General features: G+C 45.9%; 1 non-coding gene and 1 pseudogene across 1 annotated transcript; one reads left to right on the forward strand and one right to left on the reverse strand.

Moving 5' to 3' along the window:
* The first annotated feature begins 16716 nt into the window (after window positions 1-16716).
* Window positions 16717-57686, forward strand: LOC128570285 (leucine-rich repeat-containing protein 75A-like; annotated as a pseudogene).
* A 2085-nt stretch (window positions 57687-59771) lies between these two features.
* LOC128571466 (small nucleolar RNA SNORD65) lies at window positions 59772-59845 on the reverse strand. The gene has a single exon (XR_008375873.1). It is a non-coding gene; the product is annotated as a small nucleolar RNA SNORD65 (small nucleolar RNA).
* Window positions 59846-72089: the final 12244 nt, after the last annotated feature.

Here is a 72089-nt window from a genome sequence, read left to right on the forward strand (position 1 = left end):
TGATTCTGGTGAAGCTCCCATGTAGTATCATGAGGCCACATAAAAACTATACAAGGCCAGGTGCAGTGGCTCACACCTGTAATCCTAGCACTCTGGCAGGCTGAGGTGGGTGGATTGGTTGAGCTTTAAAGTTCAAGAATAGGCTGAGCAAGAAGAAGACATCATTGCCACTAAAAATGGAAAAAACTAGCCAGGCATGGTGGCACATGCCTATAGTCCCAGTTACTTGGGAGACTGAAGCAGGATGATGGTTTGAGTCCCGGAGTTTGAGGTTGCTGTGAGCTATGACGCCATAGCACTCTACTCAGGGAGACAGAGTGAGACTCTGTCTCCAAAGAACAAAAAGGAAAAAACATAACTATATAAGAGAACCATGAACCATGCTTCAAACAGATGTCCATACTTGCAAATAGTAAGAACTGAAATTCAGTGAATTATACTCCCCCAACTAACAGGCACAACGTAAAGGTATATGGCACTCCTTTCGGGTGTAGAACACAACTACAACAGGGACCTTACCTAACTAATGTAAACACTGTAAACTAATCATTTGTACTATAGTATTAATCTGAAAGAAAAAAAGAAAAAGAAAGTGAATTATGAATGTACTACATCTGTCAGAATATCTTTTAGCTCATTACCAACTCTGAGCCCTTTTTTAAGGAAATAAAAGTGCCAATCCATGTAAATATTTTACAAGCCTTACCCCTTTACACACAGAATTTATGCAAGTGCTGAATCAATGAAGTCACTGTTGTTTAATGCCCCATGAGGAATTATTGCTCTTTCTGGAACTCTGTTTTCAGCAGTTATTTGAAACTCTGAGGCTCTGTAACTACTATATGGCGAATTTTAGTGTTTAAGAGAACAATAACCCAATGGATTTTTTTCTCTTTGTATAAACCATGCTCAGGGAAATCCAATATGTAGTATGGGCAGTTAGCACAGAGGGTGACAGAAGGTCTGTATCTGAAAACAATAATTTTTATAAGGAAAAGCAACGAACAGCATAGTAATCCCTTATTTTTCCAGTTGTGCTTGGGACACTGTAATTCTTCTGATGAGCAAATCATCAAAAGCATTAGTGTTACTGTAAAAAATAGGAATTCAAATTCAGGTGCCCTCTCCCATACGTTTGCCTCGGTGCCATAGCACAGTGGTTATGGCGTCAGCCACAGACGCCAAGGCTCATGGATTTGAGCCCAGCCCTGGCCAGCTGAACAATGACAACTGCAACAAAAAAATAGCTGGGCATTGTGGCGGGTGCCTATAGTCCCAGCTACTTAGGAGGCTGAGGCAAGAGAATCGTTTAAGTCCAAGAGTTTAGGGCTTTAAGGTTGTGAGCTGTGACACCGCAGCACTCTGCCCAGGGCGTCATAGTGAGAATCTGTCTCCAAAAAAAAAGGAAGGCTTTGATGCCAACACATGACCAAACAATCAGTGAACTCTTGGTTTAGGGCTGTGTTCTTTTTTTTACCCCATGAAAAGGTAGGCAGTAGCCTGGAACTGAACATTATTTTCTTCACCACTTCTAACTAATATTACCTTTATCTTTCATTCACATGTGCTGTTTTTCCTTTTTGCTGTTCATATAAGTTAGGCTAGAATAATTTAAGTACATAAATAATCCTCCGCCTGAAGTTTGGCAAGGTAAAATAAATCCTCTAGTAATTACATAGAAAGTAAAAATAAATGTTCTATCTAAACATCAAATATCAAAATAAAAATCAATGTAGATCAGCAATTTAAAATGGCAAATCCTCCAAGATTAGAAAATTGAACTAAAAAGAAGGCAAGTCACCCATTTAAGAGAACAAATCACCAAGCTGCATGGTGACCGGTGGGGTGTGCGAGGGAAATAATTTTCTGAAAGTAGAAAGTATGAGGAGGGGCGCTACTTAGACTGGATCACAGAGGAAGGGAGGCCTACTGAGGAAGAAGAAAGTCAGCTCAGAAGGAGGCAGCCAGTGGAATGGCCGGAGTTTCTAAAGCTTTGTAGGAAGCAGAGGTGGCAGGACTAAGGGAGTAAGTGAGGGAGAGCTGAGTGCTTAAAGGATGCAGAGTCAGCATTTTGTCAGCTTTTAATTTGACATTCCTACAAATTTTAATATGTTACATTTGCACCTGTATTAGGTCTTTTTTATAATTTCAGAATATTACAGGGGTACACATGTTTTAGTTACATAATTTGCTTTTATACATTTTAAGTCAAAGTTATAAGTATGCCCTTCACCCAGAATGTGAGCATTAGACCAGTTAGGTTGAATTTATTCAATGTCTTTTTCCCCTCCCTCCTACCTGATTTCTATTTAGTTCCAGATGTGTACATAACTATTGATCTACTAGTTTCAATTTAGTGTGAAGTATATGTGGTGTTTTCCCCATTCTTGTGATATACCACGTGGAATGGCCTCCAGTTCTACCCAGGTTGTTCAAAAACATAGATGATCACCATTTTTTTAATGAATGATGACTACTCTATAATATACATATATCATATTTTATTTATCCACTGATAAATTGATAGGCACTTGGGTTGTTTTGACATCTTTCCAGTCGTGAACTGTGGTGGTATAAACATTCAGGTTGCAAGTGTCCTTTTGAAGAACTTGCAGCCTAATCTGGCTGTTAGTGCTTGTTTATCGGCATGTCTCTGAGACTGCATAGAATGGGTCCTGACAATGTGTGGGAGAAAGGGGCTGGTGTTGAGTTGCCTTTGGTTTGCTCTTGGCAGTGACATGTGTGAGAAGGGCAGGAACAGAGTCTGTTTGCAGGAGTACAAATAGATGCCCACCCTGGGCAGAAGGTCCATGTTCTGGAGTCAAGCAAATCACCTAGAACCCTGTGGATTTCACAGTCTGGACTGGAGAAATCTCTGTGTGTGGAAAGAAACAGAACAAAACCTGAAGAATTGAAGAGCTCTGAGAAGGACAAAGGCCCAAGTTAGGTAGAGAAGCAATATGGCACCTGCCATCCCCTTTTGAGTCTCTGGGGGCAGAAAGTGCTCTCTGTGGGTTGGGAGGCCCGTGACCTGTCCACAAGCAGTTCCCAGCTCACTGGTGGCAGCAGCCTGTGTGCTCATGTGGGGAGAAAGTCTCTCTAGCAGGTACAGAGCCCATCAACTGCCAGAGATGTGGGGGAAAGAGAAGAAATTGCTCTCTCTACCCTTCTCACTGTACACTAGGATGTCTTCCTCCTTTGTGTTCTACTCTGAAACTTTGTTATGGAATCATCTATAGGTTCTGATGCTTTTCTATAGAAATTATACCCAATCTGTGATTGATTCTTTCTTTTTCATCTAAAATACTTTCTCAGATGATCCAGCATTAGTGTATCTGGTCAGCCATCTTGTCTCTCTCTTTATGGCAGTGGTTCTCAACCTTCCTAAAGGCCACGTTGTTACAAATTGAACAAAGAGGTCATGACACAAACATTGAGAACCGCTGTGTATGGTATATTTTTCATTATCCAAAGATTCCTGACTGTTTGTAATAGGTGCTTTGAAATCATAACCATAAGCTAAAGAGTTAATCATGGTCGTACACATAATTTCCAAAGGAAAATTATTAAAATATTATTAAATTAAAAAGAAAACCTCTGAAAATTTGTTAAGGAATGGTGAGTTCTTGAAAGGTGAAGTGGAACTAGAAAAGGGAAGAATGGTTCACATTCAGAAATGTATCCAAGGACACTGTTGGGCATGATGGTAATGAGGGATGAAGAAGAGGCCTTGAAAATGTCCAGGTCCCTGGCCTAGGAAAATACTTCAGCGGAAAGATGAGAGTAGCTTCCCTATGGTGTCATCAAGTAGGAGAGATGAAGAGAGACCACACGAGTGCCAGGGATGCTGGGCAGGGGAGGTGGCTATATATTAGATTTACTGTCCATTGTATTGAGGCATAGAAGATAGAGATTTAAACAAGGAAAAATATTAAACATGAACATAGTTAAATTCCTCAAATTCACCTTGGTTTTCTTATCTTTTGAATGGTGTTCACATTAAAAATAGCCTTATGCAGTAATTTTTAATATTTATTGAAGGGAATCATTTTAATAATTATATAACTATTTGTTGCACTAGATAGATTCAGAAGTAAATCCAGGCAAGATCAAAGCAACTCCAAAGAATTGTACTCTACAATTGTAATTCTGAAGTTTTGCCCAGATTGTGTCATTTAAGCTGATATTACAGACCCTCCCACTGTCCAGCTCCATGATTAGGGTATATTCTTTAAAAATCTGTGATTCGAAACCCTTCTGTAGTTCAGTTGGTTACAATGCAGAGTACTTTCAGACTTTTGTAAAAATCTAAAACTTAAGTTTCTCTTATATAGTGTCATTTTGAGAACTCAGTCAGTATTTCCATTCCTGTTAAGTGTTTGCATGCTGTCTGTTGATCTGTTTAACGGAGATTACCATAAAATGTTAACATTTATATTTTCTAAAGTAATTGAAAATTTCCCTTCCTTACTAGATGAAATCGGTCCTTTGGACAAGTCCTATGAAGGACGTTCCTGTCTGTCCTGGAGAGATAACATCAAATGGCCCTGGCGTCGTCATCATTGCCATTGCATGACACAGGGCCGGCAGAAAGACACTGAGAAGACTAAAGTCCTGCACTTTTTGAAAGGTACAGAACATTAGTACCATATGTGGTTTTAAATGTTTGCCTAGACTCAAGTTTATCTGTGGTATTTTCTGTTTCAGAAACCAAATATTCAAAATTAGCCATTGTATTTTCTCTAACTCATAAAATTTTCCAACTTTCAAATATGTGTAGGCTCTTGCTGGCTTTCACTGTGGTCTCTAACCTTTTTAGCAAGATATTTTCATGCAAATTTTTATTAATGGAAATAAGTAATTTACTGGACTTTTCAACTGTCTTCATAATCATCTGGCAAGATTTCTAAATTATGAAAGCTAAAATGATTCAAAATGTAGATTTGGTTTGTTACAAGTACATTGTAAAGTGGACCCTATCACTTGGTGATTTGAATTATGTTGACTTCAATTTTCAAGAAAAACAAAGATGTTCTTTATGAAAAATTTTAAACTATAACTGATAAAGTCATCCTTAAGGAAATGTAACTGTTTTGTGAAGAGTGAGTAGAAGAAGGTGTGTTACCATTGGCTTTAGTTTGTGCATACACCATAGGGAATGGACAAGTAACCTATAAAGTATTTTTCAAATACCTCTAAAATCACTGGAATATTGATTTGAAGAGTCTTGGATTTCTTCAGATCTCTTTCACGTGTCTGCACAAAGTCACTTTTTTTTTTAAACATAACATGGGAAGTAAGCATACTCACACACAAAAACAAAACAAAACAAAACAAATGAAATCAGCCTGTGCATTTATAATGTTTTCTAATACTAACTTTGAAAATTTTAAAGACATGCAACATGAATTTATAGTGAACCTGCCAGATAAAGTAGCTGCCAGTGCCCGAGGAATCTTGTACCAGTAGCCCCTAGTATGCAGCACAGAGGAGGTCTCAAGGACCATGTGGACCTTGGCTCATGCCACAAGTACAAGTGCTTCATATATCCCGAGACATTAAATTGTTTGCATTTCGTTGTAAAAGAATTTTTGACTATCATCTTGAAATATTATTTGTTTAAGAATTAGATTTGAAAACAATAGAAATTCTGTCCAATAAGGTGGTATCCTTCAACTTCTGGGACACTGTCAGAAACATGTTCTTGTAATCATTCCAACAAGGCACCCAGTAGAGTAACTCCTTACATCTGAAACAGAAGAGCACAGCGTATCATGAAGTATCTTTTTCACTTTGCCTACTTAATTTAAAGCACCTCCACCTTCTATTAGGTCATCTACTCCCTTCATATGAGAATTGAGTGCATTGGATTCTTGCTTCCCCATTCTTGTGAGGCTTTACTAAGAAGAATGTGTTCCAACTCAATCCAGGTTAATACAAAAGATTAATACAAAAATTAATTAATACAAAAGAATACTATGGCTGCATAATATTCCATGGTATACATATACCACAGCTTCTTAATCCATTCCTGGGTTGTTGAGCATTTAGGTTGTTTGCATATTTTGGTGATTGTAAATTGAGCTGCAGTGAACAGTCTAGTGCAAATGTCTTTATGATAAAAGGATGTTTTTTCTTCTGGGTACATGCCTAGTAATGGGATTGCAGGATCAACTGGGAGGTCTAGTTTGAGTTCTTTGAGGATTCTGCATACTATTTTCCACAAAGGTTGTATTAGTTCGCAGTCACAACAGCAGTGTAAAAGTGTTTCCTTCTCTCCACATCCACACCAGCATCTGCAGCTTTGAGACTTTGTGATGTGGGCGGGCCCTTCTCACTGGGGTTAGGTGATGTCTCAGGGTGGTTTTGATTTGTATTTCTCTGATGATCAGGGATGGTGAGCATTTTTTTCAAATGTTAGGCATTTGTCATCATCAGAGAAGGTTCCGTTCATATCACTTGCCCAGTGGTAGATGGGATTGTTTATTTTGTGTTGATTAATACTAGTTCTCTGTAGATTCTAGTTATCAACCCTTTGTCAGATACATACGTTACAAATATCTTTTCCTGTTCTGAAGGTTGTCTTTTTGTTTTGTTGTTGCAATGACGGCTGAAGTCTTTTTCCAAAAAATCATTCCCCAGTCCAACATCGTCAAGAGTTTTCACCACAGTTCCTTCCAAGATTTTTATCATTTTGTGTCTTATATTTAAGTCTCTTTTCCATCTTGCATCAATTTTTTAAGTGGTGAAAGTTGTGCATTGAGTTTCAGTCTTTTACATGTGTTTATCCAGTTGTGCCAGCACCATTTGTTGTAAAGAAAGTTTTTAAAGATCAAGATCCATTTCTTTCAATTTTTGTATATTGCTGGATTCCTACAATAACTCTAAAGAGAGTTTAATTTTAGCTTTTCCTTACAAATTTATGACTCATTAAAAAATGAAATGTTTATCTGATAAAAGCAGATTCAAAGAACTAAAGTAACAGTCAGAGAATATATCCCTACACATTGTTCTTCCTGTAGGTTTTCAGGTCCTGGTAATATCGGGGGTTTATTTTCTATGACATCGTCTAGGCTGGGGAAATGGAAGCTGTGTTCAACAAATGCTGCCCATACACTGAGCAGAGAAGCACAGATACCACCTTTCAAAGAACAGGAACAGGCAGGAGGACTGAAGGTCTCATGTAACTGCCAAATCCAATTTGATCAGTAGTTTTATCCATTTCCCCTCAGCATCCACCACTTTCCTTTTTGTAGTTGCTATCCTGTAAAAAGAGTTTGTGTTTTCCTCATTGATTTTTTTCCTTGCTTACAATCAAGCATGTGTATGTAGGGGAATGTAAAAGTGTCTCCCAAGAAGTCTTTCAATTTTCTTTTTGCTTCTTTCCTAAGTGTATGGCCTCATGTATGCAACCTCTATAACCAACCTCTGATTTTCCTACAGAAAGCTTTGGTATTCAGTGAGGCATGAGTTGATCAACCAATGATACCCTTGGTGTTCATAACAGTGACCATTTCATATGGTACCTGGACTCTTAAGTTTTGTCCCAAAGTCAACTTATCAGCCTCCTGCATTAGTATGGCAGGGGTTACATGTGTTCTTAGGTATGGAGGCCATCTCTTCGGGCCCTTGGCAAGTTGCTTACAGAGATAAGCAACTGGTCTTGCCAAGGATAATACATTTGGGTTAAGCACTTCCTCAGCTGTTCTATTTCTTTCTGATACGTATAGTTCAAGAGGGCTTGGCCAGGTCAGAGAGGCCTGGCACCAGGACTGTTCATAGTTTTTCCTTTAGCAGCTTAAAGGCTTTTGGTTGTCTGGATTTTTACTCAGTTGGCCCGTTCCCTCCTCCCTTAGTAATTTCATATAATGGTTGGCCAGTTTGTATGTTTCATTTAGTCTTTCACAGAAATTCTCATCTGGCTTCTGCCTGACCTCAGCCACCTTGCGTATGTTTGTGGCTCTCTGGCTTCCTTATACTGACAAGGACATAGTCAAGGTTGGGTTCAGTGTAAGAGAATGAAACCATTTAGCAGTTAACTATAAATATCGGCAAGTTCTAGATTTCAAGGCTAAGATTCACCTGGATATTCACAGTGAGAACATTAGTATTCTTATCTACAGACTGAGCACAGTTTTTAAGATAATACCTAGGTTTAAGAGTTTCTATGGAACTGATCCAAAGTTCTGGACAATTCAAGTGAATATTCTTGCATATCAGTTGAGTTTTGGGCCATTTATGAGGCCATGTTACATTCACATCATTTACTGGGAAATTCTCATTCAAGGTCTAGTTTTTTTTCTCAAGGTATCTAGATAGACAAAACAGATAAGGTTTAATACTACACAATTTTTTTCAGAATGGCCAACAGGTGACCTTTGTTGACACTTAAGTCTTCAGAGTAAATATAATTACTGTATATAGCTTTATATTCTTTGGCCCATATCTAAGTCCCATTTAACGGATCAGTTTAGTAAAACGGCTATGTCTCATTTTATGAGCTGGCATTGCAGACAAGGCTGGAATCTAATACAGGTGGGCTAGTTGTTTTTTTTTTTCTTTGAACTATTTTCTCTCTCTAATTTCTCACTTTACTAAAAACTAATAATAGCAGAACTAATTCAATTGCCAAAATAAGCTGTACTTTCAGTATACTGTGTGTGATCATTTGCATAAAGTGCAGCAAGAATAATTGTTAGTTACCTAGGCCTTTCTTCCCTTTAAAATTGCCTTTGCTGGAACTCCTTATAAAGAATCTCAGGTTAGACTTGAAAGCCTTCCATGAGCCCAGATTTAATCTGTGCCATTAGATACCTACATGCATTGGATAAATTCTTTGTCTTTTGAGATCCCCAAGCAAATTTTGGTTCCCAGACCTGTCAAAAAGTGACATTCTTTATTTAATACAGACCAGGAAATGTTATTCATGGGTATCTGTCCAGTTTTATCAATGAACTTATTTTTTATTGGCCTTATAAAGTCAACTTTAATTCCTTAAGGCAGTCTGGACACCTCTGAAAATGCTATTCCAGTCAAAGCCTTGGTAAAATACCAGTGTTTTTATAATATCTTATAGAACCAAATATATTCTTATTGAACTTATGCAAATAATTATATTGTCAGAAATTAGGAATACTTACAGATGGCTTTCAAATTCAAGAGAAATCAAGGAGAGAGGAAAAACAAATGTTTCACATTCTGCCTATAAGTATATACATTCCTGAAGTTCAAAAGACAGAAAATGGTTTTCTTGACTTCTGGAAAACAGAACACAGAAAGAATCAGCAATGTTTAAAACAAAAAACCATAACAAACCAGCTGAGGTCCATGTTACTGATTTTTGTTCTGAATTTAAAGTTAGGATAAGAATACTTATGGACTGATTAGTTTTCTAATTAAAGTCTAAGAAGTTTGCCTTTAGCACGATGCTATTTAATTATCAAAGACACCAAAAATTTGAATCAGAGAGAATTCCTCAGTCTTTTTTAATAATTTCTCTTGAAGGATAAACTTTAAACTCAGTCAGTTACAAAACATACTTTTTGTGATGAATTAAAATGATTACTGATAATATATATTAAGAAAGACCAATATTTTATATATTGGAAAATACATATTAATATAATCTATATAAAATTATTTCATATTTGACAATATTTTCTATACATTTTTGGTATATTGAGTAAGTTTAATATTTCTTTCTCAGATTTTCAGAGGTCTTGATATTTGAAAAAGAACAAATTAGGGTTTTTATTTTGGAAGGTTTGTCAAATATTACAGGCAGAAAACATATCTTTAACAAGAAGACAAGTCAAAAGATTTTAAAGGCAATACTGGATAGTCATCTGGATTATATGTAAATTCTTTCAAAAAAAATTTTATGAACTTTATTCAATCCTGCACAGACAATTTAAAAACATTCTAAATGTTTCAGATTGTCCTGCCTTTTACGTTCTTAAATAATCATTCTGTTTCAGGACAAAATTTACCACATAAGATCATTTTCTTACAAAATGCTATTTTCTTTTCTGCCTATTTGTTTTTTACTCTCAAAAAAAAAAAAAAACTACTTATTAGAAAACAAGATCACAGTTTACTATGAAGTTAATTATTTACTTGGCTAAACTGATAATTAGAAGATTTAGAAGGCAAGAATCTTATTCTTTGACAAAGACTCAGTTTCCCAAATAATTTAAATAATAAAATTATTATGTTTTACAAAAGAGAGACATTTTGTGGAATATAATATTGATACAGGATTTTCCCACTCAGGGCTAGACAGGGACGCCCCATTTTTTAGGCTCAGATGAGCTCAGAAATCACATTCCCATTTCTAGGCACAAACAGGCTGCACCCTGCAGACTACACCCTCTGAACTGAACAAATCCAGGATGAAAGCAGCCTGAACAAAGAGTAAATATCCTAATCCCCTCCCTACGATAAAAACCTATTAACCTTGCCCCAGTGAAGGGACTGCATTCATTTATTTGTTAAAACACTCAATCAGTTTTTAAAGGCATCTTCCCATCTACCAAGTCCTGGCCAAAATTTCTCTTAGTGTCTGGCATTTTTCACTCTGTCTGCATGCCCCTCCCTCCAACAAAATCCCAATTTATCATTGATCTGTGGCCCATAGGCTTAACTCTTAGTCCTTGAGACTAAGGATTCACTAAAGAAAGAAACTCCAGCAACAATACCATAACATAAGTATTCTTTCTGATGTCTTTTCATTGTTCCCTTAAGTCAAACATGGCCACATAGTAAAGATGGCCATCAAGGACAGGATCTGCATCCAAAACAGAAAGCAGAAAACCTGGAACATCCAGTTTCTTTCAGAATAGCCAGTGGGAAAAGTTGGAGCAGGGAAGAAAGGAGCCATGTGGTCTAGGCTGTGCCCTGCAGTTGCTGGCCTAAGTAGGGGAATGAGCTCACCCAATTCAGAGATTTAAAATCAAGAACATAAACTCATGGTCAAATCCAGCAAACTTAGAAATATTATAGAGGTAGCAGTTCTATAAACTTTGAACATTTTAACTTTAGTAACAGGTTTAAAACAAATTCTATCTTAACTAATACCACAATCACCTGAACATCAGGACATGTAAGTTATTCTTGTTTAAAGTTTTCAGTCTTCCCAGAGACCTGTGGCAGTAGTCTCTCCACAAGCCCTTTTTCAAAATCTTTCAGCACAGTTCTTAACCGGGCAGGCTTCTTCCATGTGCTTCTAATCCCTTTCCTTCAGACAAACTGCAAACACTTTATAGACAGGGATACAGACAGCAGCCAGCACACAGTTATTTTCCCCATGAAAAGGGAATGGGGGCATGAACTCCTCCTGCCTATTATTACCCATCTGAGTTAGTTTCCAAGCATTCACATGCACACAATTCCAACACATTTCTTAACTTGGCCCTCGATTTCTCACACAAACTGTCATTTAGCCACAGAAGGTAAACCAACACTCTCCTAGGATTCATGAGGGGAAATGGGGAAGTCTACAGTTGGTGTCCAGTCTCAGTCCCACCACATACACACACACTCTCCAATACCTCTCACTAATCCTGCCAGCAATCTAACATCCAGGGTTTGATCGACACCTAATTCCATTAAAATAGTGGGGACCCTGGATCGATTCTACCTTGTCTTAGACATTTCCCAGTGCAGATGCCAGTTTCTGCCAGCCAGTTGGTAGCTACCAGGTGCATCTGAGCATATTCTCTCCTTGAGTGGTCTCGCTTTGTTGTACCCACTGCACATCCACAAAGCCAGGGAAGGGGATTATGGACTAAAATCAATCACTGATCAATGTAGGGGAACTGGCCCAAGTGACCTGGCTTCCCAGTGACCACTTGATGGACCACAGTCATGACAGTTGGGTCAAGGGAGCCAGTAGAAGGCCACCCTACATTAAATATGGGCCATTCAACTTCACAGAGGACTCAGAGATGCTTCTTAGAATACTGGACTCCATAGTTGTCGGAGAAGCCAGCAGTGAAGTTCTTTGACATGCATTGGAGGGGTGTCCGGGGTTCACTTTATTGAGTTCCCACAATTGTGAACCCAATCAAAAAGAATAGAAATCAGAACAGACACTAAGAATAGTCAGCACACTGATGACAATAATGACAAACAAACTCATGAACAAAGAACAAATCAAATGTGCCTCTGAGGCTGATGCTCCCCACTGGCATCCTGGTGTTTTCAGGAACCTGGGAAGGTCTATCCAGCATGAGCCAACCCTCAAGAGATCCTATCTCTCCCTCATGGGTTTCTACCGGGCAGACTTCAGGAGTCCCTGTGCCTCCTTCTTGGGTGCCTGTCATTCTTCCTGTGCACTAATGTGGCTCCCTGGGGCACTTAGCAGCATCCCAACAGCACTGGAGTCTCTGTGACTATTCGCTGGCCTGTTCTCGGCAATGTAAAGTTACTTCCTGAACACAAATAAGCTACACTTAGAAAAAGAACACTTACCTCTTGAGAGGGAATTTCAGACCGAGGATTTTGGTGGAATTCATCTGAGTTTCTTCAAAGCCCTCAAGAGGAGTTCAGGAAATTACAGGGCCTGGAATGTCTCAGGGTGCACCTCACCTTAATTTCTGCCCTGTCCAGGGGGCGTCACAGGGAGTCGGACACTCCAGCTAGCAAGATCTCACTGGGGCCTCCAAATGCTGTGCCCAATGCAAGTGGAATTATAGAGAAAATGCCAGCACACGGTTTCAATTGAGTATCAGGTCCTTTATCGGCTGGACGACCAAGAAAGTTTCACATCTGAAAATTCTCTGCACCTGCATAACAAAAGAAGAGAGTTTTTATACCTTTCTTTCAGTTGGAGTGGGGAAGGAAAGCAAGCCTTTGCCAGGTTAGATTTACAAGGTTGGGTGTTGGTTAGTTACCAAGGGAACTGAGGATAGGAATGCCCTTTTACAAGGATCTGCTGTAACTTTGGACTAATCCCCTGTCTCAGCAGGATATGTTTATTTAATAGCCCATTTCTGCAAGGCCTATGTGCTGAAGGGGGTGCTGAAGAGGATGGGGAAGAGAATGCAAATTAGGGTCTGTTTGGCTTTTCATTCCCTACTTTCTCCCTCCACCTTAACCGCTTCCTCATGGGGCAGGGATGGGTCTGCCCAATCTGACTATGAGTCCCCAAAGTCCACATTCTTTTCCCCATGGTGGCCCAGTGGCAGTATCATAGATCCCATCACTCCTGTACACATAAATACATCCATCCTTCCCAAAGGTTACCAGCTGCAGCCACACATTTATTTTTACTTTTCTGTCCCCAAAACTATTAAATAAAAAAAAAGTAATGAATGGGCAATGTTACCTTAAAAAAAAGTCCAAAAAAAATCACATAACAACATGGATTTCCATTTTCTCCAGAGAAGTGAAAAGGTCTGGCAAGATCTTTCTGGAAGCAGCCAATTCAGTGCCAGGTCCTAGTGATAACTGCTGCCTGGCATCCAAGTGGCGTCTCTGCTGGGCTTCAGCAGCCAGGCATCTGTGGTGTTAGAGTTTCCAATCTCTGCTTTCTAGCACCCTTGTCTAAATACCAATGTCAGGAGAACCGGGTGATGTTTTGTGTGCTTTTTCTCTCAGCAGAGGAGTTGCCTGCCCGTACACACCCAGTTAAATAAAGTAGTGGGTGATCTCTACTGGTTCAATCATTTCCTGTTTTGCATTGTTTCACTTAAAATGACCACATCAACCCTTAATTGTAGTTTGTTTCATCATACAATTTTAAAATGGGAGGGGAGCCAATATTGTAACTTGGCTTTTGCCAAAGTTGTGCTGTGCACTGCCTCCTCCAAAATGACACATGAGGTAGGAGCAGACCTATGAAACCACCAACACAAAATGCTTTAAGTAAATAAATATCCAGTCCACTGTAAGCTGATACCCAAGGTTATTTGCAGATAATTTACTACATGTGCACATCTTTCATGAAAACATTAATGTATTTCTTGGAGCCCATATGGGTTGCAGTCATCTCACCAAAAACAGTATCACAAGAGCAGTCACATTTATCAACATTCAGGGCCATTGTATTGTTTTAATGTCAGTCTAGTATGTGTGAGAGGGAATGGCACATCTTTCCTTTCATAAAGAAATGAGACACTTTGGTCCATACCCGCAGTCTCTATCCATACAGATGGGCATATTGAATAAATTTAAAATAACTACTCTTTATCATGCCCAGTTCTACAAATCAGTACTGTGAACAACAGACAATTACAAAATAAAAAGGGGATGATGGGGAAGCATAAACTTTTCAATGTGCAGTCGTCGTGGAGCACTACAAATGTTAAATTTTGGGATAACTGGCCCAGATGCTAAGTCTGTCTTTTTTGGCATGTGTATGTGGGGTGTGGGACAGTAGAGGTGACCACCTAATACAGAAAGAGGCTGCGAAACTCTGCCTGTCCAGCCAGTCAGCCATCTGGATTAGTTTGCTTTTCTAAGATACTGGGGATTTTGTTCAGGAGGCATCTAGTCTACACAAATTGATCTGCTCTACCTGCCCCATAAACTCCTCTGCAAACATGTTCTTCTACCTTTTGTAACTCAGACTGTTAGAAGCAGCCTCATTGAGCCCCCAACCCCAGGTCATAAAATTCCTAGTAGCCAGCCAATATATTCAGTCAAGCTATGAAAATCCTTCAAAATGATTTACTAAAATGAAAAGGAAAAAAGATCCAACATTGCCAAAAGGGGGAAAAATTATTCATGGGTGGGAGATTTTTTTAAATCAGATACTAGCTGTTTGTTTTAAGAATGAGTTGAGGGATTGTGTGCCATTCAGCCCTCACATCACCCTAAAGGTAAGTCCCATTATTATGATCCTCCCCTTTTTCAGGTTCGAAAACTGAGGAGGAAAGACAGTGAATAATGTGCCCATGTGAAGCAGGAACTAGGGAAGCTGTTGTTTTAAACCAGGCGTTGTGGCTCCAGATGCCGCCTCTCTGAACTACCAAAGAAGCCCATGATCCCGCTTTACAGGTGAAACCTAAAGGCCGAGATTTAGCTCCAATTGATCAAACAGAAAAATGTACATGATCATTAATAAACAACCAAAAAACAATTTACTTTGCAAATTAAAATACTTCCTTTCTGAATCTCAAAATAGACACAACACTAAACAGAGAGAGAGATTAGACATGAAAGAGATCTAAATGAGCCTCCATTACCAACTTCATTGTGAGGGTTGATCATCTGGGACCAAGTTTGGGACTGGCCCTCTGCTTTGCAGGGAGAATCTTTTCTCCCCAAATGTAGTCCTCTAGCACACTAGTCCAATATTTCTGCTATTTGTTTCCACCCACTGAATATGTAGCAAACATCCTGCACCCACTTTGTGGTTGGTAAATAAATCCCTGTAGTTGGATTAGTGAAGAGGTCTCAAGGATGTCCATTAGGTTTTATAAATTTTAACTTGTTTTCCAGACTTCCTTAACCTGAAGTCAATTAAGATACTGTTTACACACACAGTTTCGCTAAAATTGGGGATGGGGAGATGTTTCAGGAAGGAAAGAGGGAGCCTCATTTGCTTTCAAACAACCAGTAGTTTATTTTATTTTTTAAATACATGCAAAACAAAAAGCCACACTGAAAGTTTCCATTTCTAGTATCTAGAAATAAAACCCAATTCTGTTCCTTGAAGCCCTGAATAAAAAAGCATGTCAGCCTTTCTTTTTTATTTTCTATTTCTTTTTCCTTTCACCATCACTATTAGCACCAGGCTGTGTCACTTGCTAAGAGCTTTTGCACACACTCTTCTGCATGATGCACAGGGATGCAGCCTCAGGAAGTCTGATCCTGGTCACTGATGATCACTACAAACACACAAGTGTATCCATATACCTGATCAAGGCTCAGGCTGTCCTTCTTTCATTTCCTATCTGACAGCCATATTGTTGCAGCAATAACCACAACGAATCAGAAATCTTACCCAAATGGTTAAACTCTCTAAACTCCTTTTCCTCACCCCTATCAAAGAAGCTTAAAAAGCTGGAATGGGTAAAGAGAAATGAGCATCCCTCAAAAAAAAAAAAAAAAAAAAAAAGGCAGCGCCTCTGGCTCAGTCGGTAAGGCGCCGGTCCCATATACCGAGGGTGGCGGGTTCAAACATGGCCCCGGCCAAACTACAACCAAAAAATAGCCGGGCGTTGTGGTGGGCGCCTGTAGTCCCAGCTACTCGGGAGGCTGAGGCAAGAGAATCGCTTAAGCCCAAGAGTTGGAGGTTGCTGTGAGCTGTGTGAGGCCACGGCACTCTACCGAGGGTGGTACAGTGAGACTCTGTCTCTACAAAAAAAAAAAAAAAAAAAAAAAAGCCTCTTTTTTCTCCTCTCTCTGCAAACACAGACAAGTTTTCAGCATACTATGCGTCATGGATAAATATCTCTCTGAATCTTCAAAACAACAGGTTAATGTCATGTCCAGTCTTAGCTTGAAGCCCCAAATTACTTCAAACACATTCAAATGATTGAACTGGCTAGGCTGCCACCATTGTGGATTCCCAGGAGCAAGGAGAGCACCTGGTTCTCAGCTTGGGAGACAGCTCCAGTTCCAGCACTTAAAAGCTGCATGCCCTTCAGCAAGCTCCTAATGTCAAGACTTCAGTTTTATCATCTGTCAAAGGTACTAATGCTTGCATATTTTTCTGAAACAGAGGCCAGGTCCAACAGACCAACACCGTTATCTGTGGCTATGGCCATAATGTTGGCTGCTAATTCAGCATTCAAGGACAAACACCTCCTCATGGTTGATGATGCCCTGTCCTGTACATGGCGAAAGGCTCCTACCACAGAGAGAGCTGAAAATCGTCAAAGTGTGGATTTCACTGGCTTCTCGAAACCTTTATGTGGGAATATGGCAATGTGTAATTTATTTCAATTAAATTTTGTTTCACATCCTCTTTTGTAAGTCAGGAATATGGGTCAGATTTTTCAAAAATGGGACAAAATAAAGAATGGAAAGAAGTTGCAGGGTCTGATCATTGCATTATTAGCAGCCCAGTGTTTGCATGGCCTGGGTGGAAGCCTATCTTTGGAATACTCAGCTCTGTGGAGTCCTCCTTCCCACAGAATCACAGACTCTCAATTTCCTGGCTGAAGGGCCTATTTTTCTGCTTTAAGTGAAATCTCTCAATTCTCAAAAGTCAGTGGGAAGGACTGACTTCCCCTCCTTAGATGTGAAGGATCAGATAGACTACTCCAAATAAGTTTCACTAACCAAAAGACATGATGTAATGTAATTAGTATTTTGCAATTAAGGGAGAATAGATGGAATTAAAAGCCACCTGTCTCTGCAACTCTCAGTACATCTTATAATCACGTGATACATCCTCTTAAACTGGGGAAACACACCTTTGCCTCCAGTCCTCAATTCATGGTGGGATCATGGGCAACACCAAAACTTGGGGGTATTCTAAGAGTTCCAATTATTATTTGATCCCCCGACTGCCCAGGTTAGGAGTAGGTGAGACCCATGGCTTGGGGATTTGAAAATGTGGCTTTTCTGCATTGGGTGGTCCTCAAGCTCCTTCCTCCTGGTTTTCTCAGCAGGCCACAAAAGGCCACACAGGCTCCTTTGTCTTCCCTCCACTCTACTTTTCTGGGACTGCCCTGCCGTTTTCCCTTTTCTTTTCACGGTCAATTATGAACAAATCACTTACTGAAGACAAAGTGGAGTGACCCCATCTTCAGGAAAGCCTCCTCTAGGAAACAGTTAATGACTGTCAGAGTCCACATTGGCTAGGCTGACACCATTGTGGATTCCAAGGGTGCTATTCTTTCTCACACAGTGGAAATGACATCAGGGAAGGGGGGGTACCAAGAGACTGTAGGATGGAAAGGGAAATTGAAGACTTAGCCACTTATGCTCCTGAGTAATTAGGAGCCATCAAATGAGAAAAAGTTTGCAGGAGTCTCCAGCCTCCTAAACCAGACAACAGGCTGACTTTTTGGAATCCTAATGATGACAATAGGAGATAGAAGATCAAGGAAACCATTTAACACCACCAGCATCTACCAGGCAGAGTGATGCCCTAAAACCTGCAAGGAAGAGGCCTTAGAATGCCCATCCAGCTTCCACACTAGCATCCCAGGAATAGCCAGCTACAAATAACAATAAATTTGAAGGCGTCATGTTATCAGATTTCATATTATACTACAAGTCTATAGTGCTCAAAATAACAAGGCACTGCACAAAAACAGAGATTCAGACCTATGGAATAGATTAGAGAATTTAGAGAGGAACCCAGCCACATACAGACATATGATCTTGATAAGCCTAACAAAAGGACCCACTAGGAAAAATAATTCTTGTATTACCAACGATGCTAGGAGAACCTGTCAGCCACATGTGAAAGACTGAAACTTGACCTGCACCTCTCACCACTGAAAAAGATTGATTCTCACTGGATAAAAGATTTAAATTTAAGACATAAAACAATAGAAAATGTACAACAGAGTGTGAGGAAAACACACTTCAAGATATTGGCCTTGGGAAAAACTATATGAGGAATATACCCATGGCAAATCTAGCAACACTACAAATAAATAAATGGAATTTGATCACGCTAAAACGTTTCTGTGTAGCTAAGGGTACCACAAACAAAGCAAACAGATAGCCTTAGGAATGGAAAGAAATTTCTCCTGTGATGAATCTGACAAAATCCTGATAACTAGAATTTACAGAGAACTCAAACTAATCACCACAAAAAGAGCAAACAACCCCACTGCTATGTGGTCAAGAGACATGAACAGAAACTTCTCTGAAGAAGACAGATGAATAGCCAACAAACACATGAAGAAATGCTCATCGTCTTTAATCATCAGGGAAATGCAAATCAAAACCACTCAGGTGAGATATTACCTAACTCCAGTAAAATTAGCCTACATCACAAACTCTCAAAACTGCAGATGCTGGTGTGGATGTGGAGAAAAGGAAACACTTTTACAGTGCTGGTGGGATTGCAAACTGATATAAACTCTATGGAGGTTCACATTGATCTCACAATCCCCTTATTAAGCATCTACAAAATCATTTTACCACAAAGACATTTTCACCAGAGTGTTGACTGAAACTCAATTCATAATTGCCAAGTCATGGAAGCAACCCTCACCCTCATCAACACATGAAGAGATTAACAAATTGTGGTACATGCATACCATGGAATACTATTCAGCCATAAAAAGATAGAGACTTAACATCTTTTATGTTTACCTGGATGGAGATACATTCTTGTTAGTAAAGTATCTCAAGAAAAAAAGTCCTATGTACTCAATACCAATATGAAACCAAATATATAAACAACTACACCCTTATATAAATGACAAAACAAAAATATAGTCTAGAAAGGGGGAGAGGTGAGGAAGAAAATGGGAGGGGGATGTTGGAAGGGCAGTTGATGGGAGGAGAGAAGGTATTTGGTGGATCCCACCTAATGTGCACAATGATACAGTGTTTAGCAAGCCCCCTTGGTGAGGGGTTCCTCTACATCTAGAACTTTACTTCGGAAGTGAGAATAATATAACCTAAAAATTTGTGCCCTCATATAAATTTGAAATAAAAAATTTATTAAAAAAAAAAGAAAGAAAAGAATAGCGGGCTAGAGACACCAAAGAGGGACTCTTTGCACTTTATGCTAACAGCTGTTAGGCTGTGCTTTCTGCTGGGGACACCCACATCCCCACAGCTCACATGCTCTCTCCAGGAAGTCCCCTCTGAGTCCTCAGCACATCTGGCTCCACCTCCCTTGCTGGCTCCACCCCAAGCAGAAACCTAGCACACAGATCTGCATAAAGCTTGGTGAATCAGGACCTTTCTAGGTTCCTTTTCTTCAGAAAAACCGAGTAATGAAAGTAGATGTTGGGCACCCCTTAATTAAAGTAGATGTTGCCTGTCCATAAAGTATACAGGCCTATTTGTCCCAGATCTACAAAGGTTGCCTTGGGGTCTGCACAGCTGGGATGGAGAGCCCCCCCAGCAGGCCAGGGATCTCTAAGGATTGTAGAAAGACATTTGTCAAATGGGCCTATTGAGGGACAGCTGAGTCTACAGATGGGTCTCCGCCTTCTCCCCTCTTGCTCCTGGTATAACAGAGCAGAGCCAGGATGGTCACCCGAGCCTCCAGACCTGCGAGTGTCTCCTTTACTCCACCTGACAGCATCCACCACAGCCTTGTCCCATGTTCCCTGGTTTTCCCTGCCTCCCCTTGGTCTGAGTCTTTCCCAGTGGGTGAAGAAAGACCAGATGTTCAAGTGGCAGGAAGCCCACCCACCTGAGCATATAGCATGTAACTCCGGTTCCTGACCTGGTCTGGGTGGAACTGGGCACCCAGAGCCAGGCCCTTTTTGTCAGAAGGCCAGCAGCTCTGGCTGACCATGGCTCGTCAGCCAAACAGCTTGAGGGCCCAAAGCCTTTTGAAAGTTCCCAAGAAGCCAGAAACATATTTTAATGTGAAATCCCTGGAGTTCTAAACATCAACCACCAATTCCAGGCTGTCAGAGGCTCTGGGTGAGTCAAGCCAATCAAGTCTACAGATTGTTAGGAGTAGACACACATCTGCCCTTGACCTTCCTGCTGACATTGCCTGCTGCAGCCACTTCACAAGCCCGGGCCCCCGGCACCCCCTTGGCAAGAGCTCAGCCTCCCCATTCAGGGTGGGACTGTTTTTGCAGGAGCCACACTCAGTCTTGGCACAAGCACGTGGAGCCTCCAGCCCAAGGCTTTCCTGGTCTCCCTCCCTAGTTCCCTGGTCCCTGTAGCAGCCAAGAAAGTCACTTCTGCCTGCTCTCTTTCCCTTCGTCACCCTGGGCCTCACTCAGTAATCTAGCTATGGATGTGAAATCACTCTGTTCAGAGACATTTATGGAGCAGTGATTAAGGGGAAGAAGCTATTGATAACCCACCCCGTGGATGTATTAATTTTCAAAAATAAAAAATAAGGCCAATGAATGGATAAAGAAAGTCCTGAGCTTTTATTGAATGGCCATTTTGCAGGGGGATTTAAGGCCTGGGCAGTCACTCCACCCTTTCTTCTGCATGGAAGAATAAATCATGTGTTCTTCCACCGGCTCTGTGCTTAAGAAGGTACAGCCACTCTACAACTATTTCCTGGGACTAGTTAAATATTTGGTATGTATTTCTCTTTATTTTTGAATAAATATTTAACTGACAGATGGCCATAGAACAAAAATCAGAAGTAAACCCCAAAGCAGTAAGGGTCTAAGGGTTTGAAGAAGCCCAGGGGGCTATCAAGGAGCTCTGAGGAATCCTGGAAGTTTCAGTAGTGGAGGATGGCCCAGTCCTCTTGTCCCCTCCAGAGATTTTGCTGCTGAGAGGTCCAGTAGCAGAAGATCCTGTGTGTGTACCCTTTGCCCTGCATTTCCCCAGTGCCTGGGAATAAACAAGAACCATCCATTACAAGAGACAAAATGTAGGTCCCCAGTCCCTCAGCATTTGGACTTCAGGATGTGTGGTAGCCTTCAGGGGGTGGTTCTCAGCATACATCTGATTTCTCTCGAGGCTCCCTGTCTGGCCCCAAGGTTCCAGCAACCAGATTAGTGACTCTGGAGGATACCAGCTCTGCCCAGGATCTACAGTTTTGAAAGCACTTTGTAGGTGTCTGTGCCTACAGCCAGAGTCAAAGGCTGGACTGTACCATCTCTCCTTTCAGCTACACCAGGATCTGAGTCTCTCTGACCCTGCGCGCGCGCGCACACACACACACACAAGGTGCCACTCCTGCCGCAGGTCCTAAGCACCCCCCAGTTGTTGTCATAAGTGGCTGAACCTTTGGTAAATGAAAGCCCCCTGGGAGGCTTCTGTAGGCCCTTAACAAAAACTTCCCCTTGCTTCTTCTGAGCTGTTGGTAATTATTTCTAGATGCTGTACATATGCTTTTTGTGGATCATTTGCAGTCTGATTTCTCACCTCAAACACTCTTGAAATATTTTTCTTTTTAAATATAAACCCTGACTGGACACTGAAGCTTTTGACTTTCTCAACCACAGGAGGGAGAAGTGTCTGAACTCTGCTTCTCCTGCTTCCATGGAAGGACATTTGGGGAATCAGGGTGATTGCTGGGAGACCACCTGTGCCTATCAGAGTGCTTCCCTCTGCTCCAGGGCCCTGAACCAAGAGGACATAGAGACCCCATTCCCTTTCTGAGAGCCTCTCCTCCCTTTCCTGGGCAGAGTGTTCCTGGGGTTCACCAAATCTCCCCTGAATCAGAGGAACCAGTTCACATCCAACACTCGGACTTGGCTTTTTCTTATGTGACAAGCACTTCAGGGGATTTTAAAAGGGTTTCTAGGTTCCAGGGAAAATAAATTCACAAAAGAATCAGAGTCATTGTTTATCATCAGTTTGTAATAACATACAATTCATAAAGTAGTGCAGTTATCTGTATCTGCAGCATCAGAAAAGCAGAGCCAGATAGGGCCAAAGGGTCAGTGTGTTGCCTACTTCTCCTGTTCCCCTGGATCTCCTTCGCTACTGAGGCTCTGGGCCTTGTAGCTGTGGTGAGTGCCCTCCCAAGGTACACTGTGCTACCCTGGGAGGCCCTGTGGCCACAGCCCCTTACGATGGCAGATGGTTGAGTGCAGCTGACTGTGGCCAGGGAGGTGAGTGTCAAGGACCGTGTCCTTTCAGCCCAGGATGCACTCTGTAGGTGCACGACAAGACAACAGGGGACCTTTCAGAAGTTAAATCAATAGGACCAAATATGACACCTGCGCACCAGTCACCCAGCTATTAAGATAAGATCTACTAAAGTAAGACAAAATTTAGACATGAATGATCCAAAGGTAACCCATGCAGAGGCCCATGAAACCAAAAGAAACTGCCAGTTGCCTGTTTCTTTGCACAGATCCAGCTGGCCTGGTCCCAGTGTGATCCAGGCAACCAACTGAATATGAGCCAATGTTTACTCCAATTGGACTCATATCCTTAATAAACTATTTCTAGAAACTTCAGAAATTTCTTCAACTGTAGAAAAGATTCAGGTCATTCTCCCACAAACAAGGCCTCGTTCTTAAAAACCATCCACCTTGGTCTCAAAAGGATCTTCTGTTTAAGTCCTATTAAAGGAGTTTCCTTGCAAATACTCCTCAGAAATATAGTTAAAATCATATTAAAATCATTTTCATAAAATGTGTTTTAAGAAAAGACAAGCTTAATTCTCAAAGGCTCCATTATTGGAAAAAAAGTTACAATTGTACTGTTTTTAAATTGAAATAAAATTGCAAAGATGCAAACATCAACTTGTATCATCATGTATAAACCAGTCACAAATGTTAAATCAACTGTAAAAACTATTTTAAATCTACATGAATAATTTTATTAACTGATTTGAAATCATATTTTGTGCTACCTTCATTTATTAACCACTTCTCCAATAGCAATGAAGTTATAGTGGATTTTTGCAATACAAAGATGTTCCGACATAATGCTGCTGATGATGACAAGGGCGCCCTCTCCTTGAGGGGGAAGGGAGAAGCCCATGACTTTCTGGTATATGGTGCAGAGAATGGACTTGGAGAGTGAAAGCCACATGATTTACACATGCACAAATTTGCCATGGAGTCTCAATAAGCATGCGTAAGACTTTATGCACAAGGTTTTACATTCAGATTGTGCATAGTTAAAAGCAAGGGAATAATTATCTGGTAGCACCCAAAATAGCGTATGTCAAAAGACGCTAAATGTCAAGGAATTTCTTAAAGCATTTGGAGTTTAAAAGCAGAAGACATTTCTGTGAACCCTCACTATTGAACACCCCTTTCATAGAGAGAAGTTCAGAGGGTTGTCATCTCTGTTGCTCTAAACATGCCTCCTTGGTAAAGAATAACTAGACAAAAAGGTCTACAAATATCTCATCTTTCTTTGGGGTACCAGGAGACACAGGAATTGGAGTATTCACTACTATTGCCTCTGAACATGAAGCAGAAACAGAAATCTCACGGAGAGAACACTGTAACTAAGGTTCTTTGAGTGTTCCCCACATTTCTCTCTGAGCTTTCTGCTCACTGTCCTGCTGCGGGACAACACAAACCTACTTTGGATCACTAAGGCTCTAGGCTTATTGCACCTTGAACACTTGAGTCAGCAAAATTGAGGACAAATTTGTTTGTCTATTTACACAGAAGAAATGGAGATGAGCTGTGCTAACCCTAATAAGCATCTCTATCCCAAAGTTTAAATGGCATATCCACATCCCTAGAGATAGGAGAAAACAATTCTAAGATTAGTAGTCATCATCCTATAGATAGCTACAGGAATCAAAGCCAAATAATATGAAGCCAGGTAGAGAAACTGAGCTTTGTACTGTTGTATGTGCCTCCCGGCCTCCTTCAAATGCCTAAGTCTCTCATGGAAAGTGGGGTTGAGGAAAAGGTGGGAAGGTGGGCAGTGCAGTCCAGCCTGACACCCAATGACCTGCTCAGTCGGCCTGGTCTCATTCTCCTCCTTGACTGCAGGCATGTCTGGAGGGACCATGTCTGAGCTGCCCTGCCCTGTCTACTTGGTCCCCATGTCTAAATGCCAAAATCCACCCACTGTAAATGCCCGTATGACCATCTTACATGCTACTAAAGGCTTTTCTTGACTTCCCAAGGATACAGAGGCAAGCCTTCCCAAAAATGGGAAGTGCCTTGGAGTTCATGTCTAGGGTTCAAGTTGCCCTCCTCCAAGGTGGGTGGTGATTTGTCTGGAAAATGGACTGTCCTCATCTCTCAGGTGCGGTAACTCCTGGAGTCCACCAAAGCTCCAGCTGCCCACTGGGCTTGACAACACACATATTGCTAGTCTCTTTCCCTTCCTGAGAATAAGTTATTGGTCACATTAGTTCAACCTTAATGACCTCAGTCCTTAACTCCAGTTCTGCTTCCCAAGAATTCACCATGAGAGCAGGACAAGCAGAATTCCACCAAAAGAGATGCCTTCACCTGACATGATCCGTGCCTGATTTTGCCTAACACACAGCACAACTGCACCCTCTCCAGCTTCAAGTGGTTCATGGTGCATTGTGTTTGGTGCATGGCACAAGACTCTTGGTGCCAGCAGAGAGCTCTGTTTACAGGACACTGAGTGATGCCCTGCCAGCAGTCCCTGTCCGCCTGGGCCCCTATCAAACTGCTGCTTCAATGCTGCCAGCCTGCCTCCTCCACATAAATGTGTCAAGAGTTGACTCATCTCTGAAACACACTATCTGCCTCCTGGAGAAGTTGTGTGACTTTTCACATCATTTTGCCCCTAAAGTTAATTTCCATGATGGGTGCCTTATATTCAAACTTGTGAATCTGTCTGAAGGACTCAAATGATGAATTATTGACAGCTGATGGAACCCAAGTGCAGTGATTAAGAGAGTTTTCTTATCTTATTCCATCTAAATGTTGGAATGTTAGTATTGATCAAAATATAATGTGCTACAGAACCCAACATAAATCTAAACTATTAGATTAACACAAGCATTCAAGTAACGTAAAATGGCAATGTAGGAGAAAAGGGCTGTGTGTTGGTCACTGGGAGTATTTTAGCCATCAAGATGGGGAACCTGAAATTGGGATGTGTGCTTGAGTGGGTGTTGGCCACACCGGTATGAGTGTGTGTGTTTGTGTGTGTGTCTGTGCGTGTGCACACGCAAGCATGAGGATGGAGGTACACTCCAGGGGGCAGGGACAGGTGGCAGCAATAGGGGCACTAAGGCTTCAGCCAGATGAGGAGGAAAGACTTGCTGTGGCTTCTCGGTTTGACTAATTTTCCATCATTTTCATTTTAAACTTGCGGGATGAGCAGGGCAATGGAGCTGTGTTGGTGGTGGGGATGCCAGTGTCCTGTCAGGTGTGAAGACTAAGATCTGAGTCAGCTCCTAAAAGACAAAGAGAACACTTTTTGTGAATTCAGGACCCCACTGTCGGGCATCTGGAATTGTCCCGGCTAGAAGAGAGCAGATAGCTGAAACTGAGCAGGAGTCTGGGAAGAGAAGACAGAAACAAACAGAAACATGACGAAAGGAAGGTAATGTCACAATGTCATGCATGGCTCTGCGGGACCAGGTAAAAGACCCCAGCTTCCTTGGGTCTGACCCATATGGTTCCCATGAGGGTCCCCAGCAGGACTGAGGAAGCTACTGTGAGACTCCCGTGTTCCCTGTCTCATATCCCCAGCCTCCCTTCTGTACCCTGGGATCTTATACCCCACAAAAAACTGCCTTTGCCCAAATCTTTTTCTCAGGATCTGATTCTAGAGGAATCCAGGAACTAAAATCTAAAGTCACAGAACTCGTTAAGTGGAAGAAAGTAGAGGTAATTGTTGTGTGTGTGCTTAAACCAGAGGTTCTCATCAGCCTCTCATGTTCTTATTAACACATTCTTGACCTAGGAATGGACAGAAACCACATTAAAACATCTTTATAAACAAGGAGGAGGTTTGGAAGCTGAGCTTTCAGATTTGACCTTGTTTTCTGTATGGATCCAAAAATTCACTTTTCTGTAGAAGTAATGCCCATGTTTAATGTGAGGCCAGGCTAAGTTCTAAAAACTTTTGTTGCATCTAGTTTGTATTCATCAATTTACTAGTTCATGTGCATGTATTATTATATAAAATTTTGCACTTGAACACACCAGCTTGGGAATGCCCAGGACACCGAGGGTGGTGGAAGCCCTGGGGATGACCTGAGTTTCTACATTATCAGCACAGTCTGGGGTTTACCAACACACAGGCACCGCCAGAAAAGGAGGAACCATTGGTAATCACTTGTCAGAAGTTCTGAGTCACAGAACAAAAAGGGAAGTTAATTCCTCTGTCCTGGTTTACTTTCTCTGGCCAAGTAATCTATTATATTTTTCTTGTGGAGAAAAAATGAACCCTAGGCTGAGAATGAGGTGACCAAGTGAATAGCTGCATGACCCTAGAGCAGCGGTTCTCAACCTACAATTTGTAACAATGAAAATAAATCCTGCATATCAGATATCTACATTAAGATTGACAACAGGAGCAAAATTACAGTTACGAAGTAGCAACAAAAATAATTTTATGGTTTGGGGTCACCACAACATGAGGAACTGTATTTAAGGGTTGTAGCATTAGGAAGTTTGAGAACTACAAAGCCTTGGCTGGATGGGGGAGGTGTCCCACGGTGCTGAGAAGTACCCTTGGGACAAAATGCTGACTGCACCCATGAGAATCCCTCTGACGAGAGACCTTCTGGGGGGATTATTAGCAGGTCCACCTCCATCCTAGAGGCTCAGACCCTCCCAGCAGCCCTTCTAGTGACATCAGGCCCAGACAAATGCTCTGGGGAAGCTCACCAAGTAAGGGTTTTGAAAACTGCCAGGGTTGGAAGAATGCATTTTGGAATTGAGACCCATCGAGCTGATGCCATTTGTTCAACACTGCAGCAAATGGTTACCATTTATTTTTAACATCCCTTCATGAGACACCACAGGTGCTACACACATGAATTAGGCACATCCGAAGGTTGCTGTGAACTGCCCACCTCCTGCTACCTCTGGGTGCTGAAAAAGAGCCACCTCTGTCCAGGATGAGTCCAGGCCCCTGCAGTGCTTGGGGTCTCCACTCTGCCCTTTCCTTTTCTGCTCCAATCACGGGTGCTCTGCCCTGTGAGCCCCAGAGCCACCTGGATGAGGTGGCCATCTTCATAGCATGGTCATTGTCTTTCTCCAGCCCTGCTCCTTGTCCATGCCTCCATCCCTCCATACCCTCTGCATCCTCTCCAGCCTCTTGGAGCAGGGCAGCCTCCCTGAGGGATCAGAGAAAGCTGCTCCCAGTTGTGAAGGCCTTGTTTGTGTCACAGGCACTTAATAACTTCCTCTAGGACTCAGACCAACCCCTTCCCCTAAAACAGGCCTGAACAGGTGTCATGGGGACACTGCCTAATCAATTGTAGTCACCCAGGTACTTGTCTGCCTACCCCATGGCCATCTCCTGGCAGACAGTAATAAGGATTTGTCCATCCTTGCCCTATTGGGATCTGTCATGGGCCTGGCATGCACATGCACTAATTGAGCAAGTAAACAGATGATCGAATGGGAGGGTGAGTCATAGGGAATGGTCTCAAGGAAGTCTGAGGCTGGAACCTAAGGATGGGCAGGATCGGATGGGGGAAGAATGCAGGATAGAACAGCAGGACAGTCTGGGCCCTGCAATGGGAAATTGTCCATTCACCCCAGAAAATGAACTGTGCACCTTCTGTATGCTGGTGCTGTCTCAGCCTCCCTCACAGAGACACAGCTGACAGGTGGACACTGCCTCTACTTACTCATGTGATGCTGGCACCAAGTCCAGAAATGGCTCATGTCTTTGGGGACATGGGACCAGATCAGCAGTGGTTGAAAATCCCTTCCCCAACAAAACCAAACAAAACTCTTTTTGAATCTTAGAGTGAAAAATCCATTAGCTGGTATCAGTCTCTTCAGAATCTCAGTTTCAAACCTGGCAGAGCGTAGAAGATAAAACAATAGGACAGAATAACAGCCTGTGTTCAGTAGGGGCTTACATGAGCTAGGCACCATGTAAAGAGCCTTCTTTGGATGGATTTTCTTTTTTTTTCTTTTTTTTTTTTTTTTTTTCTGGCTTCCACTGTGTGAAATTTTATTTTATTTTTATTATTTTTTTTTTTTATTGTTGGGGATTCATTGAGGGTACAATAAGCCAGGTTACACTGATTGCAATTGTTAGGTAAAGTCCCTCTTGCAATCATGTCTTGCCCCCATAAAGTGTGACACACACCAAGGCCCCACCCACCTCCCTCCTTCCCTCTTTCTGTTTCCCCCCCCATAACCTTAATTGTCATTAATTGTCCTCATATCAAAATTGAGTACATAGGATTCATGCTTCTCCATTCTTGTGATGCTTTACTAAGAATAATATCTTCCACGTCCATCCAGGTTAATACGAAGGATGTAAAGTCTCCATTTTTTTTAATGGCTGAATAGTATTCCATGGTATACATATACCACAGCTTGTTAATCCATTCCTGGGTTGGTGGGCATTTAGGCTGTTTCCACATTTTGGCGACTGTAAATTGAGCTGCAATAAACAGTCTAGTACAAGTGTCCTTATGATAAAAGGATTTCTTTCCTTCTGGGTAGATGCCCAGTAATGGGATTGCAGGATCAAATGGGAGGTCTAGCTTGAGTGCTTTGAGGATTCTCCATACTTCCTTCCAGAAAGGTTGTACTAGTTTGCAGTCCCACCAGCAGTGTAAAAGTGTTCCCTTCTCTCCACATCCACGTCAGCATCTGCAGTTTTGAGATTTTGTGATGTGGGCCATTCTCACTGGGGTTAGATGATATCTCAGGGTTGTTTTGATTTGCATTTCTCTAATATATAGAGATGATGAACATTTTTTCATGTGTTTGTTAGCCATTCGTCTGTCGTCTTTAGAGAAAGTTCTATTCATGTCTCTTGCCCATTGATATAAGGGATTGTTGGCTTTTTTCATGTGGATTAATTTGAGTTCTCTATAGATCCTAGTTATCAAGCTTTTGTCTGATTGAAAATATGCAAATATCCTTTCCCATAGTGTAGGTTGTCTCTTTGCTTTGGTTATTGTCTCCTTAGCTGTACAGAAGCTTTTCAGTTTAATGAAGTCCCATTTGTTTATTTTTGTTGTTGTTGCAATTGCCATGGCAGTCTTCTTCATGAAGTCTTTCCCCAGGCCAATATCTTCCAGTGTTTTTCCTATGCTTTCTTGGAGGGTTTTTATTGTTTCATGCCTTAAGTTTAAGTCCTTTATCCATCTTGAATCAATTTTTGTGAGTGGGGAAAGGTGTGGGTCCAGTTTCAGTCTTTTACATGTAGACATCCAGTTCTCCCAACACCATTTATTGAATAGGGAGTCTTTCCCCCAAGGTATGTTCTTGTTTGGTTTATCAAAGATTAGGTGGTTGTAAGATGTTAGTTTGATTTCTTGGTTTTCCATTCGATTCCAAGTGTCTATGTCTCTGTTTTTGTGCCAGTACCATGCTGTCTTGACCACTATGGCTTTGTAGTACAGACTAAAATCTGGTATGCTGATGCCCCCAGCTTTATTTTTATTACAGAGAACTGCCTTAGCTATACAGGGTTTTTTCCAGTTCCATACAAAACGCAGAATCATTTTTTCCAAATCTTGAAAGTATGATGTTGGTATTTTGATAGGAATGGCATTGAATAGGTAGATTGCTTTGGGAAGTATGGACATTTTAACAATGTTGATTCTTCCCATCCATGAGCATGGTATGTTCTTCCATTTGTTAATATCCTCTGCTATTTCCTTTCTGAGGATTTCATAGTTTTCTTTATACAGGTCCTTCACCTCCTTCGTTAGGTATATTCCTAGGTATTTGATTTTCTTTGAGACTATGGTGAAGGGAGTTGTGTCCTTAATTAGCTTCTCATCTTGACTGTTATTGGTGTACACAAAGGCTACTGACTTGTGGACATTGATTTTATATCCTGAAACATTACAGTATTTTTTGATGACTTCTAGGAGTCTTGTGGTTGAGTCTTTGGGGTTCTCTAAGTATAAGATCATGTCGTCAGCAAAGAGGGAGAGTTTGACCTCCTCTACTCCCATTTGGATTCCCTTTATTTCCTTGTCTTGCCTAATTGTATTGGCTAGGACTTCCAGCACTATGTTGAATAGTAAAGGTGACAGAGGACAACCTTGTCTGGTTCCAGTTCTAAGAGGAAAAGCTTTCAGTTTTACTCCATTCAGTAAAATATTGGCTGTGGGTTTGTCATAGATAGCTTCAATCAGTTTTAGAAATGTGCCACCTATGCCTATACTCTTCAGAGTTCTAATTAGAAAAGGATGCTGGATTTTATCAAATGCTTTTTCTGCATCTATTGAGAGGATCATGTGATCTTTATTTTTGCCTCTGTTAATATGGTGGATAACGTTTATAGACTTGCGTATGTTAAACCAGCCTTGCATCCCTGGGATGAAGCCTACTTGATCATGATGAATGACTTTTTTGATGATAAGCTGTAATCTATTGGCTAGGATTTTGTTGAGAATTTTTGCGTCTATTTTCATGAGTGAGATTGGTCTGAAATTCTCCTTTTTGTTTGGGTCTTTTCCTGGTTTTGGTATCAGGGTGATGTTTGCTTCATAGAATGTGTTGGGGAAGATTCCTTCTTCCTCAATTTTTTGGAATAATTTCTGCAGTACAGGAATAAGCTCTTCCTTGAAGGTTTGATAGAATTCTGGTGTGAAGCCATCTGGACCAGGGCATTTTTTGATTGGAAGCTTTTTTATTGTTTCTTTGATCTCAGTGCTTGAAATTGGTCTGTTCAGGAGCTCTATTTCTTCCTGGCTGAGTCTAGGGAGAGGGTGTGATTCCAAATATTGATCCATTTCTTTCACATTGTCAAATTGCTGGGCATAGAGTTTCTGGTAGTATTCAGAGATGATCTCTTGTATCTCTGTGGGATCAGTTGTTATTTCCCCTTTATCATTTCTGATTGAGGTTACTAGAGATTTTACTTTTCTATTCCTCGTTAGTCTGGCCAATGGTTTATCTATTTTATTTATTTTTTCAAAAAACCAACTCCTTGTTTCATTAATTTTCTGAATGATTCTTTTGTTTTCAATTTCATTGATCTCTGATTTGATTTTGGATATTTCTTTTCTTCTACTGAGTTTAGGCTTAGATTGCTCTTCCTTTTCCAATTCCATAAGATCTCTTGTGAGATTGTTGATGTGCTCTCTTTCAGTTTTTCGAATGTAGGCATCTAAAGCGATGAATTTTCCTCTCAAAACTGCTTTTGCAGTATCCCACAGGTTTTGGTAGCTTGTGTCTTCATTGTTGTTATGCTCAAGGAAGTTAATGATTTCCTGTTTGATTTCTTCCTGCACCCATCTGTTATTCAACAGAAGATTGTTTAGTTTCCATGCCTTTGGGTGGGGTCGAGCATTTTTGTTAGAGTTGAGTTCCACCTTTAGTGCCTTATGGTCTGAGAAGATACAAGGTAAAATTTCAATTCTTTTGATTCTGTTGATATTTGTTTTGTGTCCCAGGATATGATCAATTTTGGAGAATGTTCCATGGGGTGATGAGAAGAATGTATATTCTTTATCTTTGGGGTGGAGTGTTCTATATGCGTCTATCAAGCACAGTTGTTCTAGAGTCTCATTTAAGTCTCTTATATCCTTGTTTAATTTCTGTTTAGAGGATCTGTCCAGCTCTGTAAGAGGAGTGTTAAAGTCCCCTGTTATGATGGTATTATCAGATATCATATTGCTCAGACTGAGTAAGGTCTGCTTCAAGAATCTGGGAGCATTTAAATTGGGTGCATAAATATTTAGAATTGAAATGTCTTCTTGTTGTATTTTTCCCTTGACCAATATAAAGTGACCATCTTTGTCTTTTTTGACTTTAGTTGCTTTAAATCCACATGTGTCTGAAAATAAGATTGCAACTCCTCTTTTCTTCTGAATTCCATTTGCCTGAAAAATTGTCTTCCAACCCTTGACTCGGAGCTTGAATTTGTCTTTTGAAGCCAGGTGTGTTTCTTGCAGACAGCAAATGGATGGCTTGTGTTTTTTAATCCAGTCAACCAATCTATGTCTCTTCAGTGGGGAATTCAAGCCATTAACATTTATTGAGATAATTGACAAGTGTGGTAGTATTCTATTCGTCTTATTTTGTGAGAGTCCATTGCTTAGTTTTATCTTTTGCATCAGTGTGGAGGTTAGGTTCTGTCCTTTAATTTCTGAGTTCTTACTTTGCTGCTGATCCATTGTGGTGGTCAGTGTGCAGAACAGGTTGAAGTATTTCCTGTAGAGCTGGTCTTGTTGTGGCGAATTTCCTCAATGTTTGTATATCCGTAAATGATTTGATTTCTCCATCAATTTTGAAGCTTAGCTTAGCAGGGTACAGAATTCTGGGCTGAAAATTGTTCTGTTTAAGTAGATTAAAGGTAGATGACCATTGTCTTCTTGCTTGGAAAGTTTCATTAGAGAAGTCTGCGGTCAATCTGATGGATTTGCCCCTGTAGGTCAACTGGCGCTTACTCCTGGCAGCTTGCAGAATCTTTTCTTTGGTCTTGACTTTGGACAGGTTCATCACAATGTGTCTTGGAGAAGCTCGGTTAGAGTTGAGGCGACCTGGAGTCCGATATCCCTCTGAAAGCAGTGTGTCAGAATCTTTGGTGATATTTGGGAAATTTTCTTTTATAATATTCTCTAGTATGGCTTCCATTCCTCTGGGGCATTCTTCTTCCCCTTCTGGAATTCCTATAACTCGTATGTTGGAACACTTCATGAAGTCCCATAATTCTGACAGTGAACGTTCTGCTTTCTCTCTCTTCTTTTCTGCCTCTTTTACTATCTGAGTTATCTCAAAAACTTTGTCTTCTACCTCTGAAATTCTTTCTTCTGCATGGTCTAACCTGTTGCTGATACTTTCCATTGCATCTTTAAGTTCCCTGATTGACTGTTTCATTTCCTTCAGCTCTGCTATATCCTTTTTATATTCTTCATATCGTTCATCTCTTATTTGATTCTGTTTTTGAATTTCCTTTTGGTTATTTTCCACTTTATTAACAGTTTCCTTCATTGTTTCCATCATTTCCTTCATTGTTTTCAACATGTGTATTCTAAATTCCCTTTCTGTCATTCCTAACATTTCTGTATAGGTGGAATCCTCTGCAGTAGCTACCTCATGGTCCCTTGGCGGGGTAGTTCTGGACTGGTTCTTCATGTTGCCTGAAGTTTTCTGCTGATTCTTCCTCATGGGTGATTTCTTTTATCTGTTTACTTGCCCTAATTTTCCTTTCAATTCCTCTTGCTCTTTAAGTTCTTGTGCCTGTGGACTAAGGGTTACAGGACCAGAAGGGTGAGAAGGTTTAAGAGCAAAAAAGCGATGAAAGAAATGAGGACCGAGTGATAAGAAAAAAAAAATGAAAAAAAAGAAAAATAGAGAAAGGAGAGTGGTTGGGTGAAAGGAATATTGACAAAAAGAAGAGAGGCACAGAAAGAGGGAGACAGAGCAATATAGGTGTACAGTAGGGTACTTTGATACAACCTTAAAAAAAAAAAAAACACCTTCTGGGGGTGCCAAGTGGGGTGGTTCCCTTGAGGTCAGCAGCTCTTTGCTAACCTGATCAGACACAGTACCCCACCTCCACCAAGTAGAGAGGAAAGACAAAAATGCTATAAATCAAACCAAAACAAGCAAACAGAAAACTTTACGGGATAAAATTGGCTTATAAAACCAAATAATAGTGGTAGAAACACTAACAAAAATGAAGTTCTGATTATTGAAATAGGCAGCAATGGGAAATTATAATTAAACTAGAAAAATTGAGAAAGAAAAAGGATCTGTATGGAAAAGGTTGAACTTAAAAAACAAAACAACAATCTATAACGTCAAAATAAACAAAAAAAACAACCAAACCAAAAAAAAACCAAACAAAGAAACAAAAAAAAACACACACGCAACCAAAAACAAAGCAGTATGTATATGGAATTGAATATTGTCTGGGCAACACTTGGTCTTCTGGGGTATGAGATGTTAATCACAGTTCTGATATGACTGGAGGCTGCTAGTTTCTCGAACCCCAGCAGGTAGACACCCTAAATCTCTCTTCAGCCCACTTAAAAGGCACTTTGAACTTGTTCACTTACTGAGCAGAAGCTTTCTCAGGGAAGTGCTTGTTGCTGGAATCACTGCTGAAGTGGCTATCCACTTACCCTGTGTGTCAAAACTGGTCTCCCTCTGCCCCCGAGGGTTAGGGCTGCAAGGCAGCTCAGACCCCGCCCTTAGGCTACTTGGTCGCTGGGTTACCAGCTCCCACCCAATTCCAGCTCTGCGACCCTGAGGGCGGAGCTTGCCAGGGCAGATCGCTCACAATGTCTGCCTGTGACCCAGAGCCAAACTCTATTAGCTCCGTCTGGCTCAGCGGCTCAGACTGGGGCCCTAGACAAAGGCCAGAGTTCTCCGCACTCCCGCTCAGGCTCTCCCCAAGGCAGTTCAGCTGAGTGCCAAGTCCAAAGACACCAAAACAGTTCACAGGTAAGGCCTTTCTGGTTTGCAGTCTCGCTGCTACTGAACTTACAGTTGTGGGCGGGTTTAGGCGGATTGAACACACGCGACCACTTGCCGGTTTTCCACTGTTTTAGTCCTCCTCTTGGGGTCCAGAAGTCTCTCGCTGACTCCCTGTATCCTCTCAGGGGTGATGATAGGCAGATCCCACCAGCCAGAGATGCCTGGAGTCCTATATCCCCAGACTCACGGTGCCCAGATGCAAGGAAGCTGTTACTCGGCTGCCATCTTGCTCCACCCGTCCTTTGGATGGATTTTCTTATTCAATCCACATGGCTATAGCTATGCCAGAACAATAATTATGACCAATTTCACAAGCAGATCACTTCAGCCCAAAGGAATGGTGGAACTTTCCAAGGTCTCATAGCTAATGGGGGCAGAAGACAGGAGATTTGAACCCAGGCAGCTTGACCCCAGTGCATGCACTAACCTTCCCTCCTTATGCCACCTGGAGAAGCCATCCAGCCTTGTTCTAGGAAGAAACTGGAGCCTACAGGGATACCAAGCGAGAGGGTAGCCTCTGACACTGGGTGTTACTGAGCTCATGCCAGGCCCCAGACTAAGATGCCCTTGTGTCCTGGGAACATCCTCTCCCATCTGCACAAAATGAGCAGAGAGGGACTGGCTGGTTGGAAGATGCATGGGTCTGTGTGACTCTGTATCCAGGTCTTTTACCCGTTTTCTTCTCCTCTCTCCTGTGAAAAGAAGGAACAAGTTGACCTCACCCCACATTACACCCTCAAGCCTTGCACATGGCAGGCGCTCCATAAATGCCCATTGTCTCACTGAAGACATAATTGAACAGAAATAAATTGAGGTCTTGCTTCTTTTACATTTTTCCAAGAGTAAAAACATATTTTACCCTCATATATGTTCCCAATACCCTGGTGATGATAAATCTGGAAATTGGTCAGCTGAACTCCCCACCAGGACCACACACAGCCCATTACAGAACAGTCTCCAAGGTTTTCTAAAATGGGCAGCCCGCTCCTTCAGGTGTACGGTACCCTCTTGGGGTACCTCAGGATTCTCCTGGCTTAGGTATTTGCACTGGGATGGCAAATAATGCTGCGAGGCCGAGACCACAAAGACTGTGCCCAGATACTTAGTCCTTGCTGCCTTTACACTGCAAGATGCTGATGAAATTCCTTTGACAGGAGGTCTCCACCTCACAGAAGTTGCTTTGGGGGAACTTCCAGCTGGACAACACACTCCTGGAAAACAGAAGACTTTCTGCCTGGGGGAAATGGGTGGAGTAGGTGTACACACCAAGGCGGATCTGAAAACACCTCGTCTGTCCAGAGAGACACGGGACACTGCTTCTGCTCCTGTGCCCCAGAAAGCATGAGGCCCCTGCTGCCACGTTTTCTGAAATTCTCAGAGACTGCCTGATATGCTCTGTAAGATATCCTGGATTTTAAATACAGGAGAGGTTTTTGGTTTTGGTCGATTTTTTTGTTTGTTTGTTTTGTTTTTCTTTTACTAATGGAGCAATGAAAAGGTGTCCTGGGGCCCCAGCTCTGAAGCAGAGAACTAGACCAGTCGTGTCTCCAGGCTCCTCCTCCCCCATGTGTGGGCTTCTGGGGATTCTGCTATCCCCAGGACCCAGTATGGTTCCTAAGAACACCACACCCAAAGCTCAGAACTTCCAGGGTGCAGAGGGAGAAGAGCCTGTTGAGTTTTAGCCCAAACAAAAATGTGGGTGCCATTGCTGCGGAGAGGCTGCCATCTACTGGTCGCAGGAGGCAAGAGCAGCCAGCATCCCCAGCAGAGGACCAGGAGAGAGGAGGGAGAAGGCGAGCAAGAGGGGAGAGTGGGGAAAAAAGAAGGAAAAGAGAGGGCAGAAGGGACATGAGAGACAGGAATGAATCCAAAAACAGGGGACTGACAGCTGGGGACTTAAGGAAGAGACACCAAGATTCTCAGAGTTTTGGGGGGATGAAGGGGTAGAGCTGCACCTACTGCTGAAAGGGGACAGGCCTGAGTACAGGTGAGCCGGTGGCAGTGAATCGTGTTCACGTGTGTGTCTGTGGCACATCTGCACACAAGCTCCTCTTGTCTCTGGCCAATGACCTCTCCTCCCAACTCAGCTCTCTGAGCCCAAGGGAAAGTCCCCCGTTGGCCCCACAGTTCTCTACACAGCTTCTGATCAATCCCCATCCTGTTTTCCAGGAGTGTGCCCACCAAACAATGACAACTACAACCAAAAAGCAGGCAGGCATTGTGACGGGCGCCTGTAATCCCAGGTACTTGGGAGGCCGAGGCAAGAGTAATCACTTAAGCCCAGGAGTTTGAGCTTTCTCTGAACGTGATGCAACAGTTCTCTACCCACGGCAACAGCTGGAGACTCTGTCTCAAAAGAAATATAAAGAAATAAAAAGAAAAGAAAACTGTGGTGTTATAATAATAGTGCATAAAACATTTTAATTGTGCTATAAAATTGGAAAGACAATAAAATTTTATACAGAAGTAATGTTAAGTTACACCATTTTAATGTATCTTGTAAATTCAAAAGATTTTAGGAAATTCTCATGATAAAAATAAAGAATACTTACAGAGATACAGAGAAGAAAATGTGAAAATACACTATGTCTCTAAAAGTCAATGAGACACAAAGGATAACAATGAGAAAAACAGCAAATTCTGACAAACGTAGAAAACAATCAGAGAAAGAATAAATTGGTTCCTTTTTAATTTTTAATTTTTTTTTTTTGTAGAGACAGAGTCTCACTTTATGGCCCTCGGTAGAGTGCTGTGGCCTCACACAGCTCACAGCAACCTCCAACTCCTGGGCTTAAGTGATTCTCTTGCCTCAGCCTCCCGAGTAGCTGGGACTACAGGCGCCCGCCACAACGCCCGGCTATTTTTTGGTTGCAGTTTGGCCGGGGCCGAGTTTGAACCCGCCACCCTCGGTATATGGGGCCGGCGCCTTACCGACTGAGCCACAGGCGCCGCCCAGTTGTTGCCTTTTTAAAAATTACATGAAGATGATGCAATAGATGCTCCACTTAAAAGACATATGGAAATCCCTTCCACAAAGGGACTATCAAAAATCCAACTACATTGTGTACAAGAGTCTCAACTTCGTATCTAATAAAAGCAATGTACTAAAATTGGTGTGATAGAAGAAACATGCCAAAAAAAGATGTTAAGAATAAGAGAGCAGGCTCAGCTCCCGTAGCTCAGTGAGTGGGGCACTGGCCACATACACACAAGGTGGCAGATTCGAGCCCAATCCCAGGCCTGCAAAACAACAATAACAACTGCAGCAAAAAATAGCCAGACATTGTGGTGGGCACCTCTAGTCCCAGCTACTTGGGAGTCTGGGACAAGAGAATTGCTTAAGTCCAAGAGTTTGAGGTTTCTGTGAGCGGTATTACCGAGGGTGACATAGTGAGACTCTGTCTCAAAAAAAAAAAAAAAAAAAAAAGAATATGAGAGCAGAGGAGATCACAATTATGGTAGGCACATCACATTTTATGTTGAAAATATTACATTTTAAAAAATATACTTTACTTTCACAAGAGATAAGGTTCATTAAATAATAAAATTTTCTTGCTTGGAAGCATAAATAATATATGTATGCATAATATATATATATCTTTCTCTTGAACTGAAGGTCACAAAAAATGTAAACACATTGACAGAATTGCAGCAAGAAATAAAAAAACATAATAGAATACTTCAATATTCTACTTTCAGTAATAAATAAATTCAGATTATTAATAAAAAAAACTTGAAAATACTATAAAGCAATTAGGCCTAATAGGTATATAGAGACATAGAATATCAGAATATACAATCTTCTCATTAGCTCATAAAACATTTTCCTGGAACTACCAACTGTACTGTCACAAATAAGTCTGAAGCAATTTTAAAAATTGAAATTTTATACTTTCATTTCTTACGAAAATGGAAAAGAAGTATAAATCAATTAGAAAGAACAGAAAAAATCCACAAATACATGGAAATAAACTCTTGTTCAAGCACTCAAAGATTTAATGCTGAGAAGATGCCCATACTGCTCAAATTTATTTGCTGATTAAATGTAATCCTTTTAAAACTCCCATTTTATTTTTGCAAAAAGAAAAACAGTCACCCCTCAAATCCCCTGGAATCCTAAGGCACCACAGAGATCCAAACAATCATTAGAAAGAGAAACAATGTTACAGACACCACACTTTCTGATTTCAAAACATTAAAAAGCTATAGTAATCAAAGTAGTTTTGTACTGACAAAAAGGCAGGCAACTAAACCAATAAATCAGAAGAAACATAGGTATAAATTCTTGCATGTATTTTCTAACAGCTATTTGCAAACCCACATTAATGCACTAATGTTCACAAAAACTAGGAGATGAAAGCAATCCAAACCGCCCTTACTAAGAAATACAATTTGGAATATAATGTATTATTTTTGAGGTTTTCAGAAGCAGATAAACTTATCATAGATGCAATAGAGATATATACCTTGATGACATTATGCATATTTAAATATAAGTCAAAAATATACAGATGTAGCATATCTGAGTACACTTATATAATACTATTTCTGATGTAGTTACACTCTTGGAAACAAAATAAAATAATGATATTTTTCAGGGGTTAGGCAATGGTGAAATGGGTTTTTGTTTTATATTACTGAATTTTAGTCTCGCAAGATGTGTGCATTTTAGACATACATTGCATAACATTGTAAATATAATTAACATGACTGATGTGAATAATTAAATTGTGAATTTTATATTGTGTTTTACAATAATGAGAAGAAAAATTATATCTCAAATATACACTTATAAAACTTTTCAAAATTTCCCTTCAAATTACAAAAGTAGCTCTCTCACATAAATGTAATACATATTCATCAATATATAGTTGCAGAAATTACAATTTTCATGAATACTCACCTAGACAGAATCAAACACATTTTGACCAAAACCACTAAAACAAACATACTAGAGATATTTTTTATTCATACAGGCTAATAAACAGAGAGATATCAACAGATATCTCTCAAACAGAGAGATATCAAAATTCAGAGAGAATTTTATTGGAAATGAATAAATAACTGATTTATAGTGACATTTTTAATCATGCTAAACAATAGAGTTCAATATTGTCATATAAAATTGTAACATATCAAGAGGGGAAGGTCAGCGGCTAGGGCACCAACCACATACACCAGAGCTGGTGGGTTCAAATCTAGCCCAGCCCTGCTAAATGACGCCAACTACAGCGCCCCCCCCCCCCAAAAAAAAAGTAGCTGGGCATTGTGTCTGGTGTCTGTAGTCCCAGCTACTTGGGAGATTGAGGCAAGAGAACTGCTTAAGCCCAACAGTTTGAGGTTGTAGTGGGCTGTGACACCATGGCACTATCCAGGGTGACAGCTTGAGACTCTGTCTCCAAATAAATAAATAAATAAATAATGGGACAAGATGAACAACTAGAAGCAACATTCACCAAAAGCCCATGTCCAAAAGAAGAAAAATTAAACTGAAGGGAACTTTAGGAAACTGAAATTGGAGAGTTGAACACAATGACAAAAAAATAAATAAAAAGGTACACATTATCCCCACTAAGGCAAACTGAGAGGGTGAGAAAGAGAATAGAGATCAGATAAGGAGCAACTAGACAGAATGCACCTGTTGCCAACCGGGAAGGGAGACATCCCCCCAAATGGGGAGCCTGCCATGGGCTTTCTGTGAGTGAGCCAGGAACAAAGGACCTCTTTGAGAGCCATGAAGGCTCTTCTTTTATGCCAAGAAATTCTCACCTCTGGTTTCCCATGCTGCATGCGGCAAAAGGGAACAAATTTTCCTCTGCAATCCTGAGCCCACAGCCCATCCTCTCCACTTTCTGGTTGCCTGACAGAATACCCCCCGCAGATGTCAGGGTGTTTGACAAGATCTCTCAGAGACCTCTCTATTGTGTGGGCCACTGAGTCAAATGCTACCCATCCCTAGTTGTGAGAGGCAATTGTGGCTGTGCAACACTCCCTTTGACATGGTGTGGATTCTCCTGGATCTCCCTTGTTCTAAGGAGGATCTTTTCTCTACCCTCTGGAGAGTTCTTGCCCAGTAACTGTGCCCAGTGTCTCCTCACACCCCTCCTGCCAACATAGAGAGAGACATTCCTAGTCTCAGGTGACCTAGGCTGGGAAGGTCCAGGAACCAGATCCTCCTCCCCAGCCACAGGTGATGGCTGCCTTGTACCAAGTCTACAAATCAGATTTTAGGGGTAGTGCTACAGCTTCCTTGAAATGGTTTTCACAAGGAATGTTTGCACCACTGGAACAGAAACAGTTAGAGCAACTGGTGGATTCCCCTCCTATAGCTGGTGCTGCTGGTGGAGGGCTATAGGTTTGCACTCATGTAAATATGTTTGCACAAGGGAGTTAGCACCACGAGAGCCATAATTGGTGGTCTGTTCATGGACTCCTCTCCTCCAGCAATTACCAATAGGGTCCATAGTGGTTCAAATTTTTTAACATATTCCCTTGGGTTGGATGTGTCTCCTTTTGCCAGACCCCAGTGTGGGCCGGGGCTCTTCTGGACCCTCAGTGGCACCACACAAATCTGTATCTGCGCTGCCGGAGAGCCTCATAAGGCGTCAGGTGTGGGGGACAGAGAAGAGGTCCAGAGGAAGCTACATCCTTCCCAGGGGGCCCCCAGTTCCTAACCTGGCACCCCACTCTCAGCCCCTTTCTTCAGGGCACCACATTCTTCTCACCCCAAGGCTCAAACTTTTTTGGGTTTCAGGAGCCCTTTAATACCTTTAAAATTACTGAGGCCCTCAAAGACGTTTTCTCTACGTGGGTTGAATCACATATCTAATGCTATTTACTGTGGGAGAAATTAAAACAAGGACATCTTTATTCATTCATTTAAAATTAGTAAGTTCACCTGGGGAAGAAATACATTTTTACAAAATGACTATACTCTCCAAAGGAGAAAATGAGGAAGGTGGTGTTTCCCATCTTTGTGACACCCTAGAAGACAGCGGGTTCTCGGACGTGCTGCGCCCACATGCCCACCTGTGACAGGCTGCTTTGGCTGAAGTAGGTCTGGCATCCACACCCTGGGCCGGTGGGGAGAGAATGTGGCTGTGCCCCCAAAATGGCTTCAATGACTCCTCCCCGAGGTCTTCAGAAGACACTTTGAGAAATGCTGTTTTAATACCAACCCCGCCCATGTGAATCTCTACTCGCTTTTTAGAAATCCGTACCCTCCACCCTGTACCCTTTACCCCACTTGCAACCAGCCTCTCCAGGAGGCACCATCGCGAGGAAGTGGGTCCCACACGACTGAAGTTGAATAGCTGGGTTTGGGGGCTGTTCCTAGAGGTGGAACCCAGACCCATACAGAGGAAGATGAGCTTTTCCTCAATGCTTGGAACTCTGCCGGCAAACCAGCCCCTCCTGGGCTAGGGCTGTGCTCAGGAGGGGCCACATCTGGATCTGGTTCTCCCAGGTTCCTCACACAGGCAGCGGGTCTCACATGCCTGTCCCCCATCTCTTCCTGGATGTCAGGGCAGAGTGGAGTGCCGGACAGGCAGTGTTGGGCAGTGTCTGTGCGGCCATTTACAGGGGCAGAGATGGGACACTTCCCAGGGCTATGGCCCAGGCTGCAGCCTTCTGTGACACCTGAGTGTTCAGGGAGCGCCCCTCCGTCACCCAGTACCATAAGTAGTCCCCATGGGCGGGGACACAGTCATCCCCAGTAAACTGGCTTACTGGGAGTGGATGTGGAGAGGACACCTGAATGTGGCCAAGGTCCTCGGGACTGTGAAGTGCCCTGAAACAGCATAAGCATTCTGAGGACCTAGGCAGACTCGAGATAGAAAAATAAAGCAATAAAGCATGCAGCAGCCTTTGGCCAGGCTCCGCCTGGGTTTCACTGCCCTGGCCTTGGGACACTGGGGAGCCCCACCCAGCTGGAATTCACAGGGAGGGCAGTGGCCATGACTCATAGTGACCCAGAGCGCCCGCCTGGGGGATCCCCTCTCCCCACTCCCCCATCCCAAGGAAGGATGGTACAAACACAGAGGGCAGCCACAGCAAGCCGGGCACCTGGGGCGACTGGCCAGAGGAGGGGATGGTGGGAGCGTGGCTCTGGGAAAGGACACACAGCATCTGCTCAGACCTGCCACAGCCTCTGGGTTGGCATCTAGGGTTTTCTTGGTCTTTCCAGGACAGGTCAGCCTCGACTGGCCTTGAAATGTGGCGGAAGCTGGGAAGATGAAGTGGGGCTGGCAGGAGCATGAGAAACCCTAATGGTCACCCGGGCATTAGGTGTCCAGGCTTTTCTTTGACAACAGAACTACCTTTGTGTGTCTGTCTGTAGCCAGGAGCCACTCCTGAGCACCGCAGCCCACAGCCTTGTTGCCCCTCTCTCCCCTCTCCTGCCCAAACCTGCCCCCACTTGTCAGCCCCAAAATCTTAGAATACAACTTAAAAACTACTGTGTGGTTCACCTGCCATTTCACAGAGGGAGAAGGAGATCACAGAGAGAGGGGCCTTGCCACAGACTTTCAGTTAGCTGGGCTTCAGCCGGGCCCGTGTCCAGCTTTTTCTCCCAGGGTCATCCGGTGATAGGGAGCAAGGATGGCTGTAAGGGGAAGACCACTAGGTGCCAGGGGGAATGCACGGGGGAAGCAGGGGAGGGAAAGAGGCTGACATGATGTTGACAGCCACAGAGGAGGATCCTAGCTTGCAGACAGCCCATAGAAGAAAAATAACTGCAGCCTCTGGCCTCCTCCCATGGCCACAGTCTAGCCTCTGACCATGGGAATGACAGTGTCTGTTTTCACCATCATCTTCTGCCTTCCTTCCTTCCTTCCTTACCTCTCTGGCCCCAGGAAGGGAAGCCTCAAGGTGTAAGCGAGGTCCGGCTGGGGAGCCAGGCACTAGGCCACAGCTCTTTTGGCCACACAGGCCTCTGAGACCCGAGACCACAAGCCCTTTTGACCTTCGGCCTTTCCACCTTCCCAGCCTCCTCCTGCCCTGAGATTCTGCATGTTACTGGGTGATGGTTTGTGTCCCAGAATTCCACAGGTCACATGGCTCCCACACAACCTCCTGACCATGCGACCAGTGTGGAAGGTCCGAACCCTTCTCTCACTCCTGTGTTTTTCTTGAAAAAAGGATCATGGCTCTTGACACATTCTCAAATGGGTCTCTGATCCAAAAAGGAGTTAAGAGCCACTATATAAGGGGAGGGGTCTTTCCCAGTGGAGGGGGCAGAAATAAAGAAATGGAAGTGAAGTGGGCTCAGGGCAACCACTGTTGGTGACTCTCTTCCCTGCCAGATACTTTACATATGTTACTTGGTGGTGTTTCTCTTATCTACTCATGACGCTGGAGTCACTGTCCCCATCTGACAGATGAGGAAACTGAGGCTCAGTGATATTAGGTCATCTGCTTCAGGATACAGCACTGCCTGAGAGATTGAAGATGCCAGAGCAGGACCAGAGGTCTAAGGCTATGTGACACTTGGTTTTACAAGGGGCCAGGCTCTAGGCCAACACTTGAGAAGCTTCCTGCCACTGCAGCTGTGCCAGACCCTGAGCCCCCGGACACAGGTCCCTGTAATTATGTTGGCAGCCAGACAACCTGGCGCGGGGCTGGCAGTTTGCCTCCAAGGTTCATTCCTGCCATGTGGAAAACAAAGCCCTCCAGACCGGCCCCTCCTGTCCTCACCACAGCACCAACAAAGCTGTCCAAGGGGCAGGAGGCAGAATGCCCCTACCGGTGCAGGTTGGACCTGACCAGCTCAGAGACTCAGAGAGCCTGCCCCCAGGAGACACCCTGGCCCCTCCAGACCCACGTGGGAAAGACCCTTTTTATATTATAGAAATGTCAGCCACAGAGCCGAGTCGCTGCCCTCCCCCTGCCTCCTGTCCAGCTCATCCCAAGGTGGATAAGAGCAGATGGGGGTCTGTGCAGGACAGCCCCAGGCTGGGTCTAGGTCATCCCCACCTTCCTGAGATTCTGACAGCTGGAGGAGTCGGTATCTGGGAACTTGTTCTGCACAGATCCCATCTTGTTGAATGTCCCACCTTCTTGTGATGTTTCAGAATCGTGGGGAAGGTGTTTAGAAAAGACCAGAATATCCCAACAAAACAAGAAGCAAGCCCCTGCAGCAACTCAGATGGTCACCCACACCTTTCTCTCCCTCCCTCCTGGCCACTGGGGCTGAGACCCTCCTCCTCCCCTGGCCTGCAACTCAAAAGCTCCCAAGGCAGAGGGGTACTGTGGCCACATCTGCCTAAGGAGAAGTAAATATAACTTCAGAAGCAGGAAGAAAGCACAACATTTTTTTTTTTTTTTTTTAGACAAGAGTCTCAGTATGTCACCCGCACTAGAGTGCTGTGGCATCTCAGTTCACAGCAACCTCAAATTCTTAGGCTTAAACAATTCTCTTGCCTCAGCCCCTCGAGTAGCTGGGACTACAGATGTCTACCTCAATGCCCAGCTATTTTTTGTTGCAGTTGTCATTGTTGTTTTAGCTGGCCCAGGGCCTGGTTTGAACCTGCCAGCCTCGGTGTATGTGGCTGGCACTGTAACCACTGTGCTATAGGCACCAAGCTGAAAACACAACTCTTTATCAATGAACGATCTTGTGACAAGGCAGAGGAGTTTTGCTATGCATGCTGGTTCCACATTTTGCCCCCAGTGGGGAAGCAGCCACTAATGCTGTGGCAGGCCACCCTTGGCTTCATCCTCTGGGAAAATGGAGAGGAATAGGCCAGTTACGTCACAGGAGAGGTGAACACACTGGGACCTGCATAGACTGTGGCGCCCGTGAACGTCCAGCCCACTTTTCCTCTGCTCAGAGAGACAGAAAGAGGCACGGGCTTATCCAAACCCCCTCAGGGCCTGCAGACACTTCCCTGCCAGGGTTCTGGGGGATGCTGAGCTGCCAGCAGGGGCACCCAGTGGCCTTTGCCCACTTGTCCCAGTGTGTTGGGCAAGGTGAGTGAAGCAGCCATCCTGACCTCTGGCGCCCTCTGCTCTTGCAGGACCTGGGCATGGATTCGACCTCGCTGGATGACGTTCTGTATCGCTATGCTAGTTTCCGGAACCTGGTGGACCCCATCACTCACGACCTCATCATCAGCCTGGCACGCTACATCCACTGCCCCAAGCTGGTAGGGCTCTGCAGTTCAGTTCCCGGGGTATGAGGTGGGCACCTTTCTGAGCAAGAGAATCCCCTCCTGCAGGCACCAAGAGAGCAGCCCCAAGGTGCCCTCCCTTGGTGCCATCAGCACAGATGGGTTTGGTTTGGCACCCAGGGTGAATTCATTGCCAACATTTAAAAACAGGATTTTTCACATGATCCCTATATTCAGCAGCCCTTAAAAAACTAGAAGCTTCAGCAACATGAAGCCCTGATTCCTACAGGGCTGCAGCTGAGTAGCCATCTCTGTTATTCAGGGCCAGGTACACCATGTACAGTTGTTCAGGTTGTACACTGCACAAATACATGCTCAGAGAGAGGTAGAGATTGGAGAGAAGCAGGGAATTATTAAAACCCAGCCCTCTCTCCACCAACCAAACCATGACCATGGTGCAGAACTGTGTCCTCCTAAAGGCGGACTTCTTATTTGCACAAAGAAGCCATACAAGGATGACAGAAGCCCTGCTCGGGGCTCTCTTGTTTACCTCAATCCCCACTACTCCCAGTTAGTTGTCTTTAAATGCAAGATGGCCCACCCCCTGGGTCATGTTCATTTACTGCCTTAAAAAGTTGGCTGTCCCACCCACCTCGCCCAGAATCCTCCTTCCTTTTCAGAAGGAAAAGCTCTAGGACTCTCCGGGCACCCAAACTGTTCCTCAGCCCCTTCTGGAGGGAGGTTCTACTCCTGTCCTGCCAGCTGGGGCCTAGGCTGGGCCTTGTGGGGTGCCAGGCTGACTTACCCAGGGATGAGCAGCTGGACACACTTCCCCACCCGGGAAGTCAGGAGAGAGCCAGGCAACTCCACACTGAGCTCTCCTCTGTCTTTTTTTTTTCCTTCTATCACATCTCTCAATCAACAGCAGCTTTTTTTTTGAGACAGTCTCACTTCATTGCCCTCAGTAGAGTGCTGTGGCATCACAGCTCCCAGCAACCTCATAGAGAATTATCTTGCTAAGGCAAGAAAATTGCTTGAGTCCAAGTGTTTGAGGTTACTGTGAGCTGTGACACCACAGCACTCTACTGAGGGCAACGAAGTGAGACTCTGTCTCAAAAAAAGAAAGAAAGAAAGAAAGAAAGAAAGAAAGAAAGAAAGAAAGAAAGAAAGAAAGAAAGAAAGAAAGAAAGAAAGAAAGAAAGAAAGAAAGAAAGAAAGAAAGAAAGAAAGAAAGAAAGAAAGAAAGAAAGAAAGAAATATTGGTTAGGGAGCTCCTTGGCCTGGCCTCCCCTGTAAGGGCACTAATCCCATCATGAGGGCTCAACCCTGATGACCTAATCCCCCAAAGGCCCCACATCCTGATACCATCACCTTGAGGATTAGGGTTTCAACATATGAATTCTGGGGAGATGATTTCAATCCATGGCATATTGTAACCTTTCTCCAATCACTGAATTACTTGGACTTGGTTCTCTTCAACTCTAAAATGGACATAAAAATAATCTCTCTCCTGTCAAGCTGTTTGGAGAGTCAGATAAGATGGTTCACAAGAAGCTCTTCTGTGTGCCTGGCACATGTGAGCACACAGTGCTCAGAAGGTGCTAACCAGTTGGTGGGCACCTGCCATGTGCTGAGTGGTGTGCAAAGACCCAGCAGGCTAGTTGTCAGGAAGACCTGGTCCCTGGGCCGTGAGCCCTGCAGGCTCAGAGACCTAAAGAGTAATGGTCTGGTCCCTGCTCAGGAGTTCCAAAGCCAGCTAGTGGGGGCCAGCCCTACTGGAGGCTTGGGGGTCCCTGCCAATGCCCGAGGCTGTGTGACAGGGGTATGGCTCTTCTTAAGAACTCTCCTAGCTGTGGATGAGGCAAGGGTGGGAGATCCCTAAGCTATGCGTTGCCCAGGCTGAGGGTAGGTGCAGCCTGCTGTTAGTAGTATGCATTGTACAGAGAACGCCATCTAACATGTATGTGGGATCACATGCATCTCCCTGAAAATCCTTTAGCACCGTCTCTGTACAAGCAAGGCAGTCTCATCTTTCCCACTGTGGCCCTGCATGCTCTGCTGCAACCACACAGCTGCCTCTGTCTCCTGCCCTAGGGACTTTGCTGCCCTGCTGACTACATGACACCCCCTCCTTCCTCTGAGCTTCCTTCCTAAAAGTTCCCAAGAGGCCTTTCTCAACAAGCCTGCCTAGGGTCGGCCTCCTGGTCTACCTAAGCCCTGTTCATTTCCTCATTCATTTCTGCATTTTACTTGCTGGTCTCTGAAACCACCTTGCTAATTTATTTTCTGCTTTCCCCACCACAATGGTGATGTCTCTTTCCTTCACAATTGCATCCTGCTCCAGGCAGAAAGCAAGTGACACATTCCATTGTGAATTTTTAAGAAGGGTTAATAAAGGCTTGTGGGCAGGATAAAAGAAATCAGCAGAAAACATTGAGACACCAAAGCCTCCAAGCAGCAGGAAGTTGCTACACTGCAGGCACCGTGGGGACCTGATGGCAGAGCAGGGTGAGAATGCAGGGTCCAGAGTCACACTGTGTTCGTCACAATGTAACAAATTATCCCAAAACTCAGTGGCTAGAAGCAAAGGACATGTGTCCTACAGCCTCTGTAGGTCAGGCATTCAGGGGCAGCTTAGCTTGGTACTTCTAGCTTAGGGTCTCCCGAGACATCAGTCAGGGCTGCAGGTATCAGAAGGCTTGGCAGAGGGTGGCAGGTCCACTTCCAAGATGGCACATTATAGGGTTGTTGGCAGGAGGCCTTGTTCCTTGCCCTAAGGGCCCCTCCATAGAACCACTTGAGTCCTCTTGCATCATGGCTGTTGTGCTGACTTGTGCCAAAGCAGGTGGTAAGAGGGAAGCTGCAGTACATTTATGACCTCATCTCAGAAGTCACAAACCATCACTACTGCCATTCTGTAGGTTCTGGTGTCACCCAGGCCATCCCTGATCCAGCGTGGAAGGAGATGGATGCTGGGGTGAGGACTCTTGCTGAAGCAGGGAGGGAACTCCAGAGCTCAGCCCTCTGAGCACAGGGAAGGGTAGGGAACAGGCAATGGGGAAGGAGTAAGCAGAGAAAACCAGCACAGGGTCCCCACCTCTGCAACAGTGCCTCGTGCTCAGTGAAGTGAGCAGGGCAGTCAGCATTGGACAGGTGGATGATGGAAATAATTTAGAAATGAACAAGGGACACCTTTGAGTCCAGGCAGTGGAGGGCTGTGCTTGGTGGGGTCCCGGGGCAGTTCTGGGGTGCATGGGGTGTGAAGGTGGCAGATGGCAACCTTGCCTGGCAGTGCAGAGATGGAGCAGTATCAGATGCTGGGGAAGGCCTGCAGGTCACCTGAAGCATCTTTCCCTGGGGGTCCGTGAGAAGCCCCCAAACACATTCATTCCTCCCCAAGGCCCTGGCTGTGTCACTGGGCAGGTCTGGAGAGACCCCACCCCACACTTGACCCAGCAGTGTCCTAAGTTTCCCTGACTGCACCCCACCCACAGCACACTGACTTTAGACTGGCTGAAGCCTCGAAGAGAATCAGCCCCAACGGTACTGTGGTGTCACCTCCTGGCTGCCCACCTGGCCTCCCTCCCTGTCCACTCTACACCCTGAAGGGCTGCCTGTGCCCCCAGCTTACCAGTCAGGTTCTAGCCATGGAGGAGTTTTGCTTATTATCAAGTCCAGGTTCCAGGGAAAGGGCTGGTATGTTGTCTCAGTCAGCAGGGGGGTCTGGTCACACAAGAGGGCTGCTGGAGAACCAGGTGTGGTGGCTCAGGCCTATAATCTCAGCACTCTAGGAGGCCAAAGTGGGTGGATTCCCTGAGCTCAGGAGTTGGAGACCAGCCTGAGCAAGAGGGAGACCCTGTCTCTACTAAAAATAGAAAAATATTAGCCAAGCATGTGGCAGATGCCTGTAGTCCCAGCTACTCAGGAGACTGAGGCAGGAGGATCAATTGAGCCCAGGAGTTTGAGGTTACTGTGAGCTATGATGCCACCACATTCTACTCAGGGCAATAGTGAGGCTCTGTCTCAAAGATAAATAAATAAATAAATAAATAAATAAATAAATAAATAAATAAATAAGGCTGCTAAGCTGCACCACTTTAGAGGAGAAGAAAGTTCCCAGAGCATAGGGCTGCAGTCCTGGCCAGTGCTGGGCACAGGGCACCTGGACACGTAGGACAAGGCAGTGCTGGTATCACAGAGCTCCAGCCTGGGTTGCAGCTCTTGCTCCATACAGTGTTGCAAACTTGCAGGAAGGACACTCCCTTTCCTCCCTGCCCCACCTTCTCCTATTCGTCCTGCACTCTGGGCCAGGCCTGTTCCCCCAGGCCTGTTCCCCCAGGAGCTGGGTCAGTAGTAGGTGGTTGATCTAAAGGCTTTTCTGGTTGTAGGTGATAGAACGCCTTGAGCTCAGCTAAGCCAAAGAGAAGACAAGCTTTCTCAGCGCAGGGAACACCTGGGATGGTGGTTAGGAGACAGCAGCAGCCTTGGTGCCTCTGATGAGATGTGGGTCCCGACTCCTTCTTACAGATTGTGTGCCAGTCTGCTAACTCCTCTATGCCTCAGTTCCTTCATATGCCACGTGGGAGTGTGAGTAGTACCTCCTACTCCCTGAGATTCTTGTGAGGTACGGGACTGTAATGAGTTTGTAGGGGCAGAATGGTGTGACACCCTTCTTCACCCATTATAAGGGACACGGCTGACACTTAACAAGAGACAAGCATAACAGATTTATTTAATCAAAGTTCTATGTGACGTGGGAGCCTTCAGAAATGAAGCTCTGCTGCGTATGGTGCCTCACACCTGTGATACTGACACTTTGGGAAGCTGATGTGTAAGAATCACTTGAAGTTCAAGAACAGTCTGGGCAACACAACAAAACCCTGTCTCTTAAAAAAATTACCCAGGCATTGGGTGGCACCTGTGGCTCATATACCAAGGGTGGCGGGTTCAAACCCAGGCCCGGCCAAACTGCAACAACAAAAAAATAGCCTGACCTTGTGAAGGGCGCCTGTAGTCCCAGCTATTCGGGAGGCTGAGGCAAGAGAATCACCTAAGCCCAGAAGTTGGAGGTTGCTGTGAGCTGTGTGCTGCCACGGCACCCCACTGAGGGTGAAAAAGTGAGACTCTGTCTCTACAAAAAAAAGAAGAATTAGCCAGGCATAGTGATGTGTCTGTAGTCCCAGCTACTTAGAAGGCTAAAGTGAGAGTATGGTTTGAGTCCAGGAGTTCAAAGCTGCAGTAAGCTAGGATCCCACCACTGCACTCCAGCCTGGGCAACAGAGTGAGATTCTGTATCTAAAGAGAGAGAGAGAGAGAGAGAGAGAGAGAGAGAGAGAAAGAAAAGAAGACTCCAAAACCCAGGGAAAACTTTTTATTCTCAGATCTGATGACACCATCAGCCCTAAGTGACCCGATGAAGGGCCTGTGTAGGCATGGGGAAGGGAGCAGCGGGGCGGCTGCTCAAACTACACTTGGCCTGTTCAGCTACACTTTGCTCCCAGGGTGGAACAGCCCCCCTGGAAGGAGAGTACTCCAGGGGGAGGGAGAGCGACCTTTTTAAGTTTTGTGGCTGGCTTTGGTGAGAGGGGTTCTGGCTCCTATGAGCTTCCTAAGCAAAGAGGAATCCTGGGGGGCACGAGAGGACAGGAGAAGGACAGCGGGACCTTGGTTCCAAGTCCTTCCAATGTCCTTTGCTCACAGTGCTCGGCATGCCAAGGTGCCATACTTGGGTGTCATGTTCTGAGTCCCAAGTGCACAGAGATGTTTACTGTGTCCCGGAAGCTATTATTTATTCAGTTTGGACAAGCAGATGGGAACTCTCACTTCTGTGAGAACACTGGCGCACGCCTAGTCTCAAGACAGCTCTGTTAGGTGTGCCTGTCTTTGTCCCCGTTTGGCCAGGGAGGGGTCGATTCTCCACGGTAGCGGCTAAGTCATCACGAGCCGCGCCCTGGCGCGGCTGCCCCCTTGTAGCTGTGGCGCGGCATTGACGCGTCCTCTTCCTCTTTTTTCCCTTCCTGCAAGGCTCAGCTGCCCTGGCCTAGAGGGTGGAGAGGGAGGGCCCCTGACCAGGATCTTGGAAACTCTGGGAAGAGGTTTTAGAAGGAGGGTCAGCTGAGCTCAGTTCTCAACTTTGGAGGCTGGCAGCGTTCTGTCCTTGGGTAGGGGGCTCCTGGAGTGATGCTGGCCAGATCACCCAAATCCGCCTGCAGCACTTCTCCACCGTGGCTGCACAAGGGAACTTTTAGAATCTCTGTACCCGAGCTGCCCACCATCACTTAGGTGGCCAGGGCATCAGTGTCTTAGGATCCTGGTGTGCAAAGTTCCAAGGTGGGGAACTGTGGCCCTAGGTGTGCCATCTCTGGTGTCACTTCCCATTCTCCCTTTGGCCTCCAAAGTCAGCCCTCATCTGGGCCCCCACCACAACCGCCCCTCCCTGAGCCTGTGCTGGCTGAGACCCTGTGGCCTCCTTGGGGATCTGACCCCACTGGCCACCCTTTCCCTTGGTGCCCAGGCTCTACTTCTTTCTCCTTTTCTCACTCCTATGTGTCTGGTGGCCCCCACATCCCCCTTGGTTCATTCCCTGGCCAGGGGTGCACATCAGCTGCTGATGGATGCATTTAGCTCAGACCTGTCTGGAGCCCCTGCCTGATAAATCCAATGGTACCCCAGCTGGGGGTCCCAGAGGCCCCTCAACTCATCATGACCCTGCGTGAGTGGGTCATCCCCTGCCCTACCTTTTTGCCTTCTTCTCCTCTGAAGCCCTCTTCTACCCAAAGTCTCAACCCTCCCAAGACTCCCAACCCCTTGCTCAGATTGTTTCCTCTTCACTCAGGGATGCCTTGTGTTTCCTGTTTCCATAGAATAATCACTAACCCACCTGCTCTTAAAAGCTCAGCTCCAATTTGAGGGGAGTAGTCTTCCTTCTTTACCCTGCCCAAGTTCAGTGCACTGTTGCAGCACAGTATTCGCTGACCAAGCCAGCCTGGAGAGCTTGCTGCATGCTGGGCTCTACCAAAGCACAGTACAAGTCATAACTCACTTAAACCCTCAGAAAAACTCTTGTGAGATCCCCTCACAGATACCCATCAGAGACACAGAGAAGTCAGGTGTTTGCCCAAGGCCACACTTTGTGACTAAAGCCAACTGGAATCCATGCAGTTTGCCCCCAGGTGTGTGCTCTTCACTACTCTGTGCAGTTCCTCCATTAATAGAGGGATCCTGGAGTCACATAGCAAAGCAGCCTGCTGAGTGCTCACTGTGGCTGGGGGCTATGCAGGTCAGGGCATTGACCCTCCCCTCACCCGAGCTGTTGGCCACACATGGGTCTCTGCCTGGCTCTTGCTAACCCTTGGCCATGGCATGAAGTACACTTGCTAACCCTTGGTCTGGCAGAAGTACACTCGCGGCCCACACTCCACCCCCCTAGATGGGATTCACACCCCTGCTCCCACACAGCTCTTTCTCAGGGCCTGTTGGACTGACTTCCCTGGGGACATCAGAATTGGAGTCTCTCCAGGGTCTTCCTGCTGCATCCTTTATCCCAGTGTCTCTGTTTGGGTGGGCCACCCGAACAAAATACCACAGTCTGGGTGGCTGAAACAACAGACCTTAATTGTCTCACACTTCTAGAGGCCGGAAGTCCAACGTTGGCAGATTTGCTTTCTCTCCTAGGTTTGTAGATGGCCACTGTCTAGCCTTGTCCTCACATGGTCTTTCCCTCTGTACTTGTGTGTCCTGATTTTTTCCTATAAGGACACCAGTCATATTGGATCAAGGCCTCACCTGTGACCTCACTTTACCTTGATCACCTCTTTAAAGACCTTGTTTCCAATTAGTCATATTCTGAGGTATTAGGGGTTAGGACATCATATAAATTTGTGGGGGACACAATTCAGCCCATAATGCCCAGAGTCTCAAACTCAAATACTGATGGGCCAGAGGGGTAACATGGATGAATGGATTAGGCTGGGAAAGACCTGCCCCCTTCACTCTTTTATCTTCCCACATTTGAGAAATAGGCAAAAATATTACACTTTCCTCTTTACCATGTGAAATACAAAACCAGGATGTTCATGGCCATATCTCAGATTCATAGAAGTGCCTGGCACTTAGTAAGTGCTCAGTAAATATTTGTTGAGCAAACGAATGAACAGGATGGCCATTGGAGATCCTGGGTGGATCCTGGCCAAGGGGTCAGTGGGCACTCAGCTCCTGCCAACTATTGTCGGACTGCCTGAAACCAAGACTTAGATACATAAATCTGTTTCTCAGTGCTAGCAACTAATCCACAAAAACTAAAACCATCGGGGCAGCACCTGTGGCTCAAGGAGTAGGGCGCCGGCCCCATATACCAGAGGTGGCAGGTTCAAACTCAGCCTGGCCAAAAACTGCAACAACAAAATAAAAACCATTGTACAGACTGGTTGCAACCACTGCTGTCTGTGAGGGGCGTCTACTCAGCTGCTCCAGCGACTCAGGACCTACCCCCTTCTGCAGGAAAGCGATGCGCTGGGCGCCATGGAGAAGCTATGCTGCCAGCTTCCTCCTCCAGGAAGCCTTCCAGGGTACCTCTCTGTTTCTTATGGTACCTACCAGAGGTACATACCACCTCAGCCCCCACTCCCAGTGGAGGCTACACCAGGGGCTGGTGAAGAGGAAGCCATAGGCCTGGTGAGTTGTAATCCACAGTGTGTCTATGCCAGTCTGAGTGTGTGACACATGGTGCCCCTCCCTGGGCTGGAAGAAGGGCAGAGGGACACTTGGAGGGAGTACTCAGTCAGAGGAACAGCCAGGAGGGCAAGGTGGGCGTGAGGAGCTGCAGGAGGCACCGTGGCTATAGGGTGGGAGCTGGGGAGTATGGGCCCACTTAGATGGGGCTGGAAGTGAGGGGGCATGAGCAGCTTCTAATATCTGGTGTGCTAAAAATGGGCACTCCCTACTGAACCTCCCAGTTCTCTGGGGTGTTCCCAGGGGGCCCAGATAAAAACCCTGGTCCATACAGCAGGAAGGACTCTCAGGGGCTTTATAGTCCCTGAGAAGATTGATGGTGGAGGGTGGCACATAGGACTTAGACCTTGTGAGCTACAACTGGTAGGTACCATCAGAAACAGAGAGGGTACCCTGGAAGGCTTCCTGGAGGAGGAAGCACTCCTGCCTTTTTTGCAAATGACCACGGGCAGGGTGCCTGGCCTTCGAAGACTCTTTGGCAAGGTCTTGATGCTACTGCTGGCTTTGCTTGTCGGTCCCAAAGGTGGGGGAGGGAAGAACTGTCCCCCTCCCTCTTGGAGAAGAGCAAGCTCCAGCACCTCCTTCCACTCTGGCCACCCCTACCCCAACACTGGGAAGGAGACCCCTGGGAGGCTCTTATGGAGCTCCACCTGGGTGGAGGGAAGGGTCACATACGGGGATAGAACGGGACGGGGGGTGGTAACTGGAATCCAGGAGCCTCTTCTGTCTCCCCCAACTCATGGGCAGTGAAGCCATTCTTCTTTGGGAGCCATTGAAAATGAGGTCTCCTTCCCCTCTGTTGGTTTCTCATCACACTTAAAAGCAATCCAGACGGGCCCTTTGTGACCTGTCCTTCCCCCACTCCCCAGTCCCAGCCACAGCCTCCCAGGTGGTTCATAATCACACCCAACCCTTTCCAGCCCTAGGGCCTTTCTGTCTTCTCCTGGAACTTCTTCCAACTCTTCTGATGGCCTGCACCTTTTTTCTTCCCTTCAGCTCAAATGCAACCTCCCTCTATATAGACCAGTGCCCAGCTACTCTATCACTTCTCCCTCAAGTTTGTGGTCTGCCTCCCCCCACCCCAAGAATGAAAGCAGAGATTGTCCATCCCATTCAGTGACCCTAGTGCCTGGTTCCCAGTAGGAGCTTAACACACACTTGTTGAAGGAATAAATGGGGCAGAAGACAGCACTGTTGCTGTTTGACTAGTATGGGTGGGGCTGGGCTGGTCACCACGGTCTCCCTGGGGTACTGGGTCTGCTTTATTAACATTGATACCAGCAGCCAACAGTTAAATCCTGCTGAATAGATGCCAGGCAGTGTTGCAAGCACTTAAATGTCATGCCATGAAAGCTTTACCTTCAAACACCCTGGGGCTGGACCCCAGTCAGAGGCAAAATGAGCAAACTGCGGACAGCTTCAGATCCCCGAAGCAGGGGACCTACCCTGCCTTGCTAGGAGGCCCAGGCTGACTCATGAGCTGCTGTTAACATGTGCTGTTTGAACAGGGAGGGAACCCTCTCCCAGGGCACTTGAAAATGTGGGGAATGAGCATCTCAGCACCACTAGCAAACAGAAGGGGCTGGTGGAAAGGACACACCATCTGCTGGAGCAGCCTAGGCTCTGACCCAGGGCAAGAAGCAGGGGAACAAAGGACAAGGGTGGCAGCTAGCAGGGAGAGGGATGGGCGGAGAACACTCAGCCCCAGACCTGGATCCCCCGTCCCCTCCCCTGCAGGGCTCACCCTACAGATCCCTCCACATGGTGGGAAAGATGGGGCCTCTGAGATCCTTTGTGAAAATCCTGGGGCAACTCAGCTACCAGCCAAGGGTGGTAGAAGCAGTGAGATCAACCCAAGTGATTAATAATAGCAGCAGCAACAACTATTTGTCCATCACTTACCTATACAAGACATTGTTCTGTTTTACATATATTAACTTCACATAACAACCCCACTAACTCCATTTTTTAGGATAATAACAGGTGCAGAGTATAAAGTCACAGAATAGGAAGGGAAAATGTAAAGATGCAAACGCAGACACCCCTTATGGAGACAGGAAGGGCAGTCAGAACTTGGGTTCTGGCCAGCCAGGATGTGGGGTAGTGCCAAGGGCCTGGAGCTCCCTGGATTCTCCCTTGAGTTGGATCTGCAAGTTTTATAAAAATGATCACTAAAGGCAGAGAGCACTGCTGCTTCTGAGGAGGCTTGTACCATGTGCTTGACTTTGCCTGCCTCTTTCCCCTTCAGCCTCAAGGCTGTCCTGGCCCGGAGCCCTCCAGACAACACGGTGGACCTGTCAGGCATCCCACTGACCTCCCGTGACCTGGAACGGGTGACCAGCTATCTGCAGAGCTGTGGGGAGCAGGTGGATAGTGTGGAGCTGGGCTTCACAGGCCTCACGCACGACGTGGTCCTGCAGCTGCTGCCAGCACTCAGCACCCTGCCCCGCCTCACCACGCTGGCACTCAACGGCAACCGACTAACGCGGGCCATGCTACTGACATCCTTAAGGACCCCAGCAAGTTTCCCAATGTCATGTGGATCGACCTTGGCAAAAATGTGGACATCTTCTCTTTGCCCCAGCCCTTTCTGCTCAGCCTACACAAGCGGTCCCCGAAGCAGGGCCACCTACTCACTATCCTGGAGCTGGGTGAGGGCCCAGGCAGTGGGGAAGAGGCCCGGGAAGGGACAGTGGACCAGGAGGACCCTGGAGGGGGTCCTGTGACCTTGGCCAAAGACCACCATGAGGTCAAGGAGACTATAGCAGCATTAGAGACATGACATGGAAGCGGCCTCACCAGGGAGCCCTCATGGGATAGAGATGGTCAAGGCAGGCCAGGGGCTCCAGTCAGGAGGCTCAGGCTATTGCCAAAGTTGGCCTGGCCAACTCTATCACAAAAGGCAAGCCACAGCACCTGGGAAAGGGGCCTTTTACTTCTTGTTCCTCTCCATTTGCCCCCTATAAATCATACTACCTGCGTTTTGGCTCCTATGAAGTCATCCCTGGCTTGAAGCTCCAGACACCCCTCCCAAGTCAGCCCTTGGCCTCCCTGCAAAGGCTTATGGGAACAGGCATATTGTATGCTGAGTGCCAGCAGGTTGAGCTCATGAGAATGCTTTCCCCCAGTGTAGTTGGGGCCCTAAAAGTAACCCAGATGTTCCCATTCTGGGTCACTTGTTTTATCTAGGGGAGTGACTCCAGCCAAATGCTGAAGGTACCACACTCTAGGAGGATGCAATTTTTACCAAAACTCCTAGCTGAAGAAACTGGGGGGAGAAGCCTAGTTCCATGTTTGCTAACGGACTGAAAGGAAGTGGTCTACCTCCTTCCTTATGGAGCCTTGGACTCCATGGAACTTGTCTCAACCTCTACTTCTCCTGAGTGCTGTCCCCACCCCTCCCCCACGATTCTACACACCTTCCCCCAGGGCTACCTATCACAATTATATCCTTCAATACATCAGCACCAAGTAGTAGTGACTAAGGCATACAAGGTGCCTGTGCACAGGCACGCACGTGAAGGCCCATTCAGCCAGGCCTTCATGTGAGATCCAATATCTCTGGCGTGTAAAGGCCAAGGTACTTGCCATCAACCCATTCTTTGAGAATATTTCTAAAAACCTACTACAGAAGGCTCTTAAAAATGTGGCTCAGTCGGTAAGGCGCCGGCCCCATATACCGAGGGTGGCGGGTTCAAACCCGGCCCCGGCCAAACTGCAACCAAAAAATAGCCGGGCGTTGTGGCGGGCGCCTGTAGTCCCAGCTACTCAGGAGGCTGAGGCAAGAGAATCGCTTAAGCCCAGGAGTTGGAGGTTGCTGTGAGCCGTGTGAGGCCACAGCACTCTACCGAGGGCCATAAAGTGAAACTCTGTCTCTACAAAAAAAAAAAAAAAACCCCACCAAGTTGAATCCACATTCTCAGCAGGCCCAAACAAAATCAGTCACCTGGAAGCTCCCAGGAGAGCCTAATTGAGCAGATTTTTCAGCTTACCTGATCCCCTTACACTCAAACACTTTTGCTGAAAGAATCCCACCTAGAAAAAACAGGCAACCCCTAGTCCCAGGTCTCTTCAGGGAAACAGTCATTCATGAACCAGAAAAAGTATGAGTAAGCACTGCCTGATGGGCCTCAAGCCAGGCAGGCAGCAAGATGGGGCCTTGCATACTGTCAAGGGTTTTGGCTACAAAGTCATTTAAATGCTGAAGGAGATTGAACAAAGCTATGCAAAGGGACAGTACTCAAGAGGCAGCAGGGATTAGAACCCTTTGTGTCCATGTCTTAAATGCTTTGGAATTGTTGCCCTCTAAGGTATAAAACTGTTAAGAGCAAAGAGTTTTGACTGTAAGGAAGTTTACAAGCTTGAGTGCTTATAACTGGATTGCTAATACCTGACAGCAGTAGTCAAATTTACTTTTTCTTCAAATACACATTTGTAACAACCAATACCAAAGACCATTCTTTATTATGGTATTAGTTCATGGTAAATGAATGAAAACATTACTCAAGGGGAACTAACAATTACGATTTTAAAGAACTAGCTCCCAACATAACAACCAATTTGTATAAGCTCCTGTTGGATAGGCTGGCAAGGGACAATGCTAGAAAATTTAATGAATGATACCAAATGTGCCAGTTACAGAAAACTATTGCTCAATACTCTCTTAGCTTTCTTGAGAATGTCCTGATACACAAGGCATATTTCTACACCAAAAGTTCAACAGTTAGGTTTTCAGAATCCAAGTTGATAGCAGCTCTTGGTCCTTCACAGACTGACATCCGTCCTCTGGGGATGCAGCCTGCAAAGAAACTAAATTTCAGTTTCACTTCCTGCTCTAACCAACAGCCATTCGCACAGGAAAAGATATCGTCAGAAAACCATAGGCTCACCACTACACAATCTGCCAGTAATTCCAGCTATTTGGGGGTGATTTCATCATTTGATATCCTTTTCTTCAAATCAATTAACAAAATCAGCTGTTTATTCATTCTACTGTGGGGGTCAGATCAAGGCTTACCTCTTCTGCTTTGCCTGAGCTGCTATGGCTGCCAGCTCTCAATCTATGCACTGCAGCACTCAGTTTTCAAAAACCTGGAAAAGAGAAGCCACACACAATACAAACTGCAGATGCTGAGCAGGAGACATTTCTGAGAGCCTCATTCCAAACGTACAAATCTAAATCCATCCTAACAAGAGTCTCTGAAGACTTATTTTTATTATTGGGGATTCATTGAAGATACCAGAAACCAGGTTACACTTATTGCATTTGTTTCTTTATGCAAAGTTTTGACTACTTTTCTGTTTCAAGGTTGGGATAAAAACACTATCCCAACATAGAATAAAACGTACCTCATGAAGGTCAATGCTCCTGGCTCCAGTACTTAGCATTCGAACATGCTGGTAATCCTTCACTTATTTGCAACCTGGATGAATACAGCAATTAGGCCACAGTTCAGACAAATTCATTCCTGGGAAGTAGCAACTGGTGAGGACTTGTTGACTGCAGTCAGACAGGAATAGTTATCCTCTGTTGGTCTACTTCACAGTTTTGACAAAAGACTCGGTATCTTGTGAACCATCTGATCTAATGACGCAGACGACCAGACAAGTGAGTGTGATGGTCACTCAGTGGCTGAAAGGGACCCATTAAATGGCTCACAAAAGGTAAGAGCGGCGCCTAAATTCAGTCGTCTGATGAGAAGCTCCTGAGTTTTGCCGGGAATCTGCGAGTGCGGGGGGGGGGGGGGGGGGAGAAAATTAAAGGATTTTGAAAAGGAACCAGAAAAGGAAGCCTCGAGAGGGCAGGAGCTGTGCACTGTGCGCTGTGGAGTCAGACAGCGGGGCCCTCCCTTGCACAAATGGGAGACCGCCGCGCCCCAGCACGGATCCAACTTTGATGTCAGAGTATCATAATGACACAAGGGTGGTGAACACTTGCGCGCCTAGTCAATCTGGGAACCTCAGAGAAAGAGGCCAAGCTGAACATCATTTCAGAGAGAGGTCTACCTGAAAAATCACAACCTGACACAACCTGAAAATCTAGGCAGGTCTTATCCTTGAGCCCCTGAATGCTTTTTGAGTCCTCAGAGCTTTTGGGAAAACCGATGCTCTGCAAAGATGCCCCACGGTAAGCGTGTGGCAGCCAGAGAACCTCAGGTTGAGACGATTGGGGGAATATGCGAGGCTGTGACGTTCACTTTGCCAGGGTCTGACCCACACAAGCCAAGTAGATCTCACTCCAGATAGAAGCGAGTGAACGCGAGGAGAGAACTCAGTGAAAAAATATCACAGTCTCTCCAGTTGCAGAGCACGGTGAACCAAGCCTGTTTCCCCATCCGACTCAGAGATGTTGCTGATGACTGAGTGAAGGGAGTGAGAGAGCCTGAGAATTCTCAGACCTGAATGCTCTGCTCCTTAGACCCCTTGTCCCGGGTAATCTGCGTGGAGATGGGCGAAAGCCGAAAGGGAGTGAACAGCATGGTGACTTCAATGCGTTCTACTCCTGCCTACCGAGTCCACCCGTGTCCCCACTCTCTGCTGTGCTGGGAGGGAGGGACGGAGGGGAGCACAGGGCAGGGACCCAGGGCCTTGGATAGGAAAGGACGCCAAACCCAGGGAGGGCAAGATTGAGGTTGCAGGAGGCCGGGGCCCAGGCCAGAGCCCGGACTAGGGGGAATCAGCAGCCCAGAGTCACTGGGGGGCCACCAGGCTGTCTGTTGAGGGGCCAGGAACAGCTGAGGAGACGTTGGGGAGGGAGCCGAGGGCACCCTGGAAGGCAGCTCTGCGTGTCTCAGGTGTGGCACACAGACTGTAGCCGTGGTCCTGGCCTGGGAGCCTGGGGTGGGGTGGAGTCTTCGGCCTGTATTGGGAGCCGCCGCCCTGGCACGTTGGACTTTCTTCCTGGATCTGGCCAGTTTTTCCTGTCGGATTTCTTCCGACATCCCGGGTGGTGGCGGGGGAGGGAAAGCGGGACCTACGGGAACTGGAATGGGAACTCATGAATGAGACCCAGCTGAGTACAGCTACACGTGCAGACAGACTCCAATCCCTAGCGGGACAGAAAAACAACTGAGCCAGGACAGCTGGGGCCCAGAGTTAGCAGGGAAACAGATGTGGGTGGGCGAGACCTCAATGTTCCCGGTCTATTGGTCGAGGAGTAGGGCGCGAGCCAAAGGGGACGTGGCCGGGCAGCCCCGCCGAGTAGAGTCACAGTGGAAGTTGCCCACGAGCACCAGAACCGGGCCCGCCCACTCCAGGAAGAGAGGGTGTGGGTTGGGTCAAGCGGGACCCTTGAATGCCTCCTTTAAAGACTTCTATTAACTACTGCACCTGAGAGAGGCTGCTCTCCCGGCTAAACCGGAACCCAGTGGCCCTTCTGAACACCCACGATCTCCTGCCTCGGGGAGAGGTCTGTGGCTCCCCGAACTCCGGACAGCCCCGCGCGCGCAGACTTCCTTATCTCCGAAATCAGATCCGGGGAACCCCAAACGGTCCTCGGAGGCCCCCTCCCTCAAGGGTCCCTTCTCGGAGCCTGGAAGCCTCTCTGTCCCACTCGCCGCCGGCTCCAGCCCAGGGCACTCGCGCAGCTTCCCCAGCTGTTCCTCCTCCTGCGCCCTGAGCTCAGTCCCCTTCCCTCTGAACGCCAGCTCTGGGTCCCGAGGTTAGCGTGGCCAGGGTCCTTCCAAAGCCCTGTCTGTGCACCGGGACCTCTGCCCTAGACCCAGCAAGTCAATGGCTGCTGCTGCGGGCCCTCCTCTCCACCCCAACCCCAGGACTGCCCCGCTCACAACCCCCAGGCCATGTCTCAACCCCTGCCCTTTTGCTCTCCCATCTTCCAAGAGGTGCTGTGCCATCCTGGCGAGGGACCAGGGTGATCGCTCCACCTCCTTCTTCTCATCCCGCTTCCCCGCCCTGCCTCTGCGGCCTCCCTCCCTTAGCGTCTGTCCGGTAGCTACCTGATTCCTAAGCTAAATCAACCTTTTTTGATATCGATCAGGAAGAGAAACAAACAACTTAGGATTTTGGAAGGTGAGTGCTACCCTTGCCAGCCGGATTCTAGAACTTGTCCTTGACTCTTTATCCTGGCTGGCGAGTTTTCTTGAGACACGGTCTCATCAGCGCCCTCTGCTGACCATTGGCTCACTCCCGATTTTTCTGTATCGCACACTAGGCTCGCTGCACTGGACCCTGGGCTACAGAGAGATCTTCATGGCTTGAACGTTTCATCTGTGGGATATGTGCGTTTAGACGTTGCCAGACGTGGCCACAGTGCTCTCCCACTTCATGCTCCACACTGTGCAGGAGAGCCTGTGTCCACATACTTGGGCCCAAACGGTCATGATCGATATCTATTCCTCATCTCCCAGGTCTGCAAAGGGTCTGTTTTCAATTAGCATTGATTGATGAAGGCCAGCCTTTCCAGGTGTCCTTGTGGGTTGCGTTTCTAGCCCGTGCCAGCCGTGGACGGGAGTCAGGTCCTGCCCTCACCTCGTGGAGACCTGGGCTGCAGGCAAGGCCCAGCTGAGAACAGACACCCCCAACCCTGGAGAGTCCCAAGCAGGGTGGGGCCTGAGGGAGCAGGACCTCCCTGGTGCAGGAGGCCCCCTCATGGGGTGGGGAGGGCTGGTGGTGTTCAAGGGGAGGACAAAGACTACTGGTCAGGGAAGGGAGCGGGTGGCGAGGTGTGGATCAGACCTCGGAATGTGGGGTGGACTCAGTGTCAAAGATTGTGAGACCACCTGGAGGGAACCCTCGCCTCAGTAGGACGGGAAGGAGAGAGACGGTAGGGATGCTTGGCTCTCTTGTTCACAGGCAAAGGCCGCGGTTGCCCCAACCCCCAACCTCAGCTCGGCTGCCGGTTGGCCTTGCAGCTTGGTTTTCCAGTGAGGCTTTGTGGGAACATACGGAGGGGTATGGAGGGTTCTAGACGGCCAGCCTGGACCCAGAGGGCTTCGATTCAGCCCTCAGGACGCCTCCTTTGGTGTTCCCCGGATGCTCTGAGGAGGGGCCGGGGAGACGAGCCGAGGTCCAGACAAGGAGCAGAGGCAGAGCCCCCGTTCTCTCAGTCACGCCCACCACCGGGGCTTGGCCAGTGACCACAGCTTGGTAAGGAAACCCACACTACCTTTTCCTGCGGACACACCTCAGGACAGCATGGGGAAGAGGCTGCTTTCTGCCATGGGGAGAAACCTCTCTTTGCTGGTCAGCTTCTACCAGGAGGAAGGGGCCTGGGCATGCGTGGCTCAGTCCTGTCTCTGGCTCCCTGAGCCGGGGACCAGAGGCTCTGAGAATCGTACTCAGAGGCAGGGTTCATCTCCCCGGGCCAGGCATACACACGGAACACTTACTAAATGCAACACCCTCTGGCAGAAGATGGCAAAGATGGCTGACCCTCTGGAGCTCGGTGAGGGCAGGGTTCTACAGAGGCCAGGCCTGGTCAGGGAAGCCAGGTCTGGAGAGCAAGAGGCTCCCCAACCTCCAGCGAAAAGGGTTGCCTGTGCTCAGGACCCGGCTCGACAGCCTTGGCGTCAGAAAACCCAAATCTCCTTCTCTCCTAACAGCCAGGGCTGCAGAGCTTGGGGGAATTGGGGGCGAGACGTTGGTCTCTGAAGCTCTGCAACCAAAGACGCATTTCACTTCCCTTCAGTGGAAGTAAAAGATTGGTGCCCCGACCAGACCATGTGTAAAGAGATACCCCCACCCGATTTTCCCGATTTGCCCTGTACACGAGGAGATGTAGGAGTCAAAGCCATACCTTTTACCCATTACCTGATACTGTCTCCACCATCCACTCACGTTCCCTAAAGGCTCCTATGCCAAGGGTCCTGGCCAAGGAAGACCCACATTCTCGGGCGAGTAGCCGCCATCACCGGTAGCCTGGGAACTACTTTCCCGTTCGCTTCCCTTCTTCTTCTCCAGGTAAGAGGGAAAATCGAGTTTGAGTTGGCACTCCATCAGCTGTGGATGGGGCAAGACGTAGTGCTCATGAGAAGTGGAGGCCTTTCTGCCACGTTCAACTTTCCAAGGATCTTGTTGGTCTGTCGGTCTACTTTACAGCTTCGACAAAAGACTGTATCGTGTGGGCCGTCTGATCTAATGACGCGGACAACCAGACAAGTGAGTGTGATGGTCACCCAGTAGCTGAAAGGCACCCATCTCACGGCTCACAAAAGGCACGAGTGGCGTCTAAATTCAGTCGTCTGACACGACGCTCCCGAGTTTTTCCAGGAATCTGTGAGTGCCAAGGGGCAAAGCCAAAGGGTTTTGAAAAAGGACTAGAAAAGGAAGCCTGGAGTGGGCAGGAGCTTTGCACTGTGCGCTGGGCAGTCAGACAGCGGGGCCCTCCCTTGCACAGGTGTGACCGCCGCGCCCCGGCACGGATCCAACTTTGACATCAGTGCATCCTAATGGCACAGGGGTACTGAACACGCGTGACTAGTCGTTCTGCATCGTCTCTCACCTCAGAGAGCGGTCTGCCAGACAAATCGAAACCTGACACCACCTGACAAATCTAGGCCGATATTATCCTTGAGCCCAGGAATGCTTTTGGACTCTCCAGAGCTCCTGGGAAAACCGATGTTCCTTCCGTAAAGAGGCTCCACGTTAAGCGCATGGCATCCAGAGAACCTCAGGCTGAGACGAGTGGGGGGATGATTTGTGGCTGTGAAGTTCCATTTGCCAGGGTCTGACGCGCAGAAGCCAAGTAGATCTCACTCCAGATAGAAGCCAGCGAACGCGAGGAGAGGACTCAGTGAAAAATATCACAGCCTCTCCAGTCGCAGAGCACAGTGATCCAAGCCTGTTCCCCCATCGCCACTCAGAGATGTTGCTGATGACCGAGTGAAGGGAGTGAGGGAACCTCAGAGGGAAGTCTCTGAGGGAGACTTCTCAGACGTGAATGCTCGGCCCCTTAGACCCCTTGCCGCGGGAAATCCGCCTGAAGACTGGCGAAAACCAAAAGGGAGTGAACAGCTTAGGTGGCGGGCTGTCTTATCAGGGACCGGGCTCAGGGCGGGATTGTCAGTTCTGAGAAGCTTGGCGACTTCACTGCGTTCCACTTCTGCCCTCCTTGTTCACCCTTGTCCCCAGTCTCTGCCCTGCTGAGCCGGAGGGAGGGTAGCACAGGGAAGGGACCCAGGGCCTTGGAGAAGGGCGGCCGCAGATCCCAGGGCATGCAGGATTGGGGTGGCAGGAGGCCGCCGGGGCCCAGGCCAGAGCCCTACTAGGGGGAATCACCAGCCCGGAGTCGCTGGGGGCCCACGGGGCTGTCTGTTCAGGGGCCAGGACCGGCTGAGGACAGGTTGCGGTGGGAACCGAGGGGCACCCTGGGGGCAGCTCTGCGTGTCTCAGGCGTGGTCCTGGCCTGGGAGCCGGAGGAGGGATGGGGTCCTCGGGCCGTGTTGGGAGCCGCCAGCCTGCTCCGTTCCTTGTACCTTCTTCCTGGCTCTGGCTGGTTTTATCTGTCGGATTTCTTCTGACATCCCGGGTAGCGGCAGGGTTAAGGGGGACCTATGGGAACGGGGATGGGAACTCCCAGAGGAGATCCAGCTGAGTACAGCGCAGCGTCCAGACAGCATCCACTCCCTAGCTGGGCAGTACGGCGACTTAGCCCGGACATCTAGGGACTGGCGCTACCAGGGACACAGCGGTGGGTGGGCAAGACCTCAGTGATCCCAGCCCATTGGTCCAGGAGGAAGGCGCGAGCCAAAGGGGGCGTGGCCAGGCAGCGGCGCCAAGGAGCGTCACAATGGAAGATTCCCAAGGGGCTCCGGCACCGCCCCGCCCACTCTAGGAAGAGCAGCGGCCCAGAGGGACCCTCGATGGCCTCCTTCAAAGACTTCTCTGACCGACTGCACCTGAGAGAGGCCGCTCTGCCGGCTGAACCCCGAACCCAGTGGTGCCTCTGAAACCCACCCACCCCCAACCCCTCCCACGACGTGGGGAGGTCTGTTGCTCCCCGATCTCGGGACAGCCCGGCGCACGCAGACTTCCTTATCTCCGAAATCAGATCCGGGGAACCCCAAACGGTCCTCAGAAGCCCCCTCCCTCAAGGGTCCCTTCTCGGAGCCTGGAAGCCTCTCTGTCCCACTCGCCGCCGGCTCCAGCCCAGGGCACTCGCGCAGCTTCCCCAGCTGTTCCTCCTCCTGCGCCCTGAGCTCAGTCCCCTTCCCTCTGAACGCCAGCTCTGGGTCCCGAGGTTAGCGTGGCCAGGGTCCTTCCAAAGCCCTGTCTGTGCACCGGGACCTCTGCCCTAGACCCAGCAAGTCAATGGCTGCTGCTGCGGGCCCTCCTCTCCACCCCAACCCCAGGACTGCCCCGCTCACAACCCCCAGGCCATGTCTCAACCCCTGCCCTTTTGCTCTCCCATCTTCCAAGAGGTGCTGTGCCATCCTGGCGAGGGACCAGGGTGATCGCTCCACCTCCTTCTTCTCATCCCGCTTCCCCGCCCTGCCTCTGCGGCCTCCCTCCCTTAGCGTGTCCGGTAGCTAGCTGATTCCTAAGCTAAATCAACCTCTTTTGATATCGATCAGGAAGAGAAACAAACAACTTAGGATTTTGGAAGGTGAGTGCTACCCTTGCCAGCCGGATTCTAGAACTTGTCCTTGACTCTTTATCCTGGCTGGCGAGTTTTCTTGAGACACGGTCTCATCAGCGCCCTCTGCTGACCATTGGCTCACTCCCGATTTTTCTGTATCGCACACTAGGCTCGCTGCACTGGACCCTGGGCTACAGAGAGATCTTCATGGCTTGAACGTTTCATCTGTGGGATATGTGCGTTTAGACGTTGCCAGACGTGGCCACAGTGCTCTCCCACTTCATGCTCCACACTGTGCAGGAGAGCCTGTGTCCACATACTTGGGCCCAAACGGTCATGATCGATATCTATTCCTCATCTCCCAGGTCTGCAAAGGGTCTGTTTTCAATTAGCGTTGATTGATGAAGGCCAGCCTTTCCAGGTGTCCTTGTGGGTTGCGTTTCTAGCCCGTGCCAGCCGTGGACGGGAGTCAGGTCCTGCCCTCACCTCGTGGAGACCTGGGCTGCAGGCAAGGCCCAGCTGAGAACAGACACCCCCAACCCTGGAGAGTCCCAAGCAGGGTGGGGCCTGAGGGAGCAGGACCTCCCTGGTGCAGGAGGCCCCCTCATGGGGTGGGGTGGGCTGGTGGTGTTCAAGGGGAGGACAAAGACTACTGGTCAGGGCAGGGAGCGGGTGGCGAGGTGTGGATCAGACCTCGGAATGTGGGGTGGACTCAGTGTCAAAGATTGTGAGACCACCTGGAGGGATCCCTCGCCTCAGTAGGACGGGAAGGAGAGAGACGGTAGGGATGCTTGGCTCTCTTGTTCACAGGCAAAGGCCGCGGTTGCCCCAACCCCCAACCTCAGCTCGGCTGCCGGTTGGCCTTGCAGCTTGGTTTTCCAGTGAGGCTTTGGGGGGAACATAGGGAGGGTTATGGAGGTTTCTAGACGGCCAGCCTGGACCCAGAGGGCTTCGATTCAGCCCTCAGGACGCCTCCTTTGGTGTTCCCCGGATGCTCTGAGGAGGGGCCGGGGAGACGAGCCGAGGTCCAGACAAGGAGCAGAGGCAGAGCCCCCGTTCCCTCAGTCACGCCCACCACCGGGGCTTGGCCAGTGACCACTGCTTGGCACTAGCTAAGCTTCTAGCTGTCTTCGGGGTACCAGACAGACCTCATGTAGATATCACAGGCCAGGGCAGGGGCATCCACCCTTTTTTCTTCTCTGCCACAAATTGAAAGAATAAGAGTTGCCTTTGGCTACACATTAAATGTGCAAATACTAAAGAAAGTTGATGAGCAATAGAAAGGGCAGGGCATACTTCTCACGATATCTCACATCACAGATAAGCCAAACAGTCTTCAAATAATCAACAGGCAGGCTACGGGCTGCAGGTTGGACACCCCTGCTCTAGGGTATTCAATGTGTCTAAAACTACGGTTATTATTCATCCCATCCTCCTGGGGCTCCCAGGCAAGGCATTGCTGTCCAGTTTTGCCATATTCTTTGATTCTTCTCTCCTTCTCATACTTAACACCTAATTCATCTTTCCCTCTTCTCTGTTCTTTTCCTAAATATCTCTTTAATATGAGATCAGACAGTTAAGTTTGGGAACTCATCCTAAAAAAGTACTACTTACTCATGGATGAATATCACTATGGTGACCTTTCAACATCCTCCCCTTGGCCATCTGGTGACTGTAGTGACATTCATCAGTGAGGTACATAGCACTTCTTCTAGGATGAGGTTGTGAATTTAATTGTCCGACCTGGTATAATGATGACCATTATACCAGTTCTCATGGCCATTTCGGAAAAGAGTTCCAAAATTGCTCTGAAGGTGGACTAGGTGCTGGCATCGGCGCATAGCTTCCACAAAGGAGTACCTCAGAGTGACTGATGTTATTCAATAATGACATTTGTAGCACTTTTTCTAGGGCGAGTTCACGAACTTAATTGTCTAACCTCTTACGTCTTTCAATTTCTGTTCCCTTACCTCTACCTTTCCTAGCTCAGATCTTTGTCAATAGTCTCCTCATCATAATCTTGCCCACAGCCTGGCTCTTTTCCACTCTATTCTGAACAAGGCAAGAGAGTAAACTTTATATTTAAAATACAAAGTTTTAATGGGGGCATCCCAGTTTAGAAACATTTCATTATTCCCCTACTGCCTGGAGGCTAAAGTATAAATTCTTTAATGATAAATATGAAATATGTTAATATAGACAGTATGTTCTTTAGCACATATAAATTATTGTATCTTTTATACACAGGCATAATGCACTACATACATTTTTAATATATATTAAGATGTAGCGCTCTTCAGTTTCAGCACCTCATTTTTAGTCTCCATTTTCCTTTGTCCAGCTGTCAGTCATTCTTTAGATCAGCGGTTCTCAACCTGGAACTGTATTAAAGGACCCCGGCATTAGGAAGATTGAGAACCACTGCTTTAGATAGCTCTGTCTGGCAGTTTTAGGTATTACTGACACTCGTTTGCCCTGAAAACAAAAAATAAATTCATTTAAGCATACTCCTCGATTCGTAACACCCTGCCATCCCTAGTCAGTGCAAAACTCCTTTTGTCCTTGTTGTATCCCCGGCATTTTCATTTTGTGTTCTGCCCGCCCCATCAACAGACAGATCTGCTTTTATGTGTCTGGGATCCTTGAAATTGTAGGTATTTGTGTAAAGTAGGTGATATGTCTATTTATAATTTAGTTTATGCAAATACTTTGAGTTGCGGACTTCATGCTTTTTCCCCCACCCTAAACCTCAGTTGACTTTGGGGGAAAAAAATGTACAAAAATTTCTGGGTGAATTTTCATTGGTTTATTGCCTCCTACTGCTGTATAATTTTCCTAGGGGTGAAAGTTCTTCCGAGTCGTGTAACACCAGGGGGCACTGTTTGCTTTTAATCGTTTGTTCCCCTGAAGTTGTGCAGTGTGGTGGCTCTGGGTGCATTCTCTAGATTGTATTTAAATATTTTTCACTATAATGAACACCTAGATGCCTGTGCTTCTTGCTCACCACAGAAAAAAGTCCAATGAATATTCCTATGCAGAGTGCTGTATGAGAATTTCTGTGGATGTCCATCAGGAGTGGGATTGCTAGCTCATCAAATAAAGGTTTACTTCATTTATCTAGGTCATCAGTTTCCAGAATATCTTCCAAGTTTATGCTCCATTAGCACAGCAAATTAGTATTATCTAATTTCCATGAATCTAAGGAGGGAAAGGGCTGTCTCGTTTTACTTTTTACTTTGTTTTTATCTGATGAATAATGCCTATGAGGAAATTTTTAGCTATTTGGATTTACCCATGAATCGCCTATTCATATCCTTTTACATTTCTGTCAGGTTTTCTGATTTTCCTTGTTTATTCAAAGGGGTTCTTTGCATATTCTAGGCATTATTCTATTACCAGTGTTAGAGATATGATAGTCTCTCAGCCTCCTGTTGGTCTTCTTTCCTTACATTAGAGACCAGAAATGTAAAAGTGACAATTTTCCAGAGTTCCTGAGAGGTTTTGTTTCACATGTGACGTAGGTCTGATGAATTTGTGCCAGATTTGAAAAGCTTCAGAGAGGCCTGAGATGGCTTTCTCTAGCACAGCTGAGGAAATGTCTAATTCTCCAGGGTGATATTAGCAGGGGTCTAGTGTCCAAGCATCAGCCACGTGGCAGGGCATGGTTCACCCAGGCAGCTGGTGGCTGCAGCAGGCACAACAGCTCTGGAACTCCCAGAGGTCCAGCCCACTATGAGGTTGTCTGGTCCTAGCAGCAGGGTGTGTGCTATTAGAGCCCAGGATATTAGATCATAGAAGAGGCCGCCCCTTCATTGGTGGCCTGCTCCTATTTGTGGCTTTGTGAATGGTTTCTGAAAAGATTCTAAAATATTTTTTGTCCAGGCTTTCCAAGATTCTGTAAATGAAATAGTACCCTGTAGTAACTCTCTTCCCATTTAAATCATTCAGAGTGGATTCAGTTCTATATAATCATTTAATCTTGAAGTATAGAATTGCTTTTAGATATCGTAAATATCATCTCCTGATATTTATTTTACATTTGTAATGTCTTTGGTTGAACAGAAATACTTAATTATGTTGCAGTCCAATCTATTTTTAACATATGGTTTGTGCTGTTTTTGTCACATTTAAATTCTATTTCTCCTAATCAAAATTCTGTCTTCCTGGCCAGGCACAGTGGCTCATGCCTGTAATCGTAGCACTTCCCCAGGAGGGAAGATCGCTTTAGCTCAGGAGTTCAAGACCAGCCTGAATAAGAGCAAGACTCCAATTATCTCCACGAAAAATAGAAAAAAATTAGCTGGGTGTAGTGGCACGTGTCTAGTTAACAACTACTTGGGAGCCTGAGGCAGGGAAATCCCCTGAGCCTAGTTTAAGGTTGCCAGTGAACTAGGTTGAGGCCATGGCACTCCAGCCTGGGGACAGAGCAAGACTCTGTCTCAAAAACAAAAACAAAAACAAAATCAAAAAACAAATCTGTCCTCTGTTAACTTTATCATTTTATCTTTTACCTTTAAGTGTTTGATCTAGAACCCCTCTGAGTGCTGGTGTAATGCAGGGATCTAGATTTGTTCCCTCCATATGGCAAGCAGTTTTTCCAACATCACCTGCTAAAGTCTTTTGCTCATTGATTTATGATTATCATCCTTA

The sequence above is a fragment of the Nycticebus coucang genome, chromosome 18 (genome assembly GCF_027406575.1).
Source record: "Nycticebus coucang isolate mNycCou1 chromosome 18, mNycCou1.pri, whole genome shotgun sequence".
Lineage (NCBI taxonomy): Eukaryota > Metazoa > Chordata > Mammalia > Primates > Lorisidae > Nycticebus > Nycticebus coucang.